This window comes from Bombina bombina, chromosome 6 (assembly GCF_027579735.1).
Source record: "Bombina bombina isolate aBomBom1 chromosome 6, aBomBom1.pri, whole genome shotgun sequence".
Lineage (NCBI taxonomy): Eukaryota > Metazoa > Chordata > Amphibia > Anura > Bombinatoridae > Bombina > Bombina bombina.
This window is the reverse complement of record NC_069504.1, coordinates 859,444,088-859,516,176: the sequence shown is the minus strand read 5'-3', so window position 1 is coordinate 859,516,176 and position 72,089 is coordinate 859,444,088. Positions and strand designations below refer to the sequence as shown.

The following is a 72,089-nucleotide window of genomic DNA, read 5'->3' as shown; positions in this document are numbered from 1 at the left end:
TCAGCCGGATCGTATAGGATCAGGCAGATTAATGTCCACGGCCTCAGAGCAGGCGGCCAAGTTATGGAGCAGCGGTCTTTAGACCGCTGCTTCGTAACTTCTGTTTCCGGCTAGCCTGAAGGCTCACGCCAAAACAGGGGCATCAAGCTCCATTCGGAGCTTGATAATTCAGCCCCAATGACTAAAAAAAGAGGGAGAAATATAGAGAAAGGAAACAAAAACAGAGATGTAAATAAAAAAGAGACAGATACAGAAAAATAATGAAACAGAGAAAAACCAGGAGAGAGAGAAAGATAGAGAGAGAAAAGAGGGAAAACACTGAGCGGTAAAGGGACAGTCTAGTCAAAATTAAACTTTCTTGATTCAGATAGGGCATGCAATTTTAAAAAGCTTTCCAATTGGGGGGCAGAGCCAACCACCGAAGAGAGGGCAGACGTGTCTGAACAGAGCTCCTAGCTTATGGACTAAAAAGCAGAAAATAATTTAATATTATAAGCCTAGATTTCCTATAATAATGCCTGAGATCTTATATACACCTATTTAAGAATGTAAGGCAGAGAGAAGCCTTATACGGAGGACGTACGCAAAGCTTCAGCTTTTCAACTTCGCCACATAGTTAAAGGGACATTAAACACTTTGAGATGGTAATATAAAATGATAAATTGTATATAATAAAACAACTCTGCAATATACTTTCATTATTTATTTTGTCCTCTTTGCCTGTAATTCCATTCTGAAATTGTGAGCTTTTGAGTTCCTGTTAGAAATGGATGTGCAGAACACTGTTAAATCCAGCACAACCATTGGCTGCACACTCTAGTGACCTATTTATAACTGTCCCTAATTGGCCACAGCAGAGAAGGTAACACAAGTTACAACATGGCAGCTCCCAGTGTTTTATAGACACTAAAACTTTACACTTATTTTGTCACTTTTTAAACAACTAATAAAACTTTAAAAAATACTTAGTAGTTAGTCATGGACTAATCTTTTCTTTGAATGCATCATTCTATCTTGCATGTATTTAGTGTTTAATGTCCCTTTAACCCTGACATTTTACCTACCGGGCCCTCTTGCATCGGCAACCTGCATTGAATGAGGAACTAGTTAATCACAATATATTCGCTCCCGGGTCTCTGGGTCGACATGGCCAATACTATTCCACATAATTAAGAGTGGAGGAGGATTTACCTACAAATTGCCCATCTATTGTACTCGCAGTTCAGTTCTAATATGGGAGCTTTAGAGGAATGGGAACAACATTCCCGGCAGCTCATTGACGAACACTTCCAGAACCTTAAGGCGAACCTTGCTTCATTATTATCTTCCCTGCTACACCAGCCGCTACAGCTTACAGATACCTTAACCTCACAACAGAACGATGGTGCTGACATCATATCTACATACGCACTTCAAGGTCCGGTGGCAGCACAGAAAGCAGAAAAACTGTTAAACTCTAAAAAACCTTCATTGCAAGCCACTTTAGCACCTAGTGAATGCGGTGGCATCTGACATATGTTTTTACACAGAACCCGCTGGTTAGAGTCTCCCTCACGAGTTATGATCGTGGCGTCTAACAATGTAGCAGGAGTTGTTACTTTCAAAGAGAAAATACTACCCTAGTTGGACCAGGACTGTGCCCTTCTCAAATACAGACCTCTGTACACTCAGAAGATGCCACCTTATGAAGGAAAAGGCCTGATCTTTATTGGAGCTCAGTTACTTCAGGGTGAGAGATTATTGTTGGGATACACTTTGTCCGTGACATACTTTGAAGCAGGCTAGTACTGTTAATAAATGAGGAGCTGCGCCAGACTCTCCTTAACTAACTAATATCCGAGACAATATTCCTTTCTAAAATTTCAAAATCAGATACCACCTTGTAAAGCTATATCATTCTATCCTCTTACAAATGGTTCAATGTTACTGTAGATATTATGATAATCATACTCTGCAACTTTAATCTTGTGTAGAACTCTTAGGTCTCTATGGACACCATACTACATTATTTTTTTTTTTATTATTTTTTTTTTTATTATTTTTTTTTGATGATCTGGATCCAACATAACATCCACTTATGTTTATCCGACCTATATGTAGTTTTCTCTTAACTCAGGAAATGTTGTTCCTTGCTGTCTGGTATTAATGCTGAGATATGTTTGTGAGGTTATAATTACTAATAAGTTTATAATCTGGTAGGCACTGTTCATTTAGCAATATATATGCTCTGATTCTAAGCCACTTATTTACTAAGACATTGAGATTAATATGCCTATTATGCATCTACATTTTTGTTTAGACACCATCTACAAGATCAAACTATTTTGCTTTACCTATATATATCTAATGTGATGTCTCTTTTTATGCTACGTTAAGCTAAAATTACTTTTAAGATATGATGGCTACCTTTAGTGTGATTATGCAAATATTTTATGTTTCTATGCCTTTGAGAGGTTGATATTTTTCTACTTTAAAAAAGTGAATCCAATCTGTTGTTACAGGTCTGCTTCCCTTTCTTTTTGCTTTAACATACTTTTACTAACAAATACCCTGATAGGCAGTTATTGCTAATTGGTATATATATATATATATATAACACACAGAAAAAGTCCAGCACTCACTCACAAGCTCTCAACTAAGATAAAAAGCAGCAATGGAAGAGTTAGTTACCGCATCTGGCCAAATGGGAAAAGTCCAGGTACCTCGTCAAGGTCTCTTCCAAAAAAACCTGGGTCCCTAAACTGCCACACAATGCAGGCTCACAATCAAACAACTGTGAAAAAAACAACTGTGAAAAAATGGAGGGTGCACAGGCTTATGTAATCTCCCCAGACATATACAAAACACGGGTGGGCTCAGCACTCTCAGGCTGGACCGGGTACACATCCTATGACTCTGCAACATGCACAGCCATGTGTGCAAACCAGCACTCTCAGGAAGCTGCACTGTCACCAAAGTCACAGGCAGTTAACCCCAGTCAGGCCTGGGTGCAAGGCCAAACAGGGAAAATTACAAAAAAATAATACATTAATATAACACACAGCAAAAGTCCAGCACTCACTCACAAGCTCTCAACTAAGATAAAAAGCAGCAATGGAAGAGTTAGTTACCGCATCTGGCCAAATGGGAAAAGCCCAGGTACCTCGTCAAGGTCTCTCTATTTAGATATATATAAATATATTGTTTATCTATTTACCAGTAACACACCCCCTGCTGGTGGACGATTGGCCGCGAGTCTGCAGGGGGCGGCGTTGCACCAGCAGCTCTTGTGAGCTGCTGTTGCAATGCTGAATACGGACATCGTATTGCTCTCCGCATTCAGCGATGTCTGTCGGACCTGATCCGCACTGTCGGATCAGGTCCGACAGACATTTGTTAAATAGGCCTCAATGTATCCAACACCAGGATATTGGTTTATATAGACAAAAGCTTCAAGTTGTGTCTGTAGTTGCTATTTTATATTTACATAGATGGCATTGCTACACATGGTTTTACCTTAGCCTTTTTCGGAGATAGCTTACTGTTTAATAGTACAAAATTGTTTTGACAGGTTGGCATTTGCTATTTTTCTATGTCATGGTATAACATAATTCCATTCCTCAAATAAGTATCCAACTTGGTAGATTTGATTGAGGGTCATGTGTGGTATATACTTTTCTATCACTGGTATATATACAACACTGTTCTGTGGGATATATTACGTTGAAATCTTCATAAGGGTATAACTTATCTTAAGTTTTCATTACCCTATAGTTTACATATACTATGGATGTCTGTTATTTATACTCTCTTTCTTTTAAAAATGTGCCACCTTTATTATTTGTTTCATATATATATATATATATATATATATATATATATATATATATATATATATATATATATATATATATATATATATATATATATATATATATATATATACACATAATTGCTTTCATGCTCAAATATGCCACTATTCCATTGGAGTGACAAGACACTAAATTTTTTGTTTTCACATACATTATCAATGTTATAGTCTGAGCTGGGGGATATATTTACCCCTTTAACACATGTTTAACCCTTAGATATAGCTATAGGCTCTCATAAACAACGCTTCAGGCTGAATCTGTAGACGTTTTGTCATATCTATGTGATAGTATTTGAGTTGTTGTTATTAAACTCCTGCTATACTTATATCACAACTTCTAAATCTCTGTCCGGTTGGCTCCACATTTTCTACCCCCCACTTTCATACAGTACCCTGGGTACCCACGTAATCCCCAGAGGTTACATTTGCTGTTTCCCTCGAAAAATACCGCCCCTAATATACCTTTATTTTAGGACCTATTACGATTATACTAGTACTTTAGTAGATTGGGGAAGAATATTTGAGATCAGGGACTATAATATCCAACAAACATACAATCCTAACATAGGGGTTTCAGTATTCGAAAGAATGGTCCTTTAAATTATCTCTTTCATCATGGCTGGAGCCTGGCGTCGACTCAAGGGCCCTGGGTGGAACCAGGTTCTGAGCACTTTATATTGGATCATGGCCATTAGATTTATATAAGCTTACCCTATGTAGCTTTATGTATCAATAGTTTTGCTCCCCTGTAAACGGCTATAGGTTTCTCTTTCTGTTTCCTATACCTCATATCTACACCTTGTTGTAATAGGTTTATACCTCCTTTTTTTCTCTACTTTATATATACAAGTACAAAATAAATATTATTATTGTTATAATTTATTTGTATAGCGCCGCAAAATTCTGTAGCGCTGGGTATAATGATAGGGGTATACAATGACAAAGATTTTTGATAAAATACAAAACATAACAAAACTAAACAAATCAAGAACAGGAGGAATAGGGCCCTGCTCCGGAGAGCTCACAGTCTACAGGTTTAGGGAGCAGAGCCATAAGGTTAGGGTTAGCTTGTCACATCGGTTGTAGTTGCAGAAATTAGTCAGGCAGTTCATGTATTAGTTTGTTTAGGATCAGATATGGAGGAGAGATGGTAAGCCTCTCTGAATAGGTGAGTTTTCAAGGAGCGTCTGAAGCTATACAAGGTTGGAGACAGTCTTATGGAGCGGGGTAGAGAGTTCCAGAGGACAGGAGCAGCACGTGCAAAGTCTTGGAGGCGGGAGTGGGACGTAGAGATAACAGGAGTGGAGAGACATAGGTCAGAGGTTGATCGTGATAGTGGACGGGATGGGGAATATTTCATGATGAGAGAGGAAATCTAGATGGGAGTTAGACTGTTTAGTGCTTTGTAAGTTAGGGTTAATACTTTAAATTGTATTATGGAGTGTATGGGGAGCCAGTGTAGAGACTGGCAGAGTGGAGCAGCTGATGTAGATTATGAACAACTAAGATTTACGCTATACATATCACAGGACATAAGTTTATTTCTCTCTCACTCAAAAGCAAAATGGAGATTTTAGTTTTCATGATACAGGAAATTTATACTACTGAGAGTGCTAGAGATTCCCACTACATGCAGATATGTTTCAAGGCTAGATAAGGATATCAGCTCTAGGCAACATGTGTGTTCATTTAACTATGTATTTTGTATATTGCTGTGACTATTTGTAAAACTCATACAAAATACATTTTGTTTTGTACATTATATTTGGAAAATTCAATAAAAATTATATAAAAAAAAAGCTTTCCAATTTACTGTTATCATCAAATTTTCTTTGTTCTTTATGTATTATTTGTTGAAAGCTAAACCTAGGTAGGCTCAAATGCTAATTTATAAGCCCTTAAAGGCAGCCTCTTATCTCAGGGCATTTTGACAGTTTTTCACCGCTAGAGGGCATTAGTTCATGCGTACCATATAGATAACATTGTGCTCACGCATGTAGAGTTACCTTTGAGTCGACATTGATTGACTAAAATGCATGTCTGTCAAAAGAACTAAAATACGGGGGAAGTCATAGATACAAGGTAATCACAGAGGTAAAAAGTATATTAATATTACCATGTTGGTTATGTAAAACTGGGGAATGGGTAATAAACATATATAACAGGTACATAACAGTTTATAAATCAGTTCAAATAGTTAATTATCATCTATAGACATTAATAATTAGTTTATAAATTAGAGTAAAATGCTAGATAATATCTAGATAAGCTTCATCTACTGATCTACTCTTGTATATCACTATAGTTATGTTGTCAAATAAATCAACTAGGTTACCCTGGAATCCTACATAGCAACATTGTACTGCCCTTAATCCTGTAAATTGTTTTACATTATGAAAGATAATTTACTTCCATTAAAGGGACATAAAACTAAAAAAAAATATTTCATGCTTAAGATAGAGCATACAATTGTAAACAACTTCCCAATTTACATCTATTATCATATTTACTTTGTTTTCTTGTTATCCTTGGAGAAACAGTAAGCTAAGTTCAGGAGTGTGCACGTATCTGCAGTACTATGTGGCAGCAGTTTTGCAACTATGTTATACAGTCGCAAGAACACTAGATGGCAGCACTATTTCCTTTCATGTAGTGCTCCAGACGTGCACACTACCTATACAATTGTATTATATATCTAAATCATGAAAGAAAAATGTTGGGTTTCATGTCCCTTTAAATAGGATCAAACTAGTTTCCACACTACTGAAGTTAAAGGGCCATGATACCCACATTTTTTCTTTCATGATTTAGAAAGAGAATGCATTTTTAAAAATCTTTCTAATTTACTTCTATTATCTAATTTGTTTTATTCTCTTGATATTCATGGCTGAAAAGCATATCTAGATATGCTCAGTAGCTGTTGATTGGTTGCTGCACATAGAAGCCTCAAGTGATTGGCTCACCCATGTGCATTGCTTTTTCTTCAAATAAGGATATCTAAAACATGAAGCAAAATAAATAATAGATATAATAAATTGTAATGTTGTTTAAGTTTGTATGTTCTATCTGAATCATGAAAGAAAGATTTTGGGTTTAGTGGCCCTTTAAGCTTGCATGCCTGTAGTTAGTCATGGCATTTGTGCTTTTTATGCAAAGGTGCTACATTACCTATTTTACCATAAATTTTCCCCAAAATGTTCTTACAAAATACATCATATATTTTTGTTGCAGCCAAATGTCTGAGGTAATTTGTTTTAGCCTAAATGTGTTTTAAAACAGTGATCAGGAATAATATTAATTCATGATATTTCCACAAACTAATAGAAGATTTTATTAGGAGCAGAAAAAATTAGGAAACTATATACTGTATGATGCTAATGAAATATGGGGATGGAGAAACCAAAAATTGATTATCATTTTATATGATCTTTGGATGTCAGTTGAGCTGTTGTATTTATTGGTGATTGTAAGCCCATAATCTTCTGTTCAGATATTAAACATCAATTACATTTCAACTCTAATAAAATGTTCAATCAGCTAATCCCCTTGGTTTCATATAAAGCACTATACATTTGATTTCTTAATGCATTTTTTTACATCTGGTTACAGGCACATAAACCAAATTAATTGTATTCCCTTAATTACACCAAAAAAAAAAAAAAAAAGGAAAAGCACTCCTACAAGTATTACCCAATCATACTGTAAAAAAGTAAGCTCATCTCAATAAAAAGTCCATTCTGATAAAGTTATGTATAATTTGACTCTCACTAAATTAAAGGGACAGTCAACACAAACATTGTTATTGTTTAAAAAGATAGATAACCCCTTTACTACCCAACCAACAATTATATTAATATACTTTATAACCTTTAGCCATCTAAATATCTGCCTGTTTCTAAGCCACTAAAGACAGCCTCCTGATCACTTGCTTTTTTATTAGCTTTTTCACAACAGGGGAGTCCTAGTTCATGTAAGCCATATAGATAACATTGTACTCACGCCCGTGGGATGTGCACAACACAGCACGAATTGGCTTAAATAGAAACATACATAGAAACATAGATATTGACGGCAGATAAGAGCCATAGGCCCAGCAAGTCTGCCCGATATTACCTAACAGTATAAACTTATCTAGTTTGTAAGATAGTCTTATGCTTGTCCCATGCATTTTTAAAGTCCCCCACAGTGTTTGTTGCTACTACCTCTTAGGGAAGTTTATAACATAAATCAATCACTCTTTCTGTAAAAAAGTGCTTCCTCAAATTACTCCTGAATCTACTACCCTTTAGCTTGAGATCATGACCCCTTGTTCTTGAATTTTCCATTTTATGTAAAATACCAACAGCCTCAGTTTTACTAAGCCCTTTAACGTACTTGAAAGTTGCTATCATATCACCTCTTTCCCTTCTCTCCTCTAAGCTATACATATTTAGGTCATTGAGCCTATCCTGGTAAGTTTTATTTTTTAGACCATGTACCATTTTAGTTGCCCTCATTTGCACAGATTCAAGTTTGTTAATATCCTTCTGAAGATTTGGCCTCCAGAACTGCACACAATACTAACTCAAGATGAGGCCTAACTAATGATCTATAAAGTGGCATAAGAACCTTACTATTTCTGCTGCAAATACCTCTACCAATACATCCAAGCATTCTGCTAGCCTTACTCGCTGTATTACTACATTGTTTACTAAGTTTTAAATCATCTGAAATAATAATTCCCAAGTCCTGTTCCTCATCTGTAACAGTCAGTAAAGTGTCATTGAGTCTGTAATTAACATTTGTATTTTTCTTCCCTAGATGCATTATTTTACACTTTGCTGTGTTAAACTTTAGACCCCAGTTGTTTGTCCAATCCTCCAATTGTTGTATATCACTTCTCATTTTGTCTACCCCACCTGGAGCATCCACTGTTACAAATTTTTGTATCATCTGCAAACAGACATACTTTCCCCTGTAGCCCTTTGCTGATATCACAGATAAATATGTTAAACAAAACAGGCCCCAGAACTGACCCCTGAGGAACACCACTAGTAACAGCCCCCTCTGCTGAATGAACTCCATTTACTAGGACACTTTCGGCCAGATTACGAGTTTTGCATTAGAAGCTGTGCGGTGCTAACAAGCAGTTTTTTCTCACCGCTCACTCACCTGCAGCGCTGGTATTACAGGTTTTTACAAACCAGGCGTTAAAAGGCAAGAAGTGAGAGTGAAATTGTGCTCCTTACCGCACTCCAATAAGTCAGCGGTGAGCTGGTCGTACATGCTCGTGCATGTCAATGGGGAAAGCCGGCTGAGAAAAAGTATAACACCTGCCAAAAAGCAGCGTAAAGCTCCGTAACGCGGCTCAATTGATTCCTATGAGGAAATAAAATGTATGTTTACACCTAACACCCTAACATGAACCCCGAGTCTAAACACCCCTTTTCTTACACTTATTATTATTAACCCCTAATCTGCTGTCCCCGACATCGTCGCCACCTACATTATATTTTGTAACCCCTAATCTACCGCTTCGGACATCGCCGCCACTATAATAAACATATTAACCCCTAAACCGCTGCACTCCCGCCTCGCAAACATTAATTAAATATTGTTAACCCCTAATCTGCCGTCCCTAACATCGCCGCCACCTACCTACATTTATTAACCCCTAATCTGCCACCCCCAACGTCGCCGCCACTATTCTAAATGTATTAACCCCTAAACCTAAGTCTAACCCTAACCCTAACACCCCCTAACTTAAATATAATTACAATAGATCTAAATAAAAATTAATATTATTACCTAAATAATTCCTATTTAAAACTAAATACTTACCTGTAAAATAAACCCTAAGCTAGCTACAATATAACTAATAGTTACATTGTAGCTAGCTTAGGGTTTATTTTTATTTTGTATGCAACAACCGGGAAGCGCTCAAACATTCAAACACTAACTGTGAGTAAAGTCCCCGACGATCAGTGCACTTCACGTAGTCAGACACACCCCCTTGACATAGTGGTGACGTATTCTCAGAATACTCAGCTGTCCTGGTGCGGAGAAACGAGCGCTTCCATCCACGCTCAATTAATAGAACAACACCAACAATCAGCGCACCCAGTAAGGCTGAGAAAAGCAAACGATGGTAAGCAGTGAACTACCTGTTTATTGTTTAGCTCAAACAAATGGTCACTGAGGAAAAATATGCTTATGACATAGGAAACGCGTCTGTCCTAATTTTTCCTGCCTTATTTTGCCTGTCACTTACCACTTATGCCTTTTTTACCTGTTTGGCATTGTATGGATATTTACCTATTACATTGAGCATTTGTTTGAGCTAAACAATAAACAGGTAGTTCACTGCTTACCATTGTTTGCTTTTCTCAGCCTTACTGGGTGCGCTGATTGTTGGTGTTGTTTTATTTTTATTTTACAGGCAAGTTTGTATTTATTTTAACTAGGTAGAATAGTTACTAAATAGTTATTAACTATTTAATAACTACCTAGCTAAAATAAATACAAAAGTACCTGTAAAATAAAACCTAACCTAAGTTACACTAACACTACACTACAATTAAATAAATTAACTAAATTAAAAACAATTAAATAAATTAAATTAGCTAAATCACAAAACCCCCCACTAAATTACTGAAAATAAAAAACAAATAGCAGATCTTTAACCTAATTACACCTAATCTAATAGCCCTAACAAAATAAAAAAAGCCCCCCCAAAATAAAAAAAAACCCTAGCCTAAACTAAACTATCAATAGCCCTTAAAAGGGCCTTTAGCGGGGCATTGCCCCAAAGTAATCAGCTCTTTTACCTGTAAAAAAAATAAAAAAATACAGCCAATAGAATGCAAGCTCAATCCTATTGGCTGATTGGATTTTTTCTACCTTAATTCCGATTGGCTGATCTATCAGCCAATCGGAATCTAAGCGACGCCATCTTGGATGACGTCACTTAAAGGTACCTTCATTCAGTAAGAAGACTCTGGATGAAGAGGATGCTCCGCGTCGGATGTCTTGAAGATGGACCCGCTCCACGTCAGATGAATGAAGATAGAAGATGCCGTCTGGAGGACCACTTTGCCCGACTTGGATGAAGACTTATTCCGGCTTCGTTGAGGACTTCGGCCCGGTTGGATGAAGACTTCTGCCGCTTCCTTGAGGATGGATGTCCGGTCTTCAGAACAGTAAGACGATCTTCAGGGGGTTGTTTTTAATTTAGTTAATTTATTTAATTGTAGTGTAGTGTTAGGTGTTAGTGTAACTTAGGTTAGGTTTTATTTTACAGGTCAATTTGCATTTATTTTAGCTAGGTAGTTATTAAATAGTTAATAACTATTGTACCTAGTTAAAATAAATACAAACTTGACTGTAAAATAAAAATAAACCCTAAGCTAGCTACAATGTAACTATTAGTTATATTGTAGCTATCTTACGGTTTATTTTATAGTTAAGTATTTAGTTTTAAATAGGAATAATTTAGTTAATTATAGTAATTTTCTTTAGATTTATTTAAATTATATTTAAGTTAGGGGGTGATAGGGTTAGGGTTAGACTTATATTTAGGGGTTAATACATTTAATATAGTGGCGGCGACGTTGGGGAAGGCAGATTAGGGGTTAGTAAATGTAGGTAGGTGGCGACGATGTTAGGGATAGCAGATTAGGGGTTAATATTATTTAACTAGTGTTTGCGAGGCGGGAGGGCCTCGGTTTAGGGGTTAATAGGTGGTTTATGGGTGTTAGTGTACTTTTTAGCACTTTAGTTATGAGTTTTATGCTACGGCGTTGTACCATAAAACTCTTAACTACTGACTTTAGAATGCGTTAGGGATCTTGGAGGTTGAGGGTGTACCATTCACTTTTTGGCCTCCCAGGACAGACTCGAAATACCAGCGCTATGGAAGTCTCATAGAAAAAAGGGTTTACGAAGTTTACGTAAGTCTTTTTGCGGTAAGGCCAAAGAAGTGTGTGGTGCCCCTAAACCTGCAAGACTTGTAATAGCAGCAGGCATAAAAAAGCAGTGTTAGGACCTGTTAACGCTGCTTTTTTACCTTAATGCACAACTCGTAATCTAGCTGTTTGTTTTCTGTCCTTAAGCCAGCATTCCACCCAGTTCACAATTTTTGAATCTAGACCAAGGAGATACAGTTTGTGAATTAGTTTATTGTGTGGGACGGTGTCAAATGCTTTGCTGAAATCTAGATATGCTACATCAAATGCTCCACCCTTGTCTAATACTTTTGTTACATAATCAAAGAAGTCAATTAGATTAGTCTGACATGATCTCCCTGCAAGTCAAAATATAATAAATACAAAGTCATGTGATCAGGGGCTTTCTGCAGACGCTTAGATACAAGGTAATCACCAAGGTAACATTTTTTTAATATAACCAAGTTTTCTGTGCAAAACTGGGAAATGGGTAATGATTATTAGTGATGTCGCAAACCTAAAATTTTTGGTTCGCGAACCGCGGACTCGAACTTCTGGTATTGTTCGCGAACGCGCGAACCGCGCGAACCGCCATTGAATTGAATAGGCAGGCGAACTTTAAAACCTACAAGGGCTATTTCTGGCCACAATAGTGATGGAAAAGTTGTTTCAAGGGTACTAACACCTGGACTGTTGCATGCTGGAGGGGAATCCCTGGCAAAACTCCCATGGAAAATTACATAGTTGATGCAGAGTCTGCTTTTAAGCCATAATGGGTCTAAATCAACTAACATTCCCAAGGTGGCTGTCTCAAATCATCCCGGACAGAAGATAGATTGATAGTGATAGATAGGATAGATAGATATACATAGATTGATAGTTAGATAGAATCGATAGAAGAGAAATAGATAGATTTGTTAGATATATAATTACCCTAATAAATTCTAATAATCAAACATGCGTTCTTGGACCCAACTAGCGTGTGTCAATTAGTACTTTTCTTAGCACTTTAATACCTGTTCCCCCCCCCCCTATCGGGGGAGTTCTATATGGCCTGCCAGATTACCCTGAAAAATTATAATAATAAGACATGTGGTCTGCTACCTATTTTAACGAGGTTGTGTTTTAAGTACTACCATTCTTAGCACTTTAATCTCTGTAACTCCCCCTATTTGGTGAGGTCTATACGGCCTGGATGATTACCCATACAAAATATAATAATAAGACATCTGCTCTTGGTCTGCGACCCATGGTAACTATGTTGTGTTAATTAGTAATGTCCTTTGCATTTTAATAGCTGTTACTCATACTCACCCTATCGGTGGAGGTCTATATGGCCTGCATGATTACCCTTACAAAATATAACAACCAAACATATGCTCTGGGAACCATGGTAAGTAGGTTGTGTTAAGTAGTACTGTTCTTTGCATTTTCATACCTGTTACAGCACCAAATGGTGGCAGGTCTATCTGGCCTTCATGATTAGCTGCACCCACACCCGAAAAAAAGCCGAGTGGTCTTAGACTAACACCCATGGCTAACTCTGTTGTTTCAATTAGTACTATTCTTAGCACTTTCATCCCTGTTATGGGAGGTCTACATGGCCATCGTGATTAGCCGAACAAAATACTACAATCCAACCTTTGCTCAGTCTTCATAGGCCCTTCATTGTCTGTATTTTGATAGTACAGTTCTTATTATTTTTATAGCTGATACAACACCGAATGTTGTCAGCTCTATATGGCCTGCATGATTAGCTGCACCCAATACAAAAATAAATCCAAGCGGTCTTGGATTAACACCCATGGCTAACTCTGTTGTTTCAAGTAGTACTATTCTTAGCACTTTCATCTTATCATCCCTGTTACTTCCAGGACTCTCGGTGGTGGTGGTCTACATGGCCATCATGATTAGCCTAACCAAATACTACAATCCAACCTTGGCTCAGTCTTCCTAAGGCCCTTCATTGGCTGTATTTTGGTAGTACTGTTCTTATTACTACATGGTGGTCTACATGGCCATCATGATTAGCCTAACCAAATACTACAATCCAACCTTGGCTCAGTCTTCCTAAGGCCCTTCATTGGCTGTATTTTGGTAGTACTGTTCTTATTAGTTTAATAGCTGATACGACACCGAATGTTGTCAGCTCTATATGGCCTGCATGAATAGCCGCACCCAAAGCCAAAAAAAAGCCAAGCGGTTTTGCACTAACACCCATGGCTAACTCTGTTGTTTCAAGTTCTAATATTCTTAGCTCTTTCATCTCATCATCCCTGTTACTTCCAGGACTCTCGGTGGTGGTGGTCTACATGGCCATCATGATTAGCCTAACCAAATACTACAATGTAACCTTGGCCCAGTCTTCCTAAGGCCCTTCATTGGCTGTATTTTGGTAGTACTGTTCTTATTAGTTTAATAGCTGATACGACACCGAATGTTTTCAGCTCTATATGGCCTACATGAATAGCCGCACCCAAAGCCAAAAAAAGCCAAGTGGTTTTGCACTAACACCCATGGCTAACTCTGTTGTTTCAAGTTTTACTATTCTTAGCTCTTTCATCTCATCATCCCTGTTACTTCCAGGACTCTCGGTGGTGGTGGTCTACATGGCCATCATGATTAGCCTAACCAAATACTACAATCCAACCTTGGCCCAGTCTTCCTAAGGCCCTTCATTGGCTGTATTTTGGTAGTACTGTTCTTATTAGTTTAATAGCTGATACGACACCGAATGTTGTCAGCTCTATATGGCCTGCATGAATATCCGCACCCAAAGCCAAAAAAAAGCCAAGCGGTTTTGTACTAACACCCATGGCTAACTCTGTTGTTTCAAGTTCTACTATTCTTAGCTCTTTCATCTCATCATCCCTGTTACTTCCAGGACTCTCGGTGGTGGTGGTCTACATGTCCATCATGATTAGCCTAACCAAATACTACAATCCAACCTTGGCTCAGTCTTCCTAAGGCCCTTCATTGGCTGTATTTTGGTAGTACTGTCATCCTTTTGAATAATAGATTACAGGAAAGGCATTGATTTTAGAATCCCAGAGATCATTTATATGACCCGTAAAATAAAAAAAAAATTCATTAGATACCCGTTACATAATTATTTATCCTCAGGCCTTTTTAATACGAGGGTCCCGGAGCCTCAACCGAAACAACAGCATGAAAGAGGAGATATGTCATCCTTTTGAATAAAAGATTACAGTAAAGGCATTGATTTTAGAAACCCACAGATCATTATTTGCAACCGTGAAATTAGAAAAAAACATTGATTACACAGCCGTGACACTTATTTATGCTCAGGCCTTTTTAATACGAGGGTCCCGGAGCCTCAACCGAAACAACAGCATGAAAGAGGAGATATGTCATCCTTTTGAATAAAAGATTACAGTAAAGGCATTGATTTTAGAAACCCACAGATCATTATTTGCAACCGTGAAATTAGAAAAAAACATTGATTACACAGCCGTGACACTTATTTATGCTCAGGCCTTTTTAATACGAGGGTCCCGGAGCCTCAACCGAAACAACAGCATGAAAGAGGAGATATGTCATCCTTTTGAATAAAAGATTACAGTAAAGGCATTGATTTTAGAAACCCACAGATCATTATTTGCAACCGTGAAATTAGGAAAAAACATTCATTAGACAGCCGTGACACTTATTTATGCTCAGGCCTTTTTAATACGAGGGTCCCGGAGCCTCAACCGAAACAACAGCATGAAAGAGGAGATATGTCATCCTTTTGAATAAAAGATTTCAGTAAAGGCATTGATTTTAGAAACCCACAGATCATTATTTGCAACCGTGAAATTAGAAAAAAACATTGATTACACAGCCGTGACACTTATTTATGCTCAGGCCTTTTTAATACGAGGGTCCCGGAGCCTCAACCGAAACAACAGCATGAAAGAGGAGATATGTCATCCTTTTGAATAAAAGATTACAATAAAGGCATTGATTTTAGAAACCCACATATCATTATTTGCAACCGTGAAATTAGAAAAAAACATTGATTACACAGCCGTGACACTTATTTATGCTCAGGCCTTTTTAATACGAGGGTCCCGGAGCCTCAACCGAAACAACAGCATGAAAGAGGAGATATGTCATCCTTTTGAATAAAAGATTACAGTAAAGGCATTGATTTTAGAAACCCACAGATCATCATTTGCAACCGTGAAATTAGAAAAAAACATTCATTAGACAGCCGTGACACTTATTTATGCTCAGGCCTTTTTAATACGAGGGTCCCGGAGCCTCAACCGAAACAACAGCATGAAAGAGGAGATATGTCATCCTTTTGAATAAAAGATTACAGTAAAGGCATTGATTTTAGAAACCCACAGATCATTATTTGCAACCGTGAAATTAGAAAAAAACATTGATTACACAGTCGTGACACTTATTTATGCTCAGGCCTTTTTAATACGAGGGTCCCGGAGCCTCAACCGAAACAACAGCATGAAAGAGGAGATATGTCATCCTTTTGAATAAAAGATTACAGTAAAGGCATTGATTTTAGAAACCCACAGATCATTATTTGCAACCGTGAAATTAGAAAAAAACATTGATTACACACCCGTGACACTTATTTATGCTCAGGCCTTTTTAATACGAGGGTCCCGGAGCCTCAACCGAAACAACAGCATGACAGAGGAGATATGTCATCCTTTTGAATAAAAGATTACAGTAAAGGCATTGATTTTAGAAACCCACAGATCATTATTTGCAACCGTGAATTTAGAAAAAAAAATTGATTACACACCCGTGACACTTATTTATGCTCAGGCCTTTTTAATACAAGGGTCCCGGAGCCTCAACCGAAACAACAGCATGAAAGAGGAGATATGTCATCCTTTTGAATAAAAGATTACAGTAAAGGCATTGATTTTAGAAACCCACAGATCATTATTTGCAACCGTGAAATTAGAAAAAAACATTGATTACACACCCGTGACACTTATTTATGCTCAGGCCTTTTTAATACGAGGGTCCCGGAGCCTCAACCGAAACAACAGCATGAAAGGGGAGATATGTCATCCTTTTGAATAAAAGATTACAGTAAAGGCATTGATTTTAGAAACCCACAGATCATTATTTGCAACCGTGAAATTAGGAAAAAACATTCATTAGACAGCCGTGACACTTATTTATGCTCAGGCCTTTTTAATACGAGGGTCCCGGAGCCTCAACCGAAACAACAGCATGAAAGAGGAGATATGTCATCCTTTTGAATAAAAGATTACAGTAAAGGCATTGATTTTAGAAACCCACAGATCATTATTTGCAACCGTGAAATTAGAAAAAAACATTGATTACACAGCCGTGACACTTATTTATGCTCAGGCCTTTTTAATACGAGGGTCCCGGAGCCTCAACCGAAACAACAGCATGAAAGAGGAGATATGTCATCCTTTTGAATAAAAGATTACAGTAAAGGCATTGATGTTAGAAACCCACAGATCATTATTTGCAACCGTGAAATTAGAAAAAAACATTCATTAGACACCGGTTACACTTATTTATCCTCAGGCCTTGTTAATACGAGGGTCCCGGAGCCGCAACTGAAACAACAGCATGAAAGAGGACATATGTCATCCTTTTGAATTATAGATTACAGGAAAGGCATTGATTTTAGAAACAATGAGATAATTACTTGCAACCGGGAAATAAAAAAAAACATTGAACAGACACCCAGTACACTTTATTATCCATAGGCCTTTTCAGCAGAGGCTCCAGGACCCTCAACAAAAACAAGAGCAGGGAGCTGGGCATAGGAGTACAATGGAGTGTGACAATAATAATCTGAAGGTGAAGATTGCATAGTTGTGGCATTTTAATTTTGTTATCGTGGGAACTTAGTACTTGCAATGACCTTGCTCTGGTGAATCCATATTGCAAATGTGTTATTTAAGGCACTGTTTGTCTATTTTTTGGAATATCAGCATTTGGTAAATGAAGCTCAACTTAAGGCTGGTGAGAAACGACCTTTCTTCTGGCTGTTTGCAAATGTTGTGGCTCTGGACAAACATGTGAATAAGGGGCCATCAGCCATATTCTGCACGCAACCCCTTTGATGATTGACGATAAACATGTGTCACCTGCAAGCAGAGCTTGTTACTTCTGTCTAAATCATCTTCCTGGTATGGACAGGCCACTGTTTCCCACAGCAAGTACGAATATTGAAATACAAGATTGTCTTGAGTATGGTAGGAAACCAAAGTTTATTTAATTCTGTACTATCTATCACCACAAAAAATGAACTTCTTGAAGCAACGAAAATGCCAGCAATTTCATGTGCTTATGGATGACAAGGACGTCCTGTCCTGTGGTGCACAGAGATGGAGACGATTTTTGCCCTCCCTGTACACTACCCAGATGTCTCAAACATCACCAGAAACACAATACAGCCACTCTTGTGAAGTTCCTGGAGTGTTCCGGTAGCCATCTCTTTGCGCCCCAAAAGGAATTCTTTATTGTTGTTTTTGTATACATCCGACAATAGTTTCGGAGACTGTGGTGACGCACATGTTAGTTACTGTTGTTCCAGCTGTGGCAATATCAATTGGCATTAAAAAGGTAAGATTTGGGTGGGCGGAGCCTATAGCTGTTGCGGTAGGACGTGTGTTTGAGGAGCTCCAGGTCTTACAATTTACTTAGGAGTAATTTTTCAACCTTAATTTAATTTTCTTTTTGGGATTCATACTCACATTTTCTGGGGCTATCCAAGAGGAGCCTGGTAAAAGCACTAGTAGTCACCCCTTATATCAACGGGTACCGAGACCTGTTTTTTGCCTTTCCAATATTGCGCCGTACCCCAAACTAATCCTGAATGAAAACAAAAATATTAAAATTTGGACTAGTGACTCACATTTTATGCACGCTGTGGCAATTGCAATTTGCAATAAAAATAATATGCTAACAACAACCACTACCTACGACCACACCTGACTCCTGAAGTCATGCTTCAGTTATTAAGTCAAGTTAAATTAATTTTTTTTTCTTTATTATGCGCAGCAGAGGCTCCAGGACCGTCGACAAAACTAGCAGCAGCAAAGAGGACATATGGCATCCTTTTGAAAAAATGATTATAGGAAAGGCATTGATTTCAGAAACACAGAAATCATTAGTTGCAACCGGTAAATCGAAAAAAACATTGATTAGACACCCAGTACACTTATTTTTCATTAGGCCTTTTTAATAAGAGGCTCCCGGAGCCTCAACCGAAACAACAGCATCAAAAAGTACATATGGCATCCTTGTGAATAATAGATTACTGGAAAGGTATTGATTTTAGAAACCCGTGGATAATTTTTTGCAAACGTGAAATCTAAAAAAACATAGATTATACACCCAGTACACTTGTTTATCCTTAGGCCTTTTTAGAAGAGTCTCCCGTAGCCTCAACAGAAACAACAGCATGAAAGAGGACATATGGCATCCTTGTGACTAATAGATTACAGGAAAGGCATTGATTTTAGAAACCCGGAGATAATTTGTTGCAACCGGGAAATCTAAAAAAAAATGGATTAGACAACCAGGACACTTATTTATCCTTAGGCCTTAGTAGCAGAGGCTCCAGGACCCTCAACAAAACCAGCAGCAGTAAAAAGGACATATGGCATCCTTTAGAAAAATAGATTTCTGGAAAGGCATTGATTTTTGAAACACAGAGATCATTAGTTGCAACCGTGCAATCTCTAAAAAATTGGATTATACACCAAATACACTTATTTATCCTTAGGCCTTTTTCGCAGAGGCTCCAGGACCCTCCACAAAACCAGCAGCATGAAAGAGGACATATGGCATCCTTTAGAAAATTAGATTACAGGAAAGGCATTGATTTTAGAAACACAGAGATCATTAGTTGCAACCGTGAAATCGCAAAAAACTTCGATTATACACCAAGTACACTTATTTATCCTTAGGCCTTTTTAGCAGAGGCTACAGGACCCTCCACAAAACCAGTAGCATGAAAGAGGACATATGGCTTCCTTTAGAAAATTAGATTTCAGGAAAGGCATTGATTTTAGAAACACAGAGATCATTAGTTGCAACCGTGAAATCTAAAAAAACATAGATTATGCACCCAGTACACTTCTTTATCCTTAGGCCTTTTTAGAAGAGTGTCCCGGAGCCTCAACAGAAAGAACAGCATGAAAGAGGACATATGGCATCCTTTTGAAAAATAGATTACAGGAAAGGCATTTATTTTAGAAAGACAGAAAAAATTTGTTACAAACGGGAAATCTAAAAAAACATTGAATAGACACCCAGTACACTTCTTTATCCTTCGGCCTTTTTAGCAGAGGCTCCAGGACACTCAACAAAACCAGCAGTAGGAAAGAGGACATATGGCATCCTTTGTGAAAAAAAGATTATAGGAAAGGCATTGATTTTAGAAACCCGTGGATAATTTGTTGCAACCGTGAATTTGAATAAAAAAAATTGATTGGATGGACACCCAGTACAATTCTTTCTTCCTAGGCCTTTTTATAAGAGGGTCCAGGACCCTGAAACAAAACATCAGCAGGAAAGGGGACATATGGCATACTTTTGAACAATAGAGTAAGAGTACAGGAAAGGCATTGATTTTAGAAACCCATAGATAATTTTTTGCAAATGTAAATTTGAATAAAAAAAATTATTCAATGGACACCCAGTACACCTCTTTCTCCTTAGGCCTTTTTATAAGAGGGTCCTGGACCCTCAAAAAAAAACACCAGCAGGAAAGAGGACATATGGCATACTTTTGAAAATTAGATTACAGGAAAGGCATTGATTTTAGAAACACAGAGATCAGTTATATGACCCGGGAAATAGAAAAAAAACATTGATTGAACACCCAGTACACTTCTTTATCCTTAGTCCTTTTTATAAAAGTGTCCCGGAGCCTCATCAGAAAGAACAGCATGAAATGGGACATATGGCATCCTTTTGAAAAATAGATTACAGGAAAGGCATTGATTTTTGAAAGACAGAAAAAATTAGTTACAACCGGGAAATCTCAAAAAACATTGAATAGACACCCATTACACGTCTTTATCCTTAGGCCTTTTTAGCAGAGGCTCCAGGACACTCAACAAAACCAGCAGTAGGAAAGAGGACATATGGCATCCTTTGTGAAAAAAAGATTATAGGAAAGGCATTGATTTTAGAAACCCGGGGATAATTTTTTGCAACCGTGAATTTTAACTAAAAAAAATGATTGGATGGACACCCAGTACAATTCTTTATCCATAAGGCCTTTTTATAAGAGGGTCCAGGAGGACCCTCAAACAAAAAACCAGCAGGAAAGAGGACATATGGCATACTTTTGAACAATAGAGTACAGGAAAGGCATTGATTTTAGAAACCCATAGAAATTTTTTTTTTAAATGGAAATTTGAATAAAAAAAAAGATTCGATGGACAGCCAGTACACCTCTTTCTCCTTAGGCATTTTTATAAGAGGGTCCTGGACCCTAAAAAAAACACCAGCAGGAAAGAGGACATATGGCATACTTTTGAACAATAGAGTACAGGAAAGGCTTTTATTTTAGAAACCCATAGATCATTTTTTGCAAATGGAAATTTGAATTAAAAAAATGATTCGATGGACACTCAGTACACCTCTTTCTCCTTAGGCCTTTTTATAAGAGGGTCCTGGACACTCAAAAAAAACACCAGCAGGAAAGAGGACGTATGGCATCCTTTTGAACAATAGAGTACAGGTACGGCATTGATTTTACAAAACCAGAGATAATTTTGGTCAAATGAGAAATAGAAAATAAAAATGAGTGGACACCCAGTACACCTCTTTCACCTTAGGCCTTTTTATAAGAGTGTCCAGGACCCTCAAACAAAATACCAGCAGGAAAGAGAACATATGGCATACTTTGGAACAATAGAGTACTGGTACGGCATTGATTTGTGAAACCCACAGATAATTGTTTGTAAAAGTGAAATAGCCCCAAAAACCATGCTTGGACTCCCACTCCAGGTCGTTCTCCTTCAGATTTTTTATAAGAGGGTCCAGCACCCTCAACAGAAAAAACTGCAGGAAACACCACCACATATGCCATCCTTTTGCACAAGTGAGTACAGGTATGGCATCCATTTTAGAAACCCAAAGATAATTGAGAGGAACCAGGAACATTTTTCTAAAAACTGGATGGGGCACCCATTACTACAGGTCGTTCTCCTTCAGCCTTTTTATATCATGGGCACGACCCGCAACAGGCACAACAGCATGAAACACAACATATGCCACCCTTTTGCACAATAGAGTACAGGTATGGCATAGATGGAACACGGAGATAATTTAGAGCAACCAAGAGACGGATAAAGATGCTTGGTCGGTCCTACTCTTTCAAATTTTTTGCATTTTGCGTTCAATTGAATGGTCCACCGGATATGAGTGGTTTGTAAAGTTGTACAATTTGTAACAGTTTAATCACTAGTGTTATGTGCCTTATTTTTTTTATTTGAGTTTTGTACCCACAGAGATGCAGCAGAGGTCAGAAAAATTAGGAATGTACAAATGACTGAAAAATTGGGGTATTGTTGTAGCAACTGCTGTAGCAGCAGCCAGAAAAATCGATGTTTGTAAAACATTTATAAAGTGCCCTAAAAGCTTGTGGCTTGAACACTAGTTGTTGGCGGATAAGTCAAGCAAGTCCTCCGTCTTTATAACCAAAAAAAAAATGCCAGCCTGTGTACCAGTTGTAGCCCAAGCCAGCTCATATCATCATCAGTAGTTTTTTATTCAAATGTATCGCCCAATGTCAGTCCCTTCGGGATCCAGCCCTCATTCATTTTTATAAAAGTGAGATAGTCAAGGCTTTTTTGACCTAGGCGACTTCTCTTCTCAGTGACAAAACCTCCTGCTGCACTAAAAGTCCTTTCGGACAGGACACTTGAAGCGGGGCAGGCCAGAAGTTCCATTGCAAATTGGGATAGCTCAGGCCACAAGTCCAGCCTGCACACCCAGTAGTCAAGGGGTCCATCGCTCCTGAGAGTGTCGAGATCCGCAGTTAAAGCTAGGTAGTCTGCTACCTGTCGGTTGAGTCTTTCTCTAAGGCTGGGTCCCGAAAGGCTCTGATGGTGCATGGGAGTTAAAAAGGTACGCATGTCCTCCATCAACAAGACGTCATTAAAGCGCCTGGTCCTTGCCGCCGTGGTCGTGGGAGGAGGAGGATTAATTTCATCTCTTCCCCTGTTACATTCCCGTGGTGCTGTGACATCACCCTTATACGCTGTGTAAAGCATAGTTTTTAATTTATTATGAAAATGCTCCATCCTTTCCGACTTGCGGGAATTTGGTATCATTTCAGGCACTTTATGCTTATACCGGGGGTCGAGGAGCGTGGACACCCAGTACAGGTCGTTCTCCTTCAGCTTTTTTATACGAGGGTCCCTCAACAGGCACGACAGCATGAAAGAACCCATTTGAACAAGGTTGGATGCTGAGCTAATCATGTCGCGTTCCTCCTCCTCACTGATCTCACTGATGGTATCTTCTTCCCCCCAGCCACGTACAACACCACGGGTACCAGAGAGGTGACAACAACGAGCACCCTGGGATGACTGTTGTGCTCGGTCTTCCTCCTCCTCATCCTCCCCAAAGCCACATTCCTCCTCTGACTCCTCTTCCTCACAATCCTCTTCCTGCGTTGCCGCAGGTCCAGAAAGCAATGCTGATTCGGCTGTTTGCGGGGGTGATGGACACCACAACTCTCCCGCTTCCTCTTCACGCTCATCTACTGCCTGATCCAGCACTCTTCGCAGGGCATGCTCCAGGAAGAAAACAAATGGTATGATGTCGCTGATGGTGCCTTCGGTGCGACTGACAAGGTTTGTCACCTCCTCAAAAGGACGCATGAGCCTACAGGCATTGCGCATGAGCGTCCAGTAATTTGGCAAAAATATCCCCAGCTCCCCAGAGGCTGGCCTAGCACCCCAGTCATACAAATACTCATTAACAGCTTTTTCTTGTTGGAGCAGGCGGTCAAACATTAGGAGTGTTGAATTCCCCCATGTCGGGCTGTCGCAAATCAAGCGCCTCACTGGCAGGTTGTTTCAACGCTGGATATCAGACAAGTGCACCATGGCCGTGTAGGAACACCTGAAATGGCCACACACCTTCCTGGCCTGCTTCAGGACGTCCTGTAAGCCTGGGTACTTATGGACAAATCGTTGTACAATCAGATTACACACATGTGCCATGCACGGCACATGTGTCAACTTGCCCAATTTCAATGCCGCCACCAAATTACTTCCATTGTCAGAAACAACCTTGCCAATCTCCAGTTGGTGCGGAGTCAGCCACTGATCCACCTGTGCGTTCAGGGCGGTAAGGAGGGCTGGTGCGGTGTGACTCTCCGCTTTCAGGCAAGTCAACCCCAAGACGGCGTGACACTGCCGTACCCGGGATGTAGCATAGTACCTGGGGAGCTGGGGGGGTGCCATAGATGTGGAGCAAGACGCAGAAGTTGAAGAGGACTCAGCCGAGGAAGAGGTTATGGAAGAGGATGGAGTAGGAGGAGTAGAGGAGGTAGCAGCAGGCCTGCCTGCAAGTCGTGGCGGTGTCACCAACTCTTCTGCAGAGCCACGCATTCCATGCTTGTCAGAAGTCAGCAGGTTTACCCAATGCGCAGTGTAGGTGATATACCTGCCCTGACCATGCTTTGCAGACCAGCTATCCGTGGTCATATGGACCCTTGCCCCAACGCTGTGTGCCAGACATGCCATAACTTCCTTTCTCACAACAGAGTACAGGTTTGGGATTGCCTTTTGTGAAAAGAAATTTCTGCCAGGTACCTTCCACTGCGGTGTCCCAATAGATACAAATTTTTTGAAAGCATCAGACTCCACCAGCTTGTATGGTAAAAGCTGGTGGGCTAAGAGTTCAGACAAGCCAGCTGTCAGATGCCGGGCAAGGGGGTGACTTTGAGAAATTGGCTTCTTACGCTCAAACATGTCCTTGACAGACACCTGAGTATGGGCAGATGACCAGGAACTGCTACGTAAGAGAGACTGAGTGGAGGATGGTTGAGAGGGGGCAAGGAGGACAGCACTGGTTGACGTGGCTGAAGATGCTGGAGCAGGAGGAGGAGGGCGGCTTTCACTTTGTGTGCTGCTTCTACTCATGTGTTCTTCCCATCGGCCTTTGTGATGGGAGACCATGTGCCTTCGCAAAGCAGTTGTACCTAGGTGGCTGTTGGACTTCCCACGACTCAGTTTCTTTTGGCACAGGTTGCAAATGGCATCGCTGTTGTCAGAGGCAGACACACAAAAAAAATGCCACACTGCTGAGCTCTGCGATGATGGCATTCTGGTGGTGGCAACAGCATGCGTTGATGGGCGTCGGTGGGCTGTCTGGCTGACCCCTGGTGACGATGCATGCTGTCTGACTGTGCCACTAGCTCCTTGAGACGACCTCCCCGTGCTTCCAAATCGTCTCCTCCTCCTCCTCCTCTCTGTCTCCCCATCTGAACTTTCCCCCTCTTCTTCTTCTCTTCTAGCAGGCACCCACGTGACATCCACCGACACATCATCATCAACCGCTTCACTTGTATCTGAAACATCAAGAAAGGAAGCAGCAGCGGGTACAACATCATCATCATCATCACACCGTACCTCCATGTCGGTAATGCTGCCTGACTGAGACTGATCACTATTATCTACATCCTCTGTCAATGATGGTTGCGCATCACTCATTTCTTCAAAATGATGTGTCAATAACTCCTGTGACAGATCAAGTGAAGCGGCTGTGGTGCTAGTGTTGGTGGTGGCAACAGGCGGCGGAGTGGCACTGGTCACTTGAGACCTGCCCAAAGCACAGCTGGACTTAGATGGTGCGTCAAGGTTAGGAGAACTAGCAGCGGAAGCTGAAGAAGATTGGGTTTCCTGTGTTAGCCATTCAACTAGGTCCTCCTCAGAAGTTTTTGCATCCCCCCTGGCACCCGGCGTCTGAACAATGTGCATATTTGTAGGGTCTAAAGGAATCACAGCACCACGACCACGACCACGGAACCTGCGGGGTGGCCTGCCTCTGCCTGTCATTTTTTTTTAAATGGACACTAACAATACTATTACACCAATTGAGTGGTGGCACTGTGAAAGTGGGCACAGTATACGCTGTGAGACTGACAACAACAAAAAAGACAGATGTTTTAAAAATCACAAATTGTTAATTTTTTGAAATATTACTAGTACTGTGGCAACAAATATGATTGTTTGGCACTATTTGGCAAATGAGCCTGTCTGGCACACACGCTGGGAGAAAGGAAACTGCAATTCAATGGCACTAGGAGACTGAAGAATCACAGTCAAAACAGTTATGATTAACAAAAATTCCAATCCTGTTACAATAAATATGAGTGGTGGCACTAATTGGCTAGTTGGGACTGGCACACAGGCAGGAGGAAAATGCAATTCAAGGGCACTAGTAGACTGCAGATTGACATTCAAAACAGTGTTGATTGACAAATTTTGCAATACTGTTAAAATAAATATGATTGCTGGCACTAATTGGATAGTTGGGCCTGGCACACAGGCTGGCAGGCAGTAGAAAAGTGCAATTCAATGGCACAAGCAAAATGAGGATTAAGATCAACAATCAAGATTTTTTTTATTTTAATTAGTAACTATACTGTGACAACAATTAGGATTGGTGTAAATAGTTGGCAAGACGGCCTGGCACAAAAGGATGGCAGGCAGGAGGGAGATGCAATTCAAGGACACTAGGAGACTGATTAATGACAGTCAAAACAGTGATGATTGACAATTTTTGCAATACTGTTAAAAGAAATATGATTGCTGACATCAATTGGCTAGGTGGGCCTGGCTCACAGCAGGCTGCAAGGCAGGAGGAAAGTGCTATTCAATGGCACCAGCAAACTGAGGTTTCAAATCACAGCAACTATTACCAAAAATTTTAATTTTTAATTATTAGAATACTGTCACAACAAATATGATTGGTGTAAATATTTTTTAAGTAGGCCTGGCACACAGGCTTGGAAGGCTGTAGAAAAGTGCAATTCAAAGGCACGAGCAAACTGAGGGTTAAGATCATCAACAATAAAGATTTTTTTAATTGTAATTAGTAACTATACTGTGACGAAATATTTGGATTGGTGTAAATAGTTGGCAAGACGGCCTGGCACAAAAGGATGGCAGGCAGGAGGGGGATGCAATTCAAGGACACTAGGAGACTGATTACTGACAGTCTAAACAGTGATGATTGACAATTTTTGCAATACTGTTAACAGAAATATGATTGCTGACAACAATTGGCTAGGTGGGCCTGGCTCACAGCAGGCTGCAAGGCAGGAGGAAAGTGCTATTCAATGGCACCAGCAAACTGAGGATTCAAATCACAGCAACTATTACCAAAATTTTTAATTTTTAATTATTAGAATACTGTCACAACAAATATGATTGGTGTAAATATTTTTTAAGTAGGCCTGGCACACAGGCTTGGAAGGCTGTAGAAAAGTGCTATTCTAGGGCACGAGCAAACTGAGGATTAAGATCATCAACAATAAAGATTTTTTTAATTGTAATTAGTAACTATACTGTGACAAAAAATTAGGATTAGTGTAAATAGTTGGCAAGACGGCCTTGCACAAAAGGATGGCAGGCAGGAGGGAGATGCAATTCAAGGACACTTGGAGACTGATTACTGACAGTCTAAACAGTGATGATTGACAATTTTTGCAATACTGTTAACAGAAATATGATTGCTGACAACAATTGGCTAGGTGGGCCTGGCTCACAGCAGGCTGCAAGGCAGGAGGAAAGTGTTATTCAATGGCACCAGCAAACTGACAATTCAAATCACAGCAACTATTACCAAACATTTTAAGTTTTAATTATTAGAATACTGTCACAACAAATTTGATTGGTGTAAATATTTTTTAAGTAGGCCTGGCACACAGGCTTGGAAGGCTGTAGAAAAGTGCAATTCAAAGGCACGAGCAAACTGAGGGTTAAGATCATCAACAATAAAGATTTTTTTAATTGTAATTAGTAACTATACTGTGACAAAATATTTGGATTGGTGTAAATAGTTGGCAAGACGGCCTGGCACAAAAGGATGGCAGGCAGGAGGGAGATGCAATTCAAGGACACTAGGAGACTGATTACTGACAGTCTAAACAGTGATGATTGACAATTTTTGCAATACTGTTAACAGAAATATGATTGCTGACAACAATTGGCTAGGTGGGCCTGGCTCACAGCAGGCTGCAAGGCAGGAGGAAAGTGCTATTCAATGGCACCAGCAAACTGACGATTCAAATCACAGCAACTATTACCAAAAATTTTAATTTTTAATTATTAGAATACTGTCACAACAAATATGATTGGTGTAAATATTTTTTAAGTAGGCCTGGCACACAGGCTTGGAAGGCTGTAAAAAAAGTGCAATTCAAAGGCACGAGCAAACTGAGGGTTAAGATCATCAACAATAAAGATTTTTTTTAATTGTAATTAGTAACTATACTGTGACAAAATATTTGGATTGGTGTAAATAGTTGGCAAGACGGCCTGGCACAAAAGGATGGCAGGCAGGAGGGAGATGCAATTCAAGGACACTAGGAGACTGATTACTGACAGTCTAAACAATGATGATTGACAATTTTTGCAATACTGTTAACAGAAATATGATTGCTGACAACAATTGGCTAGTTGGGCCTGGCTCACAGCAGGCTGCAAGGCAGGAGGAAAGTGCTATTCAATGGCACCAGCAAACTGAGGATTCAAATCACAGCAACTATTACCAAAAATTTTATTTTTTAATTATTAGAATACTGTCACAACAAATATGATTGGTGTAAATATTTTTTAAGTAGGCCTGGCACACAGGCTTGGAAGGCTGTAGAAAAGTGCAATTCAAAGGCACGAGCAAACTGAGGATTAAGATCATCAACAATAAAGATTTTTTTAATTTTAATTAGTAACTATACTGTGACAAAAAATTTGGATTGGTGTAAATAGTTGGCAAGACGGCCTGGCACAAAAGGATGGCAGGCAGGAGGGAGATGCAATTCAAGGAAACTAGGAGACTGATTACTGACAGCTTAAACAGTGGTGATTGACAATTTTTGCAATACTGTTAACAAAAATATGATTGCTGACAACAATTGGCTAGGTGGGCCTGGCTCACAGCAGGCTGCAAGGCAGGAGGAAAGTGCTATTCAATGGCACCAGCAAACTGATGATTCAAATCACAGCAACTATTACCAAAAATTTTAATTTTTAATTATTAGAATACTGTCACAACAAATATGATTGGTGTAAATATTTTTTAAGTAGGCCTGGCACACAGGTTTGGAAGGCTGTAGAAAAGTGCAATTCAAAGGCACGAGCAAACTGAGGGTTAAGATCATCAACAATAAAGATTTTTTTAATTTTAATTAGTAACTATACTGTGACAAAAAATTAGGATTGGTGTAAATAGTTGGCAAGACGGCATGGCACAAAAGGATGGCAGGCAGGAGGGAGATGCAATTCAAGGACACTAGGAGACTGATTACTGACAGTCTAAACAGTGATGATTGACAATTTTTGCAATACTGTTAACAGAAATATGATTGCTGACAACAATTGGCTAGGTGGGCCTGGCTCACAGCAGGCTGCAAGGCAGGAGGAAAGTGCTATTCAATGGCACCAGCAAACTGAGGATTCAAATCACAGCAACTATTACCAAAAATTTTAATTTTTAATTATTAGAATACTGTAGCAACAAATATGATTGGTGTAAATATTTTTTAAGTAGGCCTAGCACACAGGCTTGGAAGGCTGTAGAAAAGTGCAATTCAAAGGCACGAGCAAACTGAGGGTTAAGATCAACACTAAAAAAATTTTTTATTTAAATTAATAACTATACTGTCTGACTGTGACAACAATTATGATTGGTGTAAATAGTTGGCTAGATGGCCTGGCACAAAAGGCTGGCAGTGGCAGGCAGGAGGTAAATGAAATTCAATGGCCCTAGGAGACTGAATATTTGCAGTCCAAAAAATTATGTTTTTTTTTTTTTTTTATTACTGTTACAAGAATTGTGATTGGTGCCACTAATTGGCTACTTGGGCCTGGCAGACAGGCTGGCAGATATGAGTCGTGGATGGTAGGTAGGGCAGCAATTTAACACATTATGCTGTGTAAGTGACAAAAACACAGGACTGATAGAAAATTAAGTTACATTACACTAGCAAAATATTTTAAAATTTTAGATTTTAATATTAAAATTATGTTAAGAAGTGCAATGCACATATGACTCTATGAGTGGTCGCACTGGCTGGCTGCTACGTAGGGCAGCAATTATAACAACAGTATGCTGTGTAAGTCAGATAGACAGTTAGACACAGTCCTGATAGAAAATACAATTAGATTACACTAGCATAATGATTTAATGACTTTTTTTTGGAAATTTTAAGAAAAAGGTTAAGCACATACATATGAGTCGTGGCTGATAGCCTTGGAAGGGCAGCTATTAAAAACAGTAGGCTCTGTATGTCGGATACACACACGCCTGATAGAAAATACTTTTAGATTACACTAGAAAAATGATTGAAATTATTTTTTGGGGGGGGGAATTAAAAAAAGGTTAAACACATATGAGTCGTGGCTCATAGACTAGGGAGGGCAGCAAGTAAACACAGTAGGCTCTCTATGTCAGCAAAACACACAGGCCGGATAGAAAATTATATTACATTACACTAGCAAACAAATTTAAACTTTTTTTTTTATATTAAAATTAAGGTGAAAGAAAAATAGATATGAGTGCTGGGTGGCTGCCTGGCACAGACCAATTAACCAAAAGACTGAAAAAAAAAAGAGGTATATTAATGCTGAGTGAGCCTGACAGACACAGGCATGATAGTAAATGTAATTAGATTACACTAGAAAAATATTTTTTTGTGTTTTTTTTTTTAAATTAAAAATAATGTTATAAACTGATATTAACACTGCTGGCTGCTGGCTGGCACAGAGCAATGAACCAGAGTATATGCTGTGTGACACTGGCCTGATAGAAAATGAAAAAAAATTACACTAGAAAATTAATTATATTTTTGGGTTAGTTAAATTTAAACTAATGTTGTTAGGGAGATATCAGTGGTGGCAGTAATCACAGCATATGCTGTGAGCCTTAAACACACAGCTGAAAGCCAGGCAAATGCTAATAAAAAAGAAAAAAAAAAAAAAACGAAACGAAATATAGCCCTAAAAGGGGCTTTTTGGGGTGCTGTGCTTGCAGCAGAGATGAGTGGAGTCCTTCTGGACTGTAAATACACTAGCCTAGCTATGTTTTTCCTATTAATGTCAGGAGCAAAAACACAACACGTCCTCTCATTAAAAAAGCAAGGTCGTTATGAGTCTAAAATGGCGGATTCCGAGTAGCTGGGAGTGTCTGTGAGGGAGTGTCTGATGTTGATTGGCTCTAATGTGTCAGGCGGCTGTGACATAAAGGGTCAAAGTTTCCACAATGATGACACATAGGGGCGGATCGAACATCGCCATGTGTTCGCCCACAAACGCGAACGCGAACAACCTATGTTCGCTGTGAACCGTTCGCGGGCGAACAGTTCAGGACATCACTAATGATTATCTATCTTTTTAAACAATACAAATTTTTGAGTTGACTGTCCCTTTATATGCTACTTAAACTCGTTATAACAAAATAAAAGTATAATAATTTAGCACTGCCTCACTTATTTAGCAATCAGTTTAGTTCAATAATTATTAATGATTCTTTTGCTCTATATGTAATGTATGGCATTATTTGTTTATTGTCAAATTTACAAGAGCTTATAGTAAAATCAATTAATGTTGAATATTGATTCATGGTTGTAGCATATGTGTGAAATACAGAGCTGGATTAAATTTACATTTTGCCTTATTAGCTGCATATCTTGTAAAGTAGCGTAACATACATTTATATACACGATAGGGAGACACCTGCTACAATATAGTGCACAATATTGCACTGCAAAATCTGTTGGCACTCTACAAATAACACATTATAATACACAACAAATTGCTAAATTACATCACACAGTAAAATTCTTATTTATAGTATGGTGGAATTTTTTTTAGGTTAATATGCCCTTTAAAAATGTTTTTAAAATGTATTCAAAGTTGTACAAAAGAATAGAAAATTAAAAGGAAATGTTTCCTATTGTAAAATGATACTCTTACTCTTAATGTGTGTCTGAAGTTATTTTAGAGGTTTAGTTGTATTCTCTATGAATGTTACCCTGTAGATCTTGTTGTTTTTTTCTTGCTGAATGTAAGCTACAGTAGAGGGTTTGTTTCAAACTATGCAATGTACTTATTGTACAGAAAGAATAAGACATGTATGTGAAACAAGAAGTTAGTGCAAGGTAAAGTAAACTAAAAACCACTGTAATTCTATTGGTACGTACTTCAAATAAATAAATGCCGCTCTCAATTCTTTCTTCCCTAAAAAAAGGATGTTCTTCCTGGTGTCATTCTGAAGCAATTGATGACTCCAGATTAGTAATCAGAAGCCATCCTGAAGTATGCCCACAGGACAAAATATTTAAATAAGATGACTCTAGAGCTGGGCCGTTTCTAGAGAATCTGGCTCCCAGAGGAAAATTCCAAAATAAGCCCCCCTCACAGATTCTAAAGTCCCCCTGCTAGACCTTGCATGTCACTCTGTCATTTAGAGGTCAGCTACAAAGCAGCAGTGCACTATTAGGACCTAGCTGAACACATCAGGTGAGCAAATGACAAGAGACAAATGTGTGTTGCGGCCAACCACCAGTTAACTCCTAGTAGTGCATTGCTGCTGCTAATGATATGTACATATGCTTTTTAACAATGGATACCAAGAGAACAAGAATAATAGAATTGTCTTAAAATTCTATGATGTATCCTGAATTATGAAAGTTTAATTTTGACTTCCCTATCCCTTTAAATATGTCCTTTTTCTACTACAATGTTTTTTCCAAATATATTGATATTATCTAAAAATATCTTTATATCTTTTACTAATTGCCATTATATTTATACTTTTCGTATAGCTATGCATATTTATTTGTTTAATGCATAGCAATCCCTTTAAATTCTTATCCAAAATGTATCTACAAAACTTCCAATAGACTTTAAAGTTGAACTTTACAGAAAAGTCATCAGATAAGATTTTCTAATAGGCAGATACATGCACACACAGGAAGGGATAGATAGGAACACACACACACACAGGCAGTAATAGGCAGATACATGCACACACAGGCAGGGATATATAGGCATACACACACACGGGCAGTAATAGGCAGATACATGCACACACAGGTAGGGATAGATAGGAACACACACACACAGGCAGTTATAGGCAGATACATGCATACACAGGCAGTAAAAATGGCCTCTCTTATCCCAGCGTAATTCTGTAAAAATTTTAGCACTGCAGATCTCACAGTTGTTTCTGGCCAACTAAAAGGTAGTGAGCTTTTCTAAAAATACTTAAAATACTTATAATCCTAATAGATATAATAATTTGGTAAAGAACTGTAATAGCTGTTTATTTTTCAAATATACTATACACACAGGCAGTAATAGACTGAGACATGCACACACAGACAGTAATAGACAGAGATATGCACTCACAGACAGTAATAGACAGAGACATTCACACACAGGCAGTAATAGACAGAGATATGCACTCACAGGCAGTAATAGACTGAGACATGCACACACAGACAGTAATAGACAGAGATATGCACTCACAGACAGTAATAGACAGAGACATTCACACACAGGCAGTAATAGACAGAGACATGCTCTCACAGACAGTAATAGACAGAGACATTCACGCACAGGCAGTAATAGACAGAGACGTGCACTCACAGACAGTAATAGACAGAGACATGCTCTCACAGACAGTAATAGACAGAGACATTCACATACAGGCATAAATAGACAGAGACGTGCACACACAGGCAGTAATAGACAGATGCATGCACTCACAGGCAGTAATAGGCAGATACAGCCACACACAGGTAGCATTAGACAGAGACATACACACACAGGTAGTATTAGACAGAGACATACACAAATAGGCAGTAATAGACAGAGACATGCACACACAGGTAGGGATAGACAGAAACATGCAATCACAGGCAGTGACATGAACACACAGGCAGTAATAGACCGAGACATGCACACACAGACAATAATAGGCAGATACATGCACACACAGGTAGTAATAGACAGATACATGCACACACACACAATAATAGACAGAGACATACACTCACAAACAGTAACAGACAGAGACATGCACACACAGGCAGCAACAGACAGTGACATGCACACACAGGCAGTAATAGACAGAGACATTCACACACAGGCAGTAATAGACAGAGACATGCACACACAGACAATAATAGGCAGATACATGCACACACAGGCAGTAATAGGCAGATACATGCACACACAGGTAGGGATAGATAGGCATACACACGCACATGCAGTAATAGGCAGATACATGCACACACAGGCAGGGATAGATAGGCATACACACACAGGCAGAGATAGATAGGCATACACACAGGAAGTAATAGGCAGATACATGCACACACAGGCAGGGATAGATAGGCAGATACATGCACACACAGGCAGGGATAGATAGGAACACACACACAGGCAGTTATAGGCAGATACATGCACAAACAGGCAGGGATAGATAGGAACACACACACACACAGGCAGGCAGTAATAGGCAGATATATGCACACACAGGCAGGGATAGGCATACACACACAGGGAGATATAGGCAGATACATGCATACACAGGCAGTAATTACTAATAGGCAGATACATGCATACACAGGCAGTAATTACTAATAGGCAGATACAGTGTACATGCATACACAGGCAGTAAAAATTGCCTCTCTTATCCCAGCATAATTCTGTAAAGATTTTCGTACACTGTAGATCTCACAGTTGTTTCTGTGAGATCTGCAGTTTACTTAAAATACTTATAATCCTAATAGACAAACACATGCATATGAAAATATTGTCAAGAACATTGGAATGTGAAATATTCATATTTTCATGTAGGGTTAGCGCATTTGATAATATATGATCGGGTTTACGCGCGAATAGGGTGTTAGGGTTTTTTTTTCCACTTTTTTTGCTCAATTGACTTCTATGGGGGAATACGTTAACTTGATTGCCATATTCTAATTTCGGCTTTTTGCGAGCATCCGGTTAGCATGTGAGCGAACACTTTTTACTCTAAATACTTATAACCCTAATAGACAAACAGATGCATACGAAAATATTGGTGATGGTAAGATGTTATCTGCAGATAGTGGCGTAATGTAATTTATATTTCTGCAGGATTTAATTTTTAAAGTGCTCACTGCTAATTTCGCTCCATGCTGCAAAGTTTTCCTTTCTAGCAAGCTATATTACTTTCATTAGGAGACATCTCGCCACTAGCAGGGACTGCCCATTTTTTACAATAATTCTACCAGGGCAGCCCCTGCGAGGGTCAGCGAGAAAAATAATGTCTGAAATTGCGAGGTTTAGATAATCGGGCCCTGAGTGCAACGTCCCTTTAATTCCTCCTAATTTTTTAGTCAAGTGTAGTAAAACAAACTTTGCTTTCACATTCCTTATTTATTTTGGACATTTTTACTCCTGCAATTTACCTCTGACAATTATGTTTTTTCCACAAAGAGCCTTAGATTTTTATTGCACAATCCAGAACCTTAACCCTGCAACTTTATGCACACCATAATTGCATGATTAATACATGATTTCTATCCCTATCAGGACACAGCAATGAAGAGAATATAAACATGTTTAAAAAAAATGTAGGATTTTCAGTAAATATTTTTTTATTAGGTTTTCTTTAGTCAGTATATATTATCTACATGATTTTCAATCTTTGCCAATTCTGTTTTTTCTCATTATATATTCTCTACTATTCATGTTTGGTCTGAGCAATAAGATGAAGCTTTTTGGCACAAAAATACAGATTAACAGGGCCCAGCTGGAAGACTGAATGGCAAACACCTCCATAGCCACTGTGTACTTTCCACGAGCACTGAGAGATGCTGGTATATAGGAGACCCAAACAGTAAGAAAAGCCAACATACTAAAAGTGATGTACCGTGCTTCATTAAAACTGTCAGGGAGCCTCCTGGCAAAAAAGGCAACAATAAAGCTTAAAGTGGCCAGGAAGCCCAGATAACCCAGCATACTCCAGAAAGCTGAAGGTGAACCCTCATTACATTCAAGGAAAATAATTCCAGATTGTGTTTGGATTTTATGATCTGGGAAAGGAGGGGAGAAGGACACCCATAAAATACATACGATGAACTGTATAAAAGAGCAAAAAAAGATAACATTATAAGATACTTTGGGTTTAGTCAGTTTTCTTAGACTTGTTCCTGGTTTGCTGGCCATGAAGGCAAGAACCACCATAATGGTTTTGGCCAAGAGGCAAGAAATACAGAGAGTGAAGGTCATGCCAAATGCAACTTGGCGGAGAAGACACTTTTGTTTTTGGGGGTAACCAATAAATGCCAAAGAACAAAGAAAACAGAGGGAAAGAAATACAAGGAGAAGACAACTTAAGGAGTAGTTGCTGGCTTTCACAACAGGGCTTGATTTATACTGGATAAAATATTTCAAGATTATAATAGGAACCAAGGAAGAGATAATGCTTGTAGCTGCCAGTGCTGCTCCTAATGGTTCTTCATAGGAGAGATACTCAATGATCTTTGGGATGCATTCGGACTTCTGAAAATTTGGCCACTTGTCCAATGGACATTTAAAGCAGTCAACTGCAGCTGAAAAATAACATACTATAAATACACACGTTCATAAAATATGTAATTAATCATTGCACTTGAAAATTAAAGTGAGTGAGTTTCTTTTAGATTTATTAGAAGGACTTAAATTTGCACATGTTCAAATGTGTTATTTCTAAAAAAATAGTGCAAAAATACTCTAAATATGTGTTTAACTTGTGCAAAGGTGTTAAAAATATAGCTAAAAACAGTTCCAGAGCTGCAATGCATTACTGGGAGCAAGGTGAACACATGTGGTGAGTAAATTACGAGAGGCACATGTGTGTGTAAACACCAATAACCAGCTAAGTAAAGTTAGTGGATTGTTTCACGTTTTCTGTAACAGAATATGTACATTTAGAAAACAAAATCTTATCTTAAAGGTGCTGCATATTATTGATAAATACAGATTGGCAAAAAAAAAAGGTTTTTCATTCATGATTAATCACCAAAATAATCTGTGGAGTGATTTTTAATCATGTACTTGCCTGTTTGATTAGAGATCTCTCCATGGGGACAAGGGACACAGTCAAAGCAGCAGACAGGTTCCCCTCTTATAGCTGCTTTTCGGTATCCTATGGGGCAGCTTGGACTGCAGATGGAAACGGGAACCTGGGAGAATGTTTAGAGCACTTAATCTTAAATGGAATATTAAAAAAACAAAGGTGCAAACAAATGGTATGGGGCAGTGGTGTTCCCAGAAATTCCTTCTTGGGAGAACTTCCAGCAGGCCCACCTGTTATTTGTGGATGGGGCCTCGGTGGGGGGGGGGGGTGATCCTGGGTGTATCATGAACAAGGCCAAGTTTGTCATGGGTGCGATTGGGTGTGCTGCAAGTGGGGCTGGGTGTGCTGGGGGAGAGCCAGCTGGAGCTGCCGCAGTCTCTGGGCAGAGTAGTGGTGGGAAGCCACTGTTGAGGGGACACAAGGGGTTGCCAGCCATTATGCTAAGGGGGCTACAACCTCCCTGACCCCCTCTGCAGCATTTCCTTATTATACATATACAATAGACATTTTCCATTAAAAAAAAACAACAATTTTAATGATTTTTTTACCAAAAAAATTGAACTATTGTGACAAAATAAGAATTTGTTCTTTTTTGATCAAAACAAGACCTTTTAATGTAGTTATATGTTTAAATCAACTGAGTGATCTACAATACATTCAAATGGAGAGTAGATCAACTTTTTGTGTGAAATGTAGAAAGTAGCTGGCCATACATTGACAAATAAAGTATCTATGTGAGATTTGTTATAGCATCTTTACAAAACAGGGCTTAATGAATAAACATCTGTTCTCTATTTGAAATCAGAATTTTAGTGCATGAAATACATTTATTTTTAATGAGATATTATACTAGTGCTGCTGTCCTTGGAGAAGCAGGGAAATTGAATAAATGCATTGTACTTTAATGGTCAGAATTAAAACAGGTTCCCTTTGGATTTGGTAGTCATGGAGGGAGAAAGACAACTAATTTAAAATATATTGAAGAGGCCTACATATTATATCATCAATGTATTTTGAAATCTAATTTTTGTTTAAATATATAGCATGCATAGCAACAAATTTTAGTCTGCACCATACTATTTAGTAAGCAAGCTTTGTATGCCTCAAAGGTTACCTTTTCTATACTAAGCAAACATTATATCAAACAGCATATTGGTATGTGTTACTCTAGTATTTTACTCACCCTTCCCCTAAACAAAAAAATACGATATAGCTCTCTTAAAGTATTTCAAGGGAATATGGAATTGATCTTATTAAATCAATGCCCAAAATTAAAAAAATCTTTAGATATGAGACATTTAACACTGTTAGACAATGAGCTAAAGTAATATTTTATCATAGATAATGGATCTGTTTAGTTTTATAATATTTTTTGCTTGACATTGGAATATAAACAGTATACATTAGTAACACCTGTTGGTTTCCAGTAGCCCACAACATGGCGCTGGTGTTGATGATGAAATCTTGTCCAAGTGGTGATGCGGTGTCATATTTGCCCACCTTAACATGCTTTATTATGCCACCTGGGGTCAGCTGCCAATTCACTATGTCATAAACAGCAGGTGGGTCCCCATTTTCATCAAATGAAAGCTCCCTTCCATCACTCAGCATGATCTTAACCCTTTGCACATAGTGTAACAGCTAAAGGAAAGAAATGTAAAGATGAAGTTACAAGGAAGATATTTAAGACTCTAGATACATTTCAACATATTTTAGAATGATCATAAAAATAATTTTACATACTAGGGTTAATCATACAAGTTTACAAGCTGATGGCTAATATGTTCCCATAAAAGTTGTTTTGCTTCACTAGTTTAAAGCTATAGAAGGAATGAGAAACAAACTTACAATCAGTATAAAAGTGATTTCAATAAATATTATTAAGTAAACACTTCTCATTTTTGTTTTAAAACTATCTTTATTCCACTTCCCCAATCAATAAGTTATAATTTACCTAATCTGTAAGCACAGAATTTTTATTTAATGTAATTTATGCCAGTTTGTTGATTCTTCTGCTATACAAGGAAAGGAATACAATATAGGATGAAATGGATGGAAAAAAAAATAATTTCTTTATCAAATCAATTTGTTAATTTCATAACAACCGTTTGCCACCAAAAAAGATTTAAGAAAGGGATGAAAGTGAAAATAAGATATATACGTTTGGCTAATCAGCTCCTTAGTTACATATACAGGGGGGTCTGGCCATTCATGTGCCCATATGGCATGCCTAATGCTACCATAGTATAACTATCAGGGTTTTACCCTGCTTTCGTTTGGTATTTGCTACTGACTGCCATTTTGACTCACCTGTCTCTCTCCTCGTCTGCTGCAGATTGTGTAACGCTGGTCACTACACCTAGGAGCCCTCTTATGGCCAAACTGGAGAACATCATCAGTGAGAGACAGTATGCAGTCTCAAAATTATTATGTCATCACTTACTATTTTAAGTGCCTTAGTTCAGTCTGGCTTTTCCCTTGCGTTGTCTCTGACTTCTTTGTGAGTTCCTTTGTATAACCTGACTTGTTTGAGGTCCCTTCTGGTTCCTGATTTCTGGCTTGTTCCTGGCTATGCTGATCTTTGTGTTCCCTGTCTCATCTGACTACTCGCTTTGGCTCCTGACCCGGCTCATCTGACTACCATCTCTGGCTTTGACTCCTGGCTTGTCATTTGGCTTTTGGACTCTTTATTATTTTTTCATTATTATTTAATAAAGGCGTGATTATTTTAGCATGTCACGTTTTTGTCTGATTCCTGGTACCCTGACAATAACTAATGATTGGTGTTTAGGGTCAGCAAGTCACTCAGAAAATTTAGTTTTTAATCATACAGACTTTCCAATCAAGCCTTAACTTGCCATATGGGGGTGGGAGAATAAGAGATGCTCAGTCATTTCAATCACTTTGAGTAAAAAGAGTCAGATGCAAATTACAAAATAAGGAGGTCCAGAGAGGTCAAGGCAGGCAAGTTATAGGGAAGATCAGAATTCGTTATAGCGTATTAAATGATATAACTAGAAAATTCTGATTGTCAATAATGGTGAATTTTGTAGAAAAATCAATAGATAAACTTTTATAAAGGATTGTTATTGACCCCATATATGTTCTTTTTCTATTGAAAGATAGGTTCTTCTAATTGTTTACATTTCATAATGTAACATTTTTGTTAAAATTTGTTGTAAAACTGTCATTCCCTTTGTAAATAATGTTAACAAATCCAAAACAAATATTCGGCTGAACCGAACGCCCACATTTCCTTTCTTTATGAATCTTCCACTAAAACTTTATGTTTCCTCCCTAAAACCCAGTGCTTTTTAAAACTCTTTGAGCCATTTTCTTCTGTAAGTATGGTTCTGTTTTTATGTGCACTGCATGCAAAAACCGTGAACACTTGAGATCAGTGTTTCCTCTAAGGACACAATTTATGAGCAGCCCAGCAGTGAAACAGTTATTCAGAGAAGCAAACCCTGCAGTTAGCAAACACTACACAATGCAGACAGCAAGCTATAGTTACCTTATAAACTGTTTCACTGCTGGTTCACTCACAAAATGTGGTCTTAGAGGGAACACTGCTTGAGATGCAGTCTGCATTTACTTATAGACTGATAAACATTAACACAATAGCATTGGTTACATAAAGTTGAGAAATAAAAAAAATAAAAAAACTAAGGCCTAGATTTGGAGTTTGGCGTTAGCCGTGAAAACCAGCGTTAGAGGCTCCTAATGCTGGTTTTAGGCTAACTCCGGTATTTGGAGTCACTCAAAATAGGGTCTAACGCTCACTTTTCAGCCGGCGACTTTTCCATACCGCAGATCCCCTTACGTCAATTGCGTATCCTATCTTTTCAATGGGATCTTTCTAACTCCGGTATTTAGAGTCGTGTCTGAAGTGAGCGTTAGACATCTAACGACAAAACTCCAGCCGCAGGAAAAAAGTCAGTAGTTAAGAGCTTTCTGGGCTAACGCCGGTTCATAAAGCTCTTAACTACTGTACTCTAAAGTACACTAACACCCATAAACTACCTATGTACCCCTAAACTGAGGCCCCCCCACATCGCTGCCACTCGATTACATTTTTTTAACCCCTAATCTGCCGACCGCCACCTACGTTATACTTATGTACCCCTAATCTGCTGCCCCTAACACCGCCGACCCCTGTATTATATTTATTAACCCCTAATCTGCCCCCCACAACGTCGCCGCCAGCTACCTACAATAATTAACCCCTAATCTGCCGACAGCAAAGTGCCGCCACCTACATTATAGCTATGTACCCCTAATCTGCTGCCCCTAACACCGCCGACCCCTATATTATATTTATTAACCCCTAATCTGCCCCCCACAACGTCGCCTCCACCTGCCTCCACTTATTAACCCCTAATCTGCCGAGCGGACCGCACCGCTACAATAATAAAGTTATTAACCCCTAATCCGCCTCACTAACCCTATAATAAATAGTATTAACCCCTAATCTGCCCTCCCTAACATCGCCAACACCTAACTTCAATTATTAACCCCTAATCTGCCGACCGGAGCTCACCGCTATTCTAATAAATGTATTAACCCCTAAAGCTAAGTCTAACCCTAACACTAACACCCCCCTAAATTAAATATAATTTTAATCTAACGAAATTAATTAACTCTTATTAAATAAATTATTCCTATTTAAAGCTAAATACTTACCTGTAAAATAAACCCTAATATAGCTACAATATAACGAATAATTACATTGTAGCTATTTTAGGATTAATATTTATTTTACAGGCAACTTTGTAATTATTTTAACCAGGTACAATAGCTATTTAATAGTTAAGAACTATTTAATAGCTAAAATAGTTAAAATAATTACAAATTTACCTGTAAAATAAATCCTAACCTAAGTTACAATTAAACCTAACACTACACTATCAATAAATTAATTAAATAAAATACCTATAATTATCTACAATTAAACCTACCACTACACTATCAATAAATAAATTAAATACAATACCTACAAATAACTACAATGAAATAAACTATCTAAAGTACAAAAAATAAAAAAGAACTAAGTTACAAAAAATAAAAAAATATTTACAAACATAAGAAAAATATTACAACAATTTTAAACTAATTACACCTACTCTAAGCCCCCTAATAAAATAACAAAGACCCCCAAAATAACAAAATGCCCTACCCTATTCTAAATTGCTACATTTCAAAGCTCTTTTACCTTACCAGCCCTGAACAGGGCCCTTTGCGGGGCATGCCCCAAGAAATTCAGCTCTTTTGCCTGTAAAAAAAACATACAATACCCCCCCAACATTACAACCCACCACCCACATACCCCTAATCTAACCCAAACCTCCCTTAAATAAACCTAACACTAAGCCCCTGAAGATCTTCCTACCTTGTCTTCACCCTACCAGGTTCACCGATCCGTCCTGAAGAGCTCCTCCGATGTCCTGATCCAAGCCCAAGCGGGGGGCTGAAGAGGTCCATGATCCGGCTGAAGTCTTCATCCAAGCGGGAGCTGAAGAGGTCCATAATCCGGCTGAAGTCTTCATCCAAGCGGGAGCTGAAGAGGTCCATGATCCGGATGAAGTCTTCTATCAACGGTATCTTCAATCTTCTTTCTTCCGGATCCATCTTGCAGACCTCCGAAGCGAAACATCCTCTTCTCCCGATGCCTACTAGCCGAATGACGGTTCCTTTAAGGGACGTCATCCAATATGGCGTCCCTCGAATTCCGATTGGCTGATAGGATTCTATCAGCCAATCGGAATTAAGGTAGGAATATTCTGATTGGCTGATTGGAACAGCCAATAGAATGCAAGCTCAATCTGATTGGCTGATCGAATCAGCCAATCGGATTGAACTTGATTCTGATTGGCTGATTCCATCAGCCAATCAGAATATTCCTACCTTAATTCCGATTGGCTGATAGAATCCTATCAGCCAATCGGAATTCGAGGGACGCCATATTGGATGACGTCCCTTAAAGGAACCGTCATTCGGCTAGTAGGCGTCGGGAGAAGAGGATGTTCCGCGTCGGAGGTCTGCAAGATGGATCCGGAAGAAAGAAGATTGAAGATGCCGTTGATAGAAGACTTCATCCGGATCATGGACCTCTTCAGCTCCCGCTTAGATGAAGACTTCAGCCGGATCATGGACCTCTTCAGCCCCCCGCTTGGGCTTGGATCAGGACATCGGAGGAGCTCTTCAGGACGGATCGGTGAACCTGGTAGGGTGAAGACAAGGTAGGAAGATCTTCAGGGGCTTAGTGTTAGGTTTATTTAAGGGGGGTTTGGGTTAGATTAGGGGTATGTGGGTGGTGGGTTGTAATGTTGGGGGGGTATTGTATGTTTTTTTTTACAGGCAAAAGAGCTGAATTTCTTGGGGCATGCCCCGCAAAGGGCCCTGTTCAGGGCTGGTAAGGTAAAAGAGCTTTGAAATGTAGTAATTTAGAATAGGGTAGGGCATTTTGTTATTTTGGGGGTCTTTGTTATTTTATTAGGGGGCTTAGAGTAGGTGTAATTAGTTTAAAATTGTTGTAATATTTTTCTTATGTTTGTAAATATTTTTTTATTTTTTGTAACTTAGTTCTTTTTTATTTTTTGTACTTTAGATAGTTTATTTCATTGTAGTTATTTGTAGGTATTGTATTTAATTTATTTATTGATAGTGTAGTGGTAGGTTTAATTGTAGATAATTATAGGTATTTTATTTAATTAATTTATTGATAGTGTAGTGTTAGGTTTAATTGTAACTTAGGTTAGGATTTATTTTACAGGTAATTTTGTTATTATTTTAACTAGGTAACTATTAAATAGTTCTTAACTATTTAATAGCTATTGTACCTGGTTAAAATAATTGCAAAGTTGCCTGTAAAATAAATATTAATCCTAAAATAGCTACAATGTAATTATAATTTATATTGTAGCTATATTAGGATTTATTTTACAGGTAAGTATTTAGCTTTAAATAGGAATAATTTATTTAATAAGAGTTAATTAATTTCGTTAGATTAAAATTATATTTAACTTAAGGGGGTGTTAGTGTTAGGGTTAGACTTAGCTTTAGGGGTTAATACATTTATTATAGTAGCGGGGAGCTCCGGTCGGCAGATTAGGGGTTAATGTTTGAAGTTAGGTGTCGGCGATGTTAGGGAGGGCAGATTAGGGGTTAATACTATTTATTATAGGGTTAGTGATGCGGATTAGGGGTTAATAACTTTATTATAGTAGCGCTCAGGTCCGGTCGGCAGATTATGGGTTAATAAGTGTAGGCAGGTGGATGCGACGTTGAGGGGGGCAGATTAGGGGTTAATAAATATAATATAGGGGTCGGCTGTGTTAGGGGCAGCAGATTAGGGGTACATAAGGATAATGTAAGTAGCGGCGGTTTACGGAGCGGCAGATTAGGCGTTAAAAATAATATGCAGGGGTCAGCGATAGCGGGGGCGGCAGATTAGGGGTTAATAAGTGTAAGGCTAGGGGTGTTTAGACTCGGGGTACATGTTAGGGTGTTAGGTGCAGACGTAGGAAGTGTTTCCCCATAGCAAACAATGGGGCTGCGTTAGGAGCTGAACGCGGCTTTTTTGCAGGTGTTAGGTTTTTTTTCAGCTCAAATAGCCCCATTGTTTCCTATGGGGGAATCGTGCACGAGCACGTTTTTGAGGCTGGCCGCTTGCGTAAGCAACTCTGGTATCGAGAGTTGAAGCTGCGTTAAAAATGCTCTACGCTCCTTTTTTGGAGCCTAACGCAGCCTTTTTGTGGACTCTCAATACCAGAGTTATTTTTATGGTGCGGCCAGAAAAAAGCCGGCGTTAGCTACGCGGGTCGTTACCGACAAAACTCTAAATCTAGGCCTTAGAGACTGAAGGGGAACTAACTATAAACTTTTTTTGGCTATGAAAATTTCAAGACCTAGAGTTATTTTGAAGATTTGTCAAATACTGCAAATCTGTGTTTATATACTGTACTATGCTGTGGAATAGAGAATTAATGTGGATAATTGTTTTATTCTCACTTCATTTTCATTTTGCATCAATTCATTTTTAGAGGAAAATTAGCACCTCAGAGTATGTTGCTTTCCAACTCTAACAAAATGATTTAAAGGATTGTTTTACGCTTGCAAAACTCATCTGGAATTGGCTAAATTCAATAGAAACACACACACACACACACACACACACATATATATATATATATATATATATATATATATATATATATATATATATATATATATATATATCCAATAGAAGTGATGAATCCAACGGACGGTATCCGTACTCCCCAGAAACTTCGCACAGCAGGCACAACAGGATTTTCAATCCATTTTAATAGTGCAAGGTGAACCAAACGTTTTGGCTCTCACAGGAGCCTTTATCAATGGTAGCCAAATCCAAAACGGACATAACGAGCAGAATCGGAGCTCACACTTAAATACCCACCTCCCCCAGTGTAACAACCAATCAGCCAGCCCAAGCGGCACACACCCACACACAGAGCATGGCTCCGCATCAGCAGTAATGAGAGCTTAACCAGACGTCGGTGACGTCATCATGCCAACTCTGCACCCAGTGACATCAGCGATGCCGGTTGTCAAGGAGAACAGAACACAAGGCAATGTGTAAACAAACCAGGCGAGGGATGTGGGTGGGGCAACCCGCGGCAGGCTGACAGAAAAGAAACAGAAATATGTCAAATGTGACATTGTGTATACAAAAGTGTATAATACATAAACAGAAAACGGGAACATAATTACTAGGTCACATCTTCAGTCCTATCACTCATAATAAAACAAATAGGATAATACCATAGGTCGAAGCTCAAAACCCTCTATACCGATCGGTATCAAGGAGATGAGACTCAGGCAACCAGGGGAAACAACCCCATATGTAAATACATTGTATGTAACCCCTGTTTATGTATTATACACTTTTGTATACACAATATCACATTTGACACATTTCTGTTTCTTTTCTGTCAGCCTGCCGCGGGTGGCCCCGCCCACATCCCTCGCCTGGTTTGTTTACACATTGCCTTGTGTTCTGTTCTCCTTGGCAACCGGCATCGCTGATGTCACTGGGAGCGAAGTTGGCGTGATGACGTCACCGACGTCTGGTTAAGCTCCCATTACTGCTGATGCGGAGCCATGCGCTGTGTGTGAGGTGTGCCGCTTGGGCTGGCTGATTGGTTGTTACACTGGGGGAAGTGGGTATTTAAGTGTGAGCTCCGGTTCTGCTTGTTATGTCTGTTTTGGCTTTGGCTACCATTGACAAAGGCTCCTGTGAGAGCCGAAACGTTTGGTTCACCTTGTACTATTAAAACAGATTGAAAATCCTGCTGTGCCTGCTGTGTGAAGTTTCTGGGGAGTACGGATACCGTCCGTTGGATTCATCACTTCTATTGGATGTACTGTACATATGTTTGGCAGTGCACCAGGTGGTTGCTTGATTGGTGTGTGCCGTTTCCACACTGTATATATTTTTCTTCATGACTGTTAAAGGGATACTGAACCCAAACTTATTATTTTGTGATTCAGATAGAGCATGCAATTTTAAAGGGATAGTAAAGTCCAAATTAAACTTTCATGAATCAGATAGGACATTTAATTTTAAACAACTTTCTAATTTACTTTTATCATCAACTTTGCTTTTCTTTGTATTCTTATTTGAAAGCTAAAACTAGACAGGCTCATATGCTAATTTCTAAGACCTTAAAGGGTGCCTCTTATTTGAATGCTTTTGACAGGTTTTTTTACATCTAGATGACTTTAGTTCATGTGTTTCGTATAAATAACATTGTGCTCATGCACATGGAATTATTTAAGAGTCAGCACTAATTGCCTGAAATGCAAGTCTATCAAAAGATCTGAGATAAGGAGGCAGTCAGCAGAAACTTAGATACAAGGTAATTACAGAGGTAAAAAGTAAATTTCTATAACAGTGTTGGTTATGCAAAACTGGGGAATGGTAAATAAATGGATTATCTATCTTTTTGATCAATTATATTTATGGGGGCCGGATTATTATCTTCAGGCTCGCCGGAAACAGTAGTTATGAAGCAGCGGTCTAAAGACTGCTGCTCCATAACTTGTCGGCCACCTCTGAGACTGCAGTCTTCAATCTGCCTGATTCTATACGATCGGGTTGACTGACACCCCAGCTAGCGAGCGCAAATCTGCAGGGGGCAGCATTGCACAAGCAGTTCACCAGAACTGCTTGTGCATTGATAAATGCCAAAATCGTATGTTGTCAGCATTTATCGTGCCGCGGACATGATATGCTACATCGTATTATGTCCATCCGCACTTTAGTAAATGGGCCCCTTGGTGTTAACTATCCCTTTAAGCAAATTTCTAATTTATTCCTTTCATCAAATTCTATTCGTTCTCTTTGTATCTTTATTTGAAAAAGCTTACAAGCAAGCCCATCTATGGTTTAGCACCATGGTAGCGCTTGCTGATTGGTGGCTAAATGAAGCCACCAATCAGAAAGCGCTACCCAGGTGCTGAACTAAAGATGGGTGAGCTTGTAAGATTACATTTCTGCTTTTTCAAAAAAACATACCAAGAGAACGAAAAAAAAAATGATAATAGGTGTAAATTAGCAAGTTGCTTAAAATTATATGCTCTACCTGAATCATGAAAGAAAAAAAAATGGGTTTAGTATCCCTTTAAGCTGGCTGATGCCAGAGGCAATGTCAGACTGGCTGAACCCAGAGGGTCCCTCCCTAATTCCTGGGTGCTAGGCGGCATCAGGTGAAAAAACACACTGGAAATAGAACACCACTGAAAGACCCTCAGTTCGGGTAGGACCCAGTAGTTGAGTAGAAGCAAAAATACACAGCCTGGACTATTGTAAAGGATGGTCAAAGTAAAAGCAGAAGTCTGACAACAATCTGGCAAAAAGGGGTAAAAAAGTTGGCTGTGAGTAGAAGGGTCTAATTCCAGGTAGAGGTTAGCAGCAAACTGGCAAAGGAAGTACAAAATTGGCAGCCAGGAGATTGGTCAAAGTCCAGTAAACAACATTAGCAGAAATTCAAGCAAAGATAGATGCAAACTGCATCATTAAACAATGCCAATGGTGGGTAAAAACATTGTCACTTGAAACTTCTGCAAAACAATGACGCAGAAAAAAATATCTGTAAAAAAGGATGCAGAAATGGCACCAAAACAATTACGCCAAACCATAACTAGGGAAACAGAATAAAAATATACCTGGTTGCATGGCTTCAAAAGAATATATAGTTATAAATCATGAATAATTACTTTTACATATATTTACATCTATAAGTACAATATTAGAGTCAACTCTGAATTACCAGAATTATTTTATTGAATATGCATATTTTATATATTTTGTGTTTCATAATTTTAATTAACAATCGGAGAGTGAGTCTGTTAATAGTAGTGTACATCAAAGTGTAAGTCCCTAATAGAACTGTGCACTAATTAAACATTTTTGTTAGCTCCCATTATCTTTATTGGGAGCTTAAAACAAACTTCTGCTGCTATACTTTGGAGGGCAAGAAATGAAAATACTACAGCTTTTTACATACTGTTACATATACTTAAATGTTCGATAACGGTAAGGTATAATGTTACCTGCCAAGGCTTGAAATCCCATATGTTTGCACACTTTCCTTTAGAAAATGGACTATTTCCATTCTTACAGTTTTTTAAACTGTCCATAGCTTTAGCCACTACATTCACAGCTGTGTAGACATTATAAGTCTCTCTTAAGCTTGAGATATCAGTATAACTGTTCTGAATGGTTTCCAGACTTTCTTCTCCTGTGCACTGTTTTACTTGAATTTCGAAGGAACCTGTGACATTTTCTTGGACCAGAAATTGACAGTTAAACGTTTGCTCCCAAAATAGCTTTGCCCAGTGTCCTCCAAGAGAAGTGGATGGGTGGAGTTTGTTTAAGAACTTTTGAAAACCTTTTATTGATCCGCTGTGAAGAGCTAAACCGACAGTGCCAGAAAGAAGAACTGAATACTTCTTCATTGAGAAAAGAGTAGATGTGGACCAGGCTTCACTGGCAATCAATGTTCTTCCAGTTACATTTTGTATCAACATTTCCTGAAGAATAGGAAGCAAGTCAATAGCTGTTGAAAACACAACAATTGTTTTGACATTTGACTCCTTGATGATTTTTACAATATATGGAGCATTACGATTGGATTGACTCATTAGAATGTTCTCAGCAAAAGCTACACATGCACCAGCCTTGATTATTTCTTGTCTGACAAGTTGTATTCCCTGCTGACCATAGTCATTGTCTACAGCCAATAGGCCCACCCAAGTCCAACCAAAGTGCAGCACCAACCTAGCCAGCCCTAGAGACTGGAATGCATCACTGGGAACAGTCCTGAAAAAGGATGGAAACCGTCTTCTGTCACTAAGGAGGGGACTGGTTGAAAAATGACTGATCTGTAAGATAGAAAATAAAGGCACATGTTTCAGCATTAAACTAAGCCATATAATGACATTGTTAACAGCTAGTCGTATACATATATTTCCTACATAACATAAGTCATTTTTGGCATTGTTATTACTAGTATAGATTCCAATATTTCAGAATGTGCTGTGTGTATTTGGTCCCTTAGAAGGGAACTGGTTGAAAAATGGCTGGTCTGTTGAATAAATAATGCAGGCTGATTCTTGTGGAGAAACCTTACCTTGCTTTAATAACTAAATAAAATGAAATGTCAAAACTATGCTAAAAATATATAAGAATATAGGGAGTCCTATTCTAGAAACTAACTATAAAATCCTACACTGCTGGTATTTAACTCCACAGAAATTGCACCGACTATACCCTAATACTAGCAATAGATGCTGGAGATGTGGCCACGTCGGGAGTGGCATGGGCCACATGTGGTGGTGGTGCTCACAAATAAATCACTTTTGGTACAAGGTTATAGGCGAGGTTGAAAAAATATTACATAGGACTTTCCCACCAGACCCCCTAATATGGATGTTAAACAAGTCGGTCAAACTGCCGTACAAATCCCGTCTCCCCTTATTTCGGATCCTCACAGCGTTAAACTGCTTATAGCCAGATACTGGAAAGTAAAAGAAGTTCCCTCACTGGGAATGTGGAGAGCTAAAGTATCCAAATTATTAGAGCTAGAAGAATACTCCGCTTATAAGAAAGGGAACACAGATAATTTCATTATGATACAAGCAATGTGGGATGAATACAATAGAACCTTAATTGGTCCACCTAAGACAATTGTGGAAATTAGTGACCATTAAGAATACATTAGTAATTTATTAAATGTCATCATAGCTTACACCACGAGACTGGACATATTCCTACTCCCACCCCTTTACGCTACTTAGAACATTCTTTCTATTATGTTTTTTGACCATACCTAGTTTCACCAGTTTTATATACAAAAATTTGTTTGGATTTGTGCCGTCTTATGAGAAATGTAAATGTCATTATAATTATTTATTGTATGTGACTGTTGTGAGATGTGTGCAGATTCAACATCAATAAAAGAATTTAACTAAGAATATAGGGAGTCCTAACTAATCATAGTAAAATGATCTATTTACAGTTTTATTGTAGATTCAATTTAGTAAAATATCCTTAAAACGAGTTTCTAGATTATTATAGACTCTGTTAATTTTGACAAATGTATTGGTTTTTATATAATATGTGTAAGGATATAATCTCAGGTTCACATACCCTATAAGGATTAGATGTATTACTTTCTACACAACATGTTTTGATAACTCTACATTTATTGATTGACATTTTGTAATCTTTACCTTTTGCTTTTGCCAAAGAGGTTTTGTGAAGTAAAATAATTTAATAAAAAAAAAATGACTTAAAATATCTTTCATTTGACAAACAATCTGCAACAACTAGTGATTCGTAACTGCCAAAATGGTTTAATTTCATTCTGAAGCCAAGTTAAATCTTAGTGATAGGGTCCAAATGTTCCCTGATGTGCATCTATTTGAAATTGTCTACAGGACAAGGATGAAGGATAAAGGCTTTAGAATGGTATGATTTGAAAGAAATCCAAATAGCCAAGAATTTGTTTATTTTTTTCCTTAAACACAGTAAAATATAACATCGAAACCAAGTTATTAATCAGTATAATATCTTGCTCTCAAAATTAAGTATAGTGTGGTAAATACGTTTCTTACAAATATAGAACTTAAAAAATAAAACGTAGAGTTGTAATTTTAAATTTGTTTATTATATGAAAACAGTTTAGAAACTAGCATTAAATTAATATTTATCCACAACTCATTCCTTAGGACTGTTTTTTCCAAGGCTAATAAGGATAATGTCTACTGCAGTGACAAGCCCTAACAAGCACAAAACAATTGTTCAGGAAAAGGGAATAAAATAAATAAAACACATCTGTAATATAAAAGGAAATAGATAGGGGGCCCCACATAGTGCAGGTCATATGAGATATGAACAAAACAGCAATAGGAACATAAGAATCCTACTCACAAATTGTAGAGCACAAAAGTGCAATATTCGCAGTCCGGAACCACACGTCGTCCGGTAGACCACAGTAGAGAGATGTCACCAGTGAGGGTCCTCGTCTCGCCAGGGAGAGTCCAGGGATACTCAAAATGATGTGGTAAGAGCAGATCAATGTACCAAAGATCCAACTGGAAGTCCAAGGACACTTTGTGGAGTGCCAATGTAAGTGTTTGACCAAAGCCAAAGATGATAGTCGGCAGCAGATAGAGAGTTTAAAAAATTGTAAAATTTATTAACAATAAAAACAACAGCAACGCGTTTCTCAGTGTTACACACTGTTTCATCAGGCTATACAAACATTCTCTAAGCTGCCATATTTAAAACAAATAGAAGCCAATCAATGATCAGAAAAAAATCCCACCCCTAATGGGGCGTACCAATATACATATAGTGGAGTCAGTTATACAAAGGTTTGTTTAAAAAAAAATGATATATATTGATATAAATAGTGCAGATAATCATTTTCAAAAGAAGACAAACTGTTCATATTCAAATATTTAAATAATATAATATAGGAACTTTACATGGTTTAATTTAGCTGTATGAAAATATGGTAATACGGTAAACCCTGAGGCAAACTGAAATGGTATAGACCTCTCTTGGACAATAAACTATTTCCATTCAACAATATTGCTACAATTTATACTAACAATCTGTTAGTTAGGGGGGTATAGGATGTTCTAAAACTTATTTAGAAGTAAAGATAAACGATTTTAGACATATATTAAATGCGGATTGCTATCACAACAAAATGATCATAATAAAAGGGGAGTGAACATTCCCCAAGATTGGTAGTGCGAATATAATGATAGATCGATTATACGAATTCCCTAGTATAACGGTTGGGGATTTAGATAACTGCTGTCTGCGAAACTACTGACAACAGAGATTCCGTAATACTAAGAAAGACAATTGTGGTGTAGTTTACACATAAATGCTCCCTATTTCCATGGTAACAGTAGTATGTTAATTCCGTAGAGGGAGTGATGTCAGTGGGGGGCATGGCTAACTACGCTGCATGTAAACATAACCCGTCATGGAAAATGTAAAGCTAACGTTATGTTTCCTAACTATGGAATTTGATAGTTTCAACAGTAAGAAAGTGACTAAGATTGCGGTAGTGCAATAAATTAAGCCGTCCCGAGTATCTGTAATAAATGAGATCGCGTGTATAACGTTTACAAAGGGGCGTGGGTCCAGATGAGGGAAGGGTGTGGGTGATGATCGGCCAATGGCGTGCAGATGACATGTAAACATAAAGGCATGGGTCCTAACCTAGGAAAGTAACATCAGCCAATCAGTAAGACTTATCTGCTAAAAGCATACTAGGGGTGTGTGTGGTTATCAACCAATGGTGTGCGCGTGTCATAAAAACATAGAGGCGTGGGTCCTTACCTAGTGAAATTACGTCAGCCAATCACTGGGGCTTGTCTGCTAGGAGCTATGTCAAAATAAGTAAAAAATAAAAAAATAAATAAAAAAAAAATGAGGCATTAATAAATATCAAAAGTTGTGTCGGAGTGTGCAGGAAGAGGGGAGGGGATCATGGTAATATACCGTGTGTATACAAAGGTGTGAATATATTGCGTATTGCGATTAGGGCATGTAATAATGGTGATAAAGGAGTGTACGGCATAAAGCTGGATATTTCCGAACAAGGTGATGTGATGGTAATATGTGCCATCATACACTTGTGGTAGCTCAATGTGCATAAGAGGTGTGAATTAAAGGAAGGATTTACTATTACAAAAACAAAAGGGACCTATTACTAAGACTGAATAATATCGGGAAATTGACAGTAAGAATTAAAAATGCCAAACAGAAGCAAAAAACTGGAAAATGGACCATTAAAATTTAAATTAAAATAAAAAAATAAATAAATATAAGCAGAGAGGACTCGATAAACTGCTGGATCTATCGTCTATTAATTAAATTATTTAATTATGACACAACCGCTGGGTAAGAGAGACAAGATATGAGGTATGATGGGTATGGGTAAGAGAAGTGATAAAGTTCAGATGAGGTGGATTCGAATAAGAGTATATAGAAAGATGGGAAACAAACGGGAAATATGAAAGGATTCGACAAATATGTAACGGACACAACAATCTAGTCAATCAGTAATTATATATATATATATATATATATATATATATATATATATATATATATATATATAAAAATATACACACATAAGTAAGCATAAATGTAAATACAAACACATATATAAATATAGGCCAGGTATGGCATCAGTGCTAGTGGTAAGGAGCCTATGGATGACATGTTCATGCAAACAGATGGTGGTACCATTCATATACGTTTAGAGGTGGAATCTAATGTATAAAATTCAAAATGCTGCTAGATCCATGTTAAGGTTGAGACCAGAGGGAAATAAAGTTGTCAATTTATAGATCCAATAAGTTTCCCTCTGTCTCAACCTATTGAATCTATTATACAGATGAGAATGAGGAATCATCTCGAGTGGACAGATATTGAATGTGTTAGTTATCCTATTGTGTGTGTTATTACAATGTCTAGGGACACTATGATTTGTGAATTTGTTTTTAATGTTTCTTAAATGTTCATTCCATCTGTTCCATACCAGCCTACAAGTGCGACCTACATATTGGATCCCACAAAGATTGCAGGTTAATAAGTAAATTACATAGGTGGAAGTGCATGTCAGAAATTGGTGAATATTATATGATTTTTTAGTGACACTGGATGAAAAGGTTTTACTCCCAGGTAAAATGTATTTGCACATATTACATTTTCTCAGGGGACAATTCCCTATTCCATTCTTTTTAGTTTGTATATATATATCGTCTTGATAGACAAAATAGACAAAATATATTAGAAGTACCCTAGTGACGCTGGTGTCACTAGACGTACTAGTTGTTGTTATATCATTGCCTGCCTAGTCATCTGAAGAGAGCAGCCAGGATGTTATCTAATAATAATATTTGTCTTGATAGACAAAATAGTTGTGTTCCAAAATAAAAGATATCAATTGTACAATAAACTCCTTCTGTAGTGTCAGAATGTAAATATCTTTTGCCAAAAACTCAGAAACAGCTTGAATACCTAATTTATGTTGTATATTGGAATATAAGGCGTGGACATCACATGAGATCCACATCAATTTCTCATCAAATCTGATCTGTTCCAGCTACTTTATCAGATGAGGAGAATCTTTGATATAGGAATCTAACGTGATGACATAACGTTGAAGATACCAATCAACATATTCAGATACATTATCTGTTAGGCTCCCAATTCCGGCTATGATGGGTCTCCCGGGTGGGCATTGGGTGTCTTTATGCACTTTTGGCAAGTGATAATAAAAAGCACAATTAGGTTTTATGGGGATTAGAAAATTCCTTTCAGCTGTATTAATAATTCCTTCCTGATATCCAAAATTAATAATACCTGTTAGAATTTTGAGGTATTTCTCAGTAGGGTCAGTATGTAAATAATCTGACAAGTCCTGTAAAACAATGCCTCCGCCCTTATCAGCCTGGCGTATCACGAGGCTGGAATTGTTTTTGAGGGCTTTCAGTGCTTTCATCTCATTAAAGTTAAGATTATAATTTTTAAAATGGGACGTTGTAGGGAGTCTCTCTAAATCTTCCAGTATGTATTCCTTAAACAATTCTAGATGAGTGTTATTTTTAAGGGTGGGACTGAAGTTAGATTTCCTTTTCAGATCAGTATGGACATAATCATTAAGAAGATGGTTAGTCAAATTTTCAGGTTCATGATAAATTATATTATGCGATATTCTAGTCTCCATATTATGTTAGTATAGGGCATGTGTTTATAATTTAAGTTTTTTCTCAGCAAAATATTTTTGAAGTGACAACTTCCAGATGAACCTGTTTACATCCACATATAGTTCAAACATATTATGGGAATTGGAAGGGCTAAAGGACAAACCTTTTCCCAAAACTCTAATTTCATCATTGGACAAATGATGCGAGGATAAATTAAATGCCACTGGCTAGTTTCTGAAGTCTACTCTTTTTGAGGGTTAATTTTCGTCCCCTATTTCCCCGTCTTCGTGGGCCCTTTTCCTTCTCTGGTTTGGGGTATTGGTGACTAATGGCTGTAGGAACTCTGCTATTTTGGGTTGATATAATCTGGGTGTTGGACGCCTGTCTAAAAAAGACTGGTCATAATTATCATTATCCCTTCTGAATGAATTGAAGTTAGTTGATGTTGAGGGTTGGTTAGATGGCTGGTCATCTAAACTAGGTCTTTATCTTGTGTCCAGCAACTGTTCGTCCTGTCTAAAACTAGGTCGTGTGTCAGAGGACGAATTGTGAGTGGATGGATTAGGGTAATGGTTAGAGTTTGATGAAGTGTAATAATGATTTTGACGTCTATTCGTGTACGAATAATGTTCTGACGTATTCTTCTGATCCTGGCCATTCTGTTTATAATTAGAATAATTGTGGTTATTATGATTAGATCGGTTTGTGTGATGGTTATAATGTCTGGGGCCATGCTTGTATTCCGATCTCGACTTGTGATGGATTTCAGGTCTGCCAGGAGAGTTATCTCTCAGGATTGCGAATCTATTATTGGATTCATATCTATTATATTCAGTGTTTCTGTCTAGACCCATATGATGTGTTGATCCCTTGTGGGGTTCGTCACGGGAGTGGTGCCTATTGTGATGACTATTATTGTAGGATTGATAATTAGGATTATTCCTAGAGATATGATTCGAACTCTCTCTTTGGGAGTATTCTCTTGGTTCATAATAATAATTAGAATAGTTATTATGATGATTGCAAGAGAAATTATTTCTGTGTCTATTGCGAGTTCTGTCCACTAGTGTCCATTCTTGTTTATTGTGTGGTTGAGTCAATCTAGGTGTTAGGTCAATTCTATTCTCTTCTCTTTGATTAGTCACATTATTATCTTGTGACGTTTTTCTCATATAAGTATAAACCACACCCTGTTTGTAGTCTTCGTTATCTCTGGCTAGTTTCTTATTTTTAAGATTAATAATATCTTGTTCATATTTATCAATCCTATCCAATACCAGTTGGTTCAGACCTTCATATTTTTCATCATTTTGTACCATTTGCAGTTGTTTCTGTATTGATTCAATTTCTTTGCTTGCTACATTAACTAATTTTTCTCTATGAGATATTAGTATGTTAATAAATTTGAAAGAACATTCATTAAGTGCTACTTCCCACTCAGATAGTAATGCAGGATTATCTTTGAAGGAGCAGCTTTTGAACATGCGCAGACCCCTAGGTATTTGTTTCAGATTAAGATACTTTTTAAGAGTGTCCAAATACCACCAGTGTCTGCACTCATTTTTCAGCTGCTCTTCCAATTTGAAAAACATGGTTTGGATGGGAATTTCAGTTGAATGTTCATTCATAGAATCATTCCCAATTGTTTGGTTTCTATTTGACCCTAAAAGTAATCTTTTATTCTTACGTTCATTTATAGATAACATCCTGGCTGCTCTCTTCAGATGACTAGGCAGGCAATGATATAACAACAACTAGTACGTCTAGTGACACCAGCGTCACTAGGGTACTTCTAATATATTTTGTCTATTTTGTCTATCAAGACGAATATTATTTACAGATACTAGGTACTGCCATGGGGACCAGGTTCGCTCCTAGTTTTGCCAACCTCTTTATGGGGTTGTTTGAAGAGAGGAACATATATAGATCTGCCTTTGGAGCGAACCTGGTCTTCTATGGCAGATACATAGATGATCTGCTATTTTTATGGAGGGGAAATGTTACGTCTGCTGAATCTTTTGTTAAACATCTTAATTCTAATAGGATGGGCCTTACCTTCTCTAGTAATATTCAACATCAATCAGTAGTATTTTTGGACTTATGTTTATCCTTTTCCAATGATAATAAAATTATTACGACTACACATTTCAAAACCGTAGACTGCAATAGTTATCTTCACTACAGAAGCAACTACTATAATCCATGGCTTAATAATATCCCATATGGGCAGTTTAAAATGATACGCAGAAATTGTAGCCATATTGAGGATTTTGAACAACAAAGCATCATTTTAAAAGCCAGATTTAGAGAAAAAGGTTATCCCCAACAAATAATTGACATTGGATACGAAAGAGCTAAACTTGACAACAGAGATTCTTATTTTACATATAAACCAAAAAAAACTAAAAAGGACAATAATAGTAACACTACAATAGCTAATCACTCTAACCCATTATTTATTACCCAATATAATGTTAATCACATCAAGATAAAACGTATTATCAAGAAACATTGGGATTTGGTAAAAAAAAGACCCAATTCTAGGAAAGCTAGTAGATTCTGAACCCAAGTGTGTGTTCAGACGAGCCCCTACACTTAAAAGTGTTTTAGCACCTAGTAAGGTTGTAGTTCACAAACTTAACAGAGGAATGAATCCACATATACAAACTAAAAAGAATGGAATAGGGAATTGTCCCCTGAGAAAATGTAATATGTGCAAATACATTTTACCTGGGAGTAAAACCTTTTCATCCAGTGTCACTAAAAAATCATATAATATTCACCAATTTCTGACATGCACTTCCACCTATGTAATTTACTTATTAACCTGCAATCTTTGTGGGATCCAATATGTAGGTCGCACTTGTAGGCTGGTAAGGAACAGATGGAATGAACATTTAAGAAACATTAAAAACAAATTCCCAAACCATAGTGTCCCTAGACATTGTAATAACACACACAATAGGATAACTAACACATTCAATATCTGTCCACTCGAGATGATTCCTCATTCTCATCTGTATAATAGATTCTATAGGTTGAGACAGAGGGAAACTTATTGGATCTATAAATTGACAACTTTATTTCCCTCTGGTCTCAACCTTAACATGGATCTAGCAGCATTTTGAATTTTATACATTAGATTCCACCTCTAAACGTATATCAATGGTACCACCATCTGTTTGCATGAACATGTCATCCATAGGCTCCTTACAACTAGCACTGATGCCATACCTGGCCTATATTTATATATGTGTTTGTATTTACATTTATGCTTACTTATGTGTGTATATTTTTATATATATATATATATATATATATATGTATCTATATGTATATATAATTACTGATTGACTAGATTGTTGTGTCCATTACATATTTGTCGGATCCTTTCATATTTCCCGTTTGTTTCCCATCTTTCTATATACTCTTATTCGAATCCACCTCATCTGAACTTTATCACTTCTCTTACCCATACCCATCATACCTCATATCTTGTCCCTCTTACCCAGCGGTTGTGTCATAATTACATAAATAAATTAATAGACGATAGATCCAGCAGTTTATCGAGTCCTCTCTGCTTATATTTATTTATTTTTTTATTTTAATTTTAATGGTCCATGTTCCAGTTTTTTGCTTCTGTTTGGCATTTTTAATTCTTACTGTCAATTTCCCGATATTATTCAGTCTTAGTAATAGGTCCCTTTTGTTTTTGTAATAGTAAATCCTTCCTTTAATTCACACCTCTTATGCACGTTGAGATACCACAAGTGTATGATGGCACATATTACCATCACATCACCTTGTTCGGAAATATCCGGCTTTATCCCGTACACTCCTTTATCACCATTATTACATGCCCTAATCGCCATACGCAATATAGTCACACCTTTGTATACACACGGTATATTACCATGATCCCCTCCCCTCTTCCTGCACACTCCGACACAACTTTTGATATTTATTAATGCCTCATTTCACTAGGTAAGGACCCACGCCTCTATGTTTTTATGACACGCACATACCATTGGTTGATAACCACACACACCCCTAGTATGCTTTTAGCAGATAAGTCTTACTGATTGGCTGATGTTACTTTCCTAGGTTAGGACCCATGCCTTTATGTTTACATGTCATCTGCACGCCATTGGCCGATCATCACCCACACCCTTCCCTCATCTGGACCCACGCCCCTTTGTAAACGTTATACACGCGATCTCATTTATTACAGATACTCGGGACGGCTTAATTTATTGCACTACCGCAATCTTAGTCACTTTCTTACTGTTGACACCATCAAATTCCATAGTTAGGAAACATAACGTTAGCCTTACATTTTCCATGACGGGTTATGTTTACATGCAGCGTAGTTAGCCATGCCCCCCCACTGACATCACTCCCTCTACGGAATTAACATACTACGGTTACCATGGAAATAGCATTTATGTGTAAACTACACCACAATTGTCTTTCTTAGTATTACGGAATCTCTGTTGTCAGTAGTTTTGCAGACAGTGGTTATCTAAATCCCCAACCGTTATACTAGGGAATTCGTATAATCGATCTATCATTATATTCGCACTACCAATCTTGGGGATTGTCCACTCCCCTTTTATTACAATCATTTTGTTGTGATAGCAATCCGCATTTAATATATGTCTAAAATCGGTTATCTTTACTTCTAAATAAGTTTTAGAACATCCTATACCCCCCTAACTAACAGATTGCTAGTATAAATTGTAGCAATATTGTTGAATGGAAATAGTTTATTGTCCAAGAGAGGTCTATACCATTTCAGTTTGCCTCGGGGTTTACCGTATTACCATATTTTCATACAGCTAAATGAAACCATGTAACATTCCTATATTATATTATTTAAATATTGAATATGAACAGTTTGTCTTCTTTTGAAAATGATTATCTGCACTATTTATATCAATATATCTTTATTTTGTTTAAACAAACCTTTGTATAACTGACTCCACTATATGTATATTGGTATGCCCCATTAGGGGTGGGAATTTTTTCTCATCATTGATTAGCTTCTATTTGTTTTAAATATGGCAGCTTAGAGAATGTTTGTATAGCCTGATGAAACAGTGTGTAACACTGAGAAACGCGTTGCTGTTGTTTTTATTGTTAATAAATTTTACCATTTTTTAAACTCTCTATCTGCTGCCGACTATCATCTTTGGCTTTGGTCAAACACTTACATTGGCACTCCACAAAGTGTCCTTGGACTTCCAGTTGGATCTTTGGTACATTGATCTGCTCTTACCACATCATTTTGAGTATCCCTGGACTCTCCCTGGCGAGACGAGGACCCTCACTGGTGACATCTCTCTACTGTGGTCTACCGGACGACGTGTGGTTCCAGACTGCGAATATTGCACTTTTGTGCTCTACAATTTGTGAGTAGGGTTCTTATGTTCCTATTGCTGTTTTGTTCATATCTCATATGACCTGCACTATTTGGCGCCCCCTATCTATTTCCTTTTAGATCTACCATCTGTGTTTTTGGCACCACACCTTGGAGGAGCAGCCTACCTTTCCTGGATACACCGCCTATCATATAAAACCTTTGGGCACTACCATTTGGACTTTGCTGGATTTTGCACTGAACTATTTTTCTGGACTACACAGTTTGTATTTATATATATATATATATATATATATATATATATATATATATATATATATATATATATATATATATATATATATATATATATATATATATATAAATAATTTATTATCATTTCTCAATTTGCATTCATTTTTTAGAGTTCTCCAATATTGTTCTTTAATATTGTTGCTATATCTATCTCCGAATTACATCTTCCCATCCATAGTACATATCATTAATAATTGTTCTAAATTGTGTTATATCTACCCTAGGCGCCTCTTAGAAGTACCCTAGTGACGCTGGTGTCACTAGACGTACTAGTTGTTGTTACATCTGTAATATGTTATAACCCTTTATTCAATTATATATTTATATATATATATATATATATATATATATATATATATATATTTACATACACAGTATATACATATATATATATATATTTACATACACAGTATATATATATATATATATATATATATATATAAATATATATATATACAGTATACTTTATATATATATAGTATATATATATATATATATAATACACACAGTATATAATACTATCTATCTATCTATCTATCTATCTATCTATCTATCTATCTATCATCTATCTATCCGTCTGTGTTTCTGTCTGTTTGTGCCTGTCTATCTATCTATCTATCTATCTATCTATCTATCTATCTATCTATTTTGCTGTCTGTCTGTTTGTTTGTGCCTGTCTATCTATCTATCTATCTATCTATCTATCTATCTATCTATCTATCTATCTATCTATCTATCTATCTATCTATCATCTATCTATCTATCTATCTATCTATCTATCTATCTATCTTGCTGTCTGTCTGTCTTTCTGTTTGTTTGTGCCTGTCTATCTATCTATCTATCTATCTATCTATCTATCTATCTATCTATCTATCTATCTATCTTTCTATTCGACTAGATAGGTATACTGTATATCAGACTGTAGATGTTGCCAAAGATTTTAGTGTGAAGTAAATAATTTAATTAAAAGGACTTCTAATATATTTTTGTTTTCTATATATAAATTGGGCATTAGGATATTTTATTGTACCTTTCCCCATTTACTGCTATGTCCCTTTTTTAATCCCTTTATATGGACTATGACCCAGTTTGTCAGAAACATCCTAGGTGACATAAAGATCTATGAATTGAGAAATATGCAGATGTTTAGATAATACTGTTAAAAAAAATATTTTTAATATGTTTCCTTAATTAAAATAGTCATACTTTACTAATTTTGGGTCAGGAACAACAAATATAACTTCAGACTATTTTTATTAGCTCTATTTATTTAATATACACTACTTGTGCTTCATTAACATAGTCATAGTGAAATCAAAATTGCAATAATATGATATTTTCTTGATACAACATAAAAGAGAGTTGTTTTCATTCAATCAATCACAAATAACAACGCAAAAAAACAAACAAAAAAAAACCCCCAGCAATTTATATAACTTTTTGAAATAGTGGCCTATCCACGAGCGCACCCTTCTCTTTGCTTGTTGCTTGTACTCCTCTTCTGTTGCATCTCTTATCACTATCCAACATTAGTCAGCAAACATAGAAGTGCTCCCCCTACCCTGATACTTCGGTCCATTGTTGAAATGTCTTGGTGGAACCGCTCACCATGCTCATCACTCACTGCATCGCAGTTGTCAGGGAAATAGGGGATTTTGAGTGACATGTTGCAGCCTAATTGATTATACTTTTCTAGAAGGTTGTTTGCAAGCTGAACATAGTTTCCAGCTCTTCAGTTACCCAAAAAGCCATCCACAACACCTTTAAATGCTTCCCAAGCTGCTTTTTCATTACCCTTGAGGACTTGAAGTTTTCATCCGTAATAAGTTCACGAATTTGCGTACCAACAAAGATTTGTTCCTTAACTTACACCTCACTCAGCAGTGGAAATGTTCCTCTCAGGTACTTGAAAGTTTCTCCATCCTTATTCATCCCCTTTATTAAGTTCTTCAAGAACACACGTAGTATCCTGGCTTTTAAGGTGAAGCATAACCACAAAATTTAAAACAATGAAAGGAATAACACAGAACAGGAAGCGGATAGGCAGGCACTACTCCAGACGTAGAAAGTAAAATCTAAAGTCTTTATTATACAATATTAAAATAATTGACAGACATGGCAGCAAGTGAGCAAAACATCTGACATGTTTCGCACCTCAGTGGGTACTTACTCATAGACTATCGTCTGTGTCTAAACCCCACATGTTTATAGGCTGAAGCAGTAATTGAATTAACTGCTTCATGCCCACACACATGAAAAAAATCAGTATCCTGGCTTTTAAGGTAAAGCATAACCACAAAATTTAAAACAATGAAAGGAATAACACTCTAACCTTCACTTCATACAAGCTTTACACAGACAATAAACAAAACAAGGCCTACAGTGACTCATCATTCCTGTACTCAGGCTTGCAAGGTTCATTACTAAGCCACTAGAAGTGTTGCGCCCTTTACTCTATACCCATACCCTATATAATTATTTATTGTTATTTATTTTTATTATTATCAGTTATTAGTAGAGCACCAACAGATTCCGCAGCGCTATAAATATAGGCGGTATACAAGGTAGCAATTATAGGGATCAAATGTGTAGAGGGCCCTGCCTAGAGTTGCACTGTTGTAGTCAGCTCTTGTGAAGGTAATCTGCAAGCAGTTGGGCTCTTAGGCTTACATTCTAAGGGGGTTCATGGCAGATAGCAATGGATGAAAGGAACTGGTATTAGGAAAGGTTAGTGTAGGTTGTATGCATCCCTGAACAGAAGAGTCATTAGGGAGATCTTAAAGCTTTTAAAACTAGCATAGAGTCTTGTGGAGAAAGGCAGAGAGTTCCACAAGATGGGAGTCAGTCTGGAGAAGTCCTGTAAACGGGAATGTGAGGAGGTAACAAGAGAGGAGCAGAGTAGGAGGTCGAGAGTGAAGGGGATGGAAGGGAGAGTATCTGGAGACGAAGTCTGAGATATAGCGGGGAGCAGTGCAGCTGAGGGCTTTGTATGTCAGAGTCAGAATTTTGTGTTTAATCTTAGAGGTAAGAGGAAGCCAGTGAAGGGATTCGCAGAGAGGTGCAGCAGATGAAGAGCGACATGTAAGGAATGAGCCTGGCAAAGGCATTCATTATGGATTGTAAAGGAGCTTGACGGCAGCTAGGGAGACCAGAGAGGACAGAGTTTCAGTATTCAAGGCGGAAAAGGATGAGAGAGTGGATTCAAATCCTAGTTTTAAAATCATAGGATTAAAATCTCACTGACATCAAAAAAAGTGCTATAGCTCAGAACTGAGAGCTAACTGACAGTTAGATTATGAGTTGTGCGTTCGTCTTTTAACGCTAAAAAAATGGTAATTTCAGCGTTAAAACAGCACCGCAGCCATTACAAGTCTTGTCGGTATAGCTGTACTGCAATTCTTTTAGCCTGTAATGCAACGTCAGTCCCGCACTCGTAAAAATGACGTTTTTTTCATGGGACTTCCATAGCGCTCCCAATACGTGTTTTGCGGTGAAGCTAAAAAGCTTGCGTTACACACTATAACGACAAGATCCGTACCGCCATCTGAGAGCAGTAGTTATGAGTTTTATGCAACAAAACTCTTACATAAAACTCATAACTAAAGTGTTAAAAAGTACACTAACACCCATAAACTACCTATTAACCCTTAAACCGAAGCCCTCCCGCATCGCAAATACTATATTAAATTTATTAAACCCTAATCTGCCGCTCCTGAAATCGCCGCCACTAATAAAATTTATCAACCCCTATTTCGCCGCTCCTCGACATCGTCACCACTATAATAAAGTTATTAACCCCTAAACCGCTGCCCTCCTGCACCGCAAACACTATTTAAATATAATTAACCCCTAATCTGCTGTCCGCCCACATCGCCCCCACTATACTAAAGTTATTAAGCCCTACACCGCTGCCACTATAATAAACCTATTAACCCCTAAACCGTAAGCCCCCCACAATGAAAAATACTAAATTAAACTATTAACCCCTAAACCCGAAAGCCCCCCACATCGCAATAAACTAATTTAAACTATAAACCCCTAAACCTAACACCCCCCTAACTTTATATTCAAATTACAATTTCTCTATCTTAAATTAAAATTAAAATGTACCTGTCAAAATAAAAAAACAATTAGACTAATAAAACTATTAAACTAAAATTAAACTAACTACCAATTAAATACAGTACAGTATATTACACATTAAAAAAATGCTAACACTACTATAAAAATTACAAACTATCTAATTACAAAAAATAAAAAATACTAAATTACCAAAAATAACAAACACTAAATTATGAAAAATAACAAACGAAATTATCAAAAATAACAAACGAATTACACCTAATCTAATAGCCCTATAAAATTGAAAAAGCCCACTAAAAAAAATACTTAGCCTACAATAATCTACCAATAGCCCTTTAAAGGGCCTTTAGTAGGGCATTGCCCTAAGTTAAACCACTCTTTTGCCTGTAAAAAAAATACAAACACCCCATCAACAATAAAACCCACAACCCAACCAACCCCCCAAAATAAAAAAAAACTAACTCTAACAAAAACCTAATCTACCCATTGCCCTGGGGCATTTGTATGGGCATTGCCCTTAAAAGGGCATTTAGTTCAAACCCTAAACAAAAAAAAAAAAACACCCAAAAAAGTTAAAAAAATTCTAACACTAACCCCCGACGATCCACTTACAGTTGCTGAAGTCCCGCTGGAAGCATCTTCATCCTGGCGGCTCCATCTTCATCCAGACGGCTCTATCTTCATCCAGGTGGCATCTTATATCTTCATCCCGGCAACGTCTTCTATCTATATCCCGGCGGCATGGAGCGACTCCATCCCGAAGACATCCGGCGCAGAGCATCCTCTTCATACAGTCACCGCCGTATACTGAATCTTCAATGCAAGGTACGCGATTCAAAATGGCGTCCCTTGCATTCCTATTGGCTGATTTGATTTTGGAAATTCAAATCAGGCAATAGGATGAGAGCTACTGAAATCCTATTGGCTGTTCAAATCAGCCAATAGGATGAGAGCTACTGAAATTCTATTGGCTATTCAAATCAGCCAATTTTTTAGATAGTTTTTTTTTTATTGTGGGGGTTTGTAATGTTAGTGGGTCTTTGTAAAAAAAAAATTAAGAGCTGTTTAACTTAGGTTAATGCCCTACAAGAGGCCCTTTTAAGGGCTATTGGTAGTTTATTATAGATTAGGTTTTTTATTTTGGGGTGTTTTTTTTTTTAAATGGGTATTGGAATAGGAATAATTGTTATTATTTTTGGTAATTCGTTTGTTATTTTGTGTAATGTTTTTTTTTCGTTTTGGGTGGGTTTTTCTTTTTAGAATAGATATTTTTTATTTTCAGGGCAATGGGTAGATTAGATTTTACTTTATTTTTATTTTCTGGGTTTGGGGGGTGGGGGTTGTATACTGTTAGGGGGTGTTTGATTTTATTTTTTAGCAAAAGAGCTATTAACTTTAGGGCAATGCCCTACAAAATGCCCTTTTAAGTGCCCACAAAAGGCCCTTTTAAGGTATTTTATTTTGGTTTTTTTTGGGTTTTTTTTAAAGGGTATTAAAATAGAAATAATTTTTATTGTTTTGGATAATTTCGTTTTTTTAATTTTAGTGTTTTTTTGTAATGTTAGGTTTTAGTGTAAGGCAGCTTGGGTTTTATTTCACAGGTAAGTTTGTATTTATTTTAACAAGGTAGTTAGTAAATAGTTAATAACTATTTACTAACTAGTCTACCTATTTAAAATAAATACAAACTTACCTGTGAAATAAAAATAAAACCTAAGCTAGCTATAATATAACTATTAGTTATATTGTAGCTAGCTTAGGTTTTATTTCACAGGTAAGTATGTATTTAGTTTTAAATAGGAATTATTTAGTTAATATTTGTAACTTTAATTTAGCTCTATTTTAATTATGTTATTGTTAGGGGGTGTTAGGGTTACGTAAGGGGTTAGGGTTACGTTAGGGTAGGTTTAGGGGTCAATATAGTTTAATTTAGGTTGCTGCCATGTGGAGGGCTGGCGGTTTAGGGCTTAATATATTTATTTAGTGGGAGGCCAGAGGTTTAGGGGTTAATAGCTTTATTTAGTTGCGGCAATGTTGGGGAGCGGAGGAATAGGGGTTAATAGATTTATTATAGTGTGGGTGATATTGGGGTGCAAGGGAATAGGGGTTAATAACTTTAGTATAGTGGCGGCGATATCGGGAGCAGCAGATTAGGGGTTAATAGATTTATTTTGGTTGCAGCAATATTGGGAGTGGCCGATTAGGGGCTAATAACATTATGTAGGTGTCGGCGATGTCTGGGGCAGCAGATTAGGGGTGTTTAGACGTGGTGTTTATGTTAGGGGGTTAGTTTTAAACATTACTTTTTTCCCCATAGACATCAATGGGGCTGCGCTACGGAGCTTTTCATTCTGCGATAACAGGTGTTAGGTTTTTTTCTAACCCGCTCTCCCCATTGATGTCTAGCGGGAAAGCGTGCACGAGAACGTCAAAACAGCGCTTGTATTTTCTACGGTATGGAGCTCAAAGCAACCATATCACACGCACAAGCTGGCTGTTTCAAAATTTGTAATGGCTGCGCTATAGGGGGTGAAATAACGCAACTTTTGTTGTGCTCCTTAAATTCCCTATAGCGCGCATAACTCGTAATCTACCTGTGAGAAATTTACATGTTACATTAATTTCTTGTATGCAGAAATCAATTAGAAGTATGTATTTTCAAGTTAGAAACCTTTTCATTATTGAGCAGTGTTATCTAGATCAATGTTTCTCAACTCCATTCCCCAATTCTCTCATACAGGCCATATTTTATGATATTTTAACTAGAAGTCAGGTAAAATAATCACCTGAAGGTGAAGAGATGGCAAATAACCATTGATACTAATCAGTTGATTAGATCACCTGTCTTCTAGCTATGATATAATGAAAATCTGCCTTGTCAGGGCTACTTGAGGACTGGAGTTAAGAAACATATTTAGATACTTATTAACCAATTACAGGGAGAGTGAACACCTTGAGAGTTATATCAAATGATTAGTTATGCCTGATGAAATTACTTTCATGTAAAATTGAGGATTTTCTAATTCTCAAAACTTGAAATGCACCCTACGGACTTCTCAAGACTAACCCTGCAACATAACTTTCCCTAACTTATTTAGACTTTTAACAACTGCAAAATATAGCATTTTATACTAACATTATAATTGTGGCTAGCCTTGTTTGCAGACTAAAGCCTAGATTGGCTCCTCCAAATAACGCAAATGAAGGGTGGCGTTTGGCTATTGAAAAACAATTGCAGTAAAAGGTTGATAGTTTGTTTTAAAACTGTTTAGACTAGACATGTGCACGGATGAAAAATTCTGTTTAGATATGACTGATATGTTATTCTAAAGCAATACAACAGAAATGTCTTATAATTACAAGGTGTTTTCTGTCCTTTTAAGGATGCCTTAGAAAATATCAAAGTTGGTTTGTTACCTGTGGATATTTGTAAAGCCCCAGAACATGAGCCAGGAGAATTGAGTGTGTAGAAATAGAGGGCCCAATGATAGCAATGAGAGGAACATCATGTACACATCGGTAACTGGGGATGACCCAGTTCCATCCAGTCAGCACTTTCAGAGCCCCTTTCAGGTCTTGCTGGAGAACACCACAAGAGTCATAAACTTGGAATCCCAAAGTGAGGTTGGAGAGAATATTAGAATTATTGTTGATCTCTTCGACAGCAAATATCAGAGCATGGAGGTGTTGGTAGCTCTCAAAATGAAACCTGATATAAATGCAGTTGAAAGTAATAAATATAAGTTGCTGACACCTGAAACATACACGTGTAGAAACTGAATTTAACGGACTATATAAAGATTGAATTGAATTTCAAAAGAAATGTAATTATATTTGAAATTTCAGAAATAGGTTTACAACATGTTATTGTTTTAGTAATTTTACTCATCAAATAATAAATTTCTTTTTTATATATATTTGTTTATATGTCTTCAGGTTTATAAAATGTAGTTCAATGAGTATGATATTCTGGTGGCAATAAGAGATTATGACTGATTATTTATGAAACCTCTAGCCCTGATATTTAAAGGGCTCTCTAGCTTAGGGAGAAATTGTAGTTCAGACTTCACAGGGGCTAAACTCACTGAATGTTCAAAAGAGTGTGTATCTCTCCGACACTGTGAGATCTCTCTCGTTCATTTATGTGATGGAAAGGCAAGCACAGTGCAATATATCACTGCATGATATGAGGGTTTTGTTGCACTAACACTTTGTGCTTTGTGCTGTGTTTTCTATTTTATATTACTATACATTTCCGATTGGGACCTTTCAGTATTATTGCATTTACGCTTTGCACTTTCTCTTTTATATTCTAATACATTTAGATTTATATCTTGAAGTGATTTTACAAGTTCTGATTATGTTTTGAAAGTTTCTGTGTTACTTTAACAAATTAGGATCATACTTTGTAAATGTCTCTGTATCTTTTACAAATTACGATGCACTTTGTGTTTGTAAACTAAAATATAGATATAAAATATACAGCATAAAGTGTAAATAGGGAAATCACACAAAATTTGTGGCATTTTTTTAGACCTTGTATTGTAATCTAGGAGTTTCTGTTTCACATAAAGAACACTGCATAGAAACATTAACATGTCAAGTTAAAATTTGGGTTTCTACATTTTTTAAGGGCCTTGCTGTACTGTCGAGATTTCTTAGAATATCTTGCCTGAGAGGCAAGGTTTTAAATATCAGGCTCACAGAAATGCAGGTATCGCCCCTTGGAGAAGTATAACAAGATCTGCCTTTTGAAAATGTCATTAGGGATCTTGCGTGATGGAGGATCATTTTAGATCAGCGGAGAGGTTTTGAACATGTTGATGCACAAGACTCTCACAGCACATGTGCACGTGCCTCTGAAAAACAGTGAAAAGGTTTACTAGAAGCATTTTTGCTATTTGAAGTATCTTTGTACTTCAAATCTAAATACACTCATAAATATTTCAATTTTGACCTTTCTATCCCTTTAAGCTGATCTTTGTATAATCATTACAGACTAAATTAACAAATGTTAATAATGTATTATTAGTTTAAATTAATAATTTGGGAATTAAGATTGTAAAATAAAAGATGTTAACATTATCTGCTCCCAGAATACTTATACTATAATTTGCATAAAGTTTTCAAATGAAGACAAATACATTTTGGTCATATAATATATTGGTGACATAAAATAAATAAACAAACCAGTGTTCATGTTTATTATTTAAAATACAAAAGCAATTTGTAATATTGGAAAAATATATTATGTAATTGTGACTTATTTTAATTTACCTCTAAGCATATATATGCAATCTTAACTTACTTGTGACATGTAACAGAGAATGTATTATTTTTTTTTTCCTGGTATTGCTGTATAGTAAGTGATGCCCAAGAATTTGGGATGAATACTAATTGTAAAAAGGTCATCAGCACTATTTCTCTTATATAATAACATTCCTACTTTTGCTGAAGATTAACTAGTGACAATACAATGACAGTATGCAACTGAAAATGTGATGCATCCTTCTGGGAGAAATATTTTTTTCACATCAATGAAATATCTTTTTTTGAGACTATTTTAACAACTGTAAAAATAAATAGTGTATTATCTGTATTTTTGCCATTTGTATTTATTATTTTATGTTTTTGCTTCTAAATGTTTAATTTATATGACTTATTTATATTTATATATATATTTTTTTTTTGTTTTGTTTTTGTTTTTTAAGTAATCAGTGGTTACAAGATAAAATACTGCAGATCACATTTTATGTGTGCTTTATTATGCAGTTTGTATTTAAGTTTTATTTTGAGATATATACGTATGTACAATTTTAGCATATGATTATACTGATTTAACAGCAGACAATTTCCAAAAATGTAACCTCAAGTTGGACTTCATCTGTGACCTTTATTAAAGGCTATACAAACTGTGCTGCTCTATATCAACGTTTTATTTTTATTATGATACCAATAGAATATGCGGCATGAAATCTTACGTTGTACAGTTGATCCTTGGTGGTTTCTTGGTGAAGGATATATGTTGATATATCTTGTCAATATGAATTGGGAATACCCCACCAATCATTATGTCTCCAGGCTGTAAAATACCCTCCATTTCATGAAGGAAGAGCTTACATTGTCGGCTGATGGAGTAAAAAGCAGGAATCATGTAGAACAGGATGAGGTGCCAAACTGTTTTATATAAACTGGCAAACATGCTTTTTACAATATGAAAAATACCTACAAAACAAATTATACAGGACTCATATTAAATATTGCTCTTTCATGAATTAACTCTGATTAAATGGCCAGTCCAGAAATATTAAAGGCTGAATACGAATGAATGCTAAGAGTTTGTGTACAAGAATAAATAAGAATAATTTTGGACATTAATGAGACAAATATGCCTTACATACCTTTTTTATCTCTTTGCCATCTAGTGCTTCAAATGCTAAAGTATATGCAAAAAATATAAATAGAAGTCAGCCTATATATATTGAATATGAATTTAGCATTAACACTTTAAGTTCTGTCTCAATGTAGAGAAGTGCAATTTATAGATTTTGAGACCTTGTTCTTCCATTACAAGGACAATTCCCAAATGCATATTTTCATAAACACCTAAGAGACCAATTATGTTCATTATTGTGTTTCTGGAACTGTCCAGCTGATACAATATAATATACGTAATCACTTATCTCAGAATGTAGATAAGATAAGGATCTGTGACACATAACAGTGTTATAATATAAAATAATTTATTTTAAATATGACTAATAATATTCACCTAGATTACAAATTTTGCGTTTGTGTTTTAATGCTGAAAAAATGATAATTTCAGTGTTAAAACAGCACTGCAGCCATTACAAGTCTTGTCGGTATAGCTGTACCGCAAGCCTTTTAGCCTGTAACGCAACATCAGTACCGCACACATAAAAATTACGTTTTTTCATGG

The 72,089-nt window shown here is 37.4% G+C and overlaps 1 protein-coding gene across 1 annotated transcript; it reads right to left on the bottom strand.

Moving 5' to 3' along the window:
* Nucleotides 1-35,687: 35,687 nt before the first annotated feature.
* Nucleotides 35,688-55,412, bottom strand: LOC128664689 (extracellular calcium-sensing receptor-like). The gene is made up of 5 exons (XM_053719497.1): nt 55,049-55,412; nt 48,703-49,622; nt 38,521-38,748; nt 37,090-37,213; nt 35,688-36,601 (listed from the first exon to the last, which is right to left on the bottom strand). Exons 1-5 carry the CDS (start codon nt 55,410-55,412, stop codon nt 35,688-35,690), a joined length of 2,550 nt encoding a protein of 849 aa, XP_053575472.1.
* Between the last annotated feature and the right edge of the window lie 16,677 nt (nt 55,413-72,089).

What these genes read in the sequence shown, in the direction of transcription:
- LOC128664689 (XM_053719497.1), bottom strand. Translation starts at nt 55,412, where the DNA reads ATGGAGACTAGAATATCGCATAATATAATTTATCATGAACCTGAAAAT. An exon ending in GGGCTACTGGAAACCAACAG is followed by an intron (nt 37,214 to 38,520) that starts GTGTTACTAATG and finishes ACATTCTCCCAG; the next exon opens with GTTCCCGTTTCCATCTGCAG. An exon ending in AGAGATCTCTAATCAAACAG is followed by an intron (nt 36,602 to 37,089) that starts GCAAGTACATGA and finishes GTTATTTTTCAG; the next exon opens with CTGCAGTTGACTGCTTTAAA.